This window comes from Triturus cristatus, chromosome 7 (assembly GCF_964204655.1).
Source record: "Triturus cristatus chromosome 7, aTriCri1.1, whole genome shotgun sequence".
Lineage (NCBI taxonomy): Eukaryota > Metazoa > Chordata > Amphibia > Caudata > Salamandridae > Triturus > Triturus cristatus.
Window position 1 is genome coordinate 1696335782 of NC_140590.1, and position 72089 is coordinate 1696407870.

Below are 72089 nucleotides of genomic sequence, written 5' to 3' on the forward strand. Positions count from 1 at the left end.
TCCTTCCAGCCACAGCAGGCAGCCAACCCCATGCCCTGCACGCCCTCACCCATGTTTGGCTTGGGCTGGCCACATGGCCAGGTCTGCAGCTAGCTCTGTGTCAAACCCCACACTGCACACAGCCGAGGTAATGCACAACATTGGTTGGTCCAGCAGGTCTCGGCTGGACTCAGGCAGACTTACTGACTTTCTTGAAGCAACACAGCACCAATATATAAAAAGTGAGCTTATTGGCTTTATCAAAGGGTAAGCATATCAATATATATATAAAGTAGATCTATTATGCTTCTCCAAATTTAACCAATATTTTAAATCACATGTATATTTCAGTAAATAATACAATGCAATGTTGAATAATAGTGATTATCATTAAAATGGTTGATAAAGGTTTCATAAGAAGCAATACATCTGCGAACTTTTTTTTTCAACACAGTTTCATTATTACATTTTGTGGGTGGAAAATGTTGAAAGAGTCAAGGAGATATTGTTTATTCTTAAACATACAATCAACAGTCTTTCTATTAACATTTTTCAGCCCCAAAAATGCAATAATAAAAACAATCACAAGAGGGCCATGCATGCCACCTGGAGCATAGAACTCTAGCAAGGAGTGCTTTATAAAAAGTACGGTAAGCTCCCCGTGGGCCATGGATTCAATGACTCTGGAGACTTGCTGTTTTTTTTTTTATGTTGCTGGGCCTACTGCTCTCCCTGCAGCCCCCTACCAGATTGAAAAAATGCTTTGTGTTGCCCCTCCCTATTCTAAGGACATCATCAAGTAGTCATTCTTCTTTTTTTTTTAAAGCCCCCAAAGGGCATTATGAGGTGTTCGTTCAAGGAGCCGTGAAACATAAATAAGCTGCACCTGACGCTAAATAATAATTATTTTTTGATTCCCAGTGGCCACCTAGGACACTCTTTTTAAATAATTATTGGGGAGGAGTGCGTGCAGACCCCTTAACGAGCCTTTAACGGCACCGAGGACCCCATCCACCAGGACTGTACTTATATTAAGTAGGCCTGGGTGAAGTGACAAAAAACACTCCGCCAAAGTACATGGAGTTTTGAGAGCGGCAGAGTGCGCTACCCCGTGCTGTTCACTCTAATTTTTAGCACTAGGTGTTTGTACCGTGCTGTAAAATCAGCACCAATGGTTTCACGCGCAGCGCAAAAGGGCGCCGCTTCATTCTGCCCAGGGCCAGACTGGCTACCGGGCGTTTTGGTCGGCTGACAAGCTGGGGCCTGATTTTACTGACGTGGGGGCTGATTTATCTTGACGGGGACCTGCATTTTCTTCTAAGTAAGGAAAGCAAAACAAATGGTTTTAAAGCATACTTTAAAACCATTTGTTTTTTCATTCATTACTATTGAAAGGCTGGGTAGCCAGTCCGGCCCTGATTCTGCCTCTCAAGTAGAAGTTTTACTTGGGCGTCAGCTTCCTCAACATGAACTGAAGGTTTCTCAATGCGAGCGGCCTTGACCATCCGCGATCACCCTCGTTGAGAAATCTCCCTGGAAAGCAGTCTAGCATTGAATTTATCTAGCTTTTTTGGGAACTCCCTGTGCTCTGCAGAGTGCAAAAAACTCAGTAAACAGAGTTCACCACTCAGGCCTAATATTAAGGAGAGGGGGTGGCAGTCAGCCTGGTGCAATTGCAGATGTTAATCCCTGATTAGCATTCTCTTGCCGCAAACTCGAAGCCTGAAATGGTTTTGGTTTGACTTACAATGGGTGCTCGCTTGTGTCTGAACACTGCTAAACCTCTATGAAGAGCTATAATAATAGCAAAACTCGTGTCAGGGGTTGCTCTTATTAATTTTAGGTTAGCTTGGATAGCATTTTACCAACCGAAAGCTGTAGTAAAGTGCCTGGAGTGAGAAAATACTTTTTTTATTTTACAGCTTGGAGTGGTTGGCACTGTGCAAATCCTATGCTTAAAGACTTTGCTTTAGAAATGGCAAAATACTTTGCCTTTTTCTAGCTCCACTTGGATGGCACTCTGCTAAACCTATGCTTAAAAACTTTGCTAGAAAAACAGACATTTGAGGTGAGCAGAGCCAGAGTGTTGCTGGTCTTGTAGGGTGCTTTAAACAGGAGCTGCTCTCCACCTAAACCTGGGAATTACCCATCATTCTCTGCTTCTTTTTTGCATATATATATCTGTGAATCTATATCTAAACATCTATATTTATCTATATCTATTTATATATCTCTCTATATATCTATCTCTGTATATATATTTATATTCACTGAAAAAACCATAGGTTTCACACATGTTATAGTTAGCTGGACATTTTACTGATAAAAAACCAATGAAATTCCCCCGTTATAGTTACTGCAGGCAACTATAACTCACGCGACCGCAATCCTCTGCTGATGCTAATACTGTATTTAGACACTTATTTGCCCATGTCTTCTTCCATTAAATTTTAGCTTTACATATATTACAAATATTTTTTTTTCATAAAGACACATATGTCATCAGCAGAAGATTGCGGTCGCGTGAGTTATAGTTGCCTGCAGTAACTATAACGGGGGAATTTCATTGGTTTTTTATCAGTAAAATGTCCAGCTAACTATAACATGTGTGAAACCTATGGTTTTTTCAGTGAATTTGCAAGGTTTTTTAAATGCTAAGTTACTTTACGCCATTCGTGGCGTGCGCGCCCAGTTAACGCAGTTTGTTCCGTGCGCGCACGGTGCGCTTCGCGCACCGTGCGCGCACAGTGAGCACGCGGTGCGCTTCACGCACCGCGCGCCCACTTTACGCAGTTAGTGCCGTGCACGCACAGTGGTCACGCGGTGCGCTGCGCGCACCGCGTGCCCACGTTAAGCGGGATGGGCCATGTACGCACGATGCGCTTCGCGCACCGTGCGCACATGGGGGACATATTTTGCGCATCTTTGTGAAATGTATTCTTCGGGCACCATTTGCACACGGGGTGGGGAGAATGTGGATAGTTTTTTTTTTTTATAATTTTTTACCGTGCGCGTACGGTAAGCGTAATCGGCGATTTTCCGAAAAAAAATTTTCTTTTTTTTTAAGCTTTCCTTTTCGCAAATTTTTTTTTTCCATGCGCGCACGGTACGCGTAATTCCGCGAATTTCGCGGAATTCCGCAGGTCGCCGTGCGCGTACGCTACGCGCATACGGCGATTTTTCGAAAAATAATTTTTTTTTATTTTTGCCCTTGAGGGTCCTTCTGGGACCCCCTGACCAAGGCTAGGGGGTCAGGAACTGTCGAGCCTGCCCCCTTTTCACATTATCCACCTTTTTTATTCACCCCCCTGACAGTTCGAGAGAGAAAATGGCGGCCGCCGCTTCCTGGTTTCGGCCGATTCGAATGTTTACTAAGATCTAACAGCCAATCAGAATCGCGCTCGCGCACGGCACCGTACGCGTACCGTAAGCTTACCGTAAGCGCACGGTAAGCGCACCGTAAGCTTCCACAGATATATATATTGATTTAAAGGCTATTTTCTCAGGATCTACTGAACAGATTTACACCAAACCTACAAAAGGCACTTCCTTGACCTGAGGACTACCTCTCTGCCAAATTTCTAGTAATTCTGTTCAGCCGTTCGGGCTGTAGCTCGTTCTAAAGGTCCTATGGAAAAATGCATGGGAAAAACGCGTTTTGGGACCCCCCTTTTATCTCAGCCCCCGCTTGACGAATCCCCCCGAGACTTTCAGGGTAGGAGCGGAGCGTAGCGCCCCACCTATTTTGAGAAATTCGCGAGGATTCGTCGACCGGCGCCAAAGTTATTCAAAATAGAATGTTGAGTTTTTCCTATGGAAAAGGGGTCCTAACTATAACTACCTACTGGCGACCGCCAGTAGGTAATATATATATATATATATACATATGTCTATATATATATATATTGACTGAACAAAACAAAGGTTAAAGTAGCATTATAGTTAAGTGAAATTGTCAGTGACATTGTAATGTTTCAAACAAAAGAAAACACTGAAATTTACCAGATATAGTTATGACAAGTAACTATAACGTGCCCTAGAAAAACAATAACCCATGCCCTGCCACGCAAAGATTTTTAATCAATAGTTTAATTGCAAATGTTGCAGTGATATTATAAATTATGCCATAGATGCCATTCCCCGGGGCTGAATCCCATCATGAGGTGATTCATGTGCCCCCCCCGAGCCTTAGTAGGCCCCAGGGACCTCATCCACCTGAGCCTTTGCACCTCTGGGTTGGGTTGGCTTAAAGTTTAATTACACTGGGCCCCATTGTCTTAGGCACTGGTCCTTCCAAATGGTTAGCCAAAAACTCACACTGTGACCTTGACTCTGGTGGTAGCTTTTGTAGAGCAGTGAAGCTTGCTCTTAGAGATGCTTATGGTTTGAAGATACCTGTATTATAACAACATCATTAAACACATTAAAAAAAATGTTAATATCCGGTTGGTGTTAAAAAGGCACACAATTTTATTATACAATTAGAAAAATATAACAGTTAAAAAGAACCACAACAAAGATAAACAGGGGTGTATACAACTTATAGGATCCCCGATGTGACCTCAAAGGGATTCTAGCGCTTAGAAAATTAAAGCAGTCTCTTTTTGCCAATGCAGCTCATTGGGCTTAAGCTCCAGCCATTAAGGACTGGACAAAAGTCCACTTAGGACTCTACAGCGGGAAATGTCACAAAGGGCAGGCAGATTAATGCTTCTTCATGGGGTCATTGGGCATTTGCTCCTGCAACTTATTTCTCATCACCTTAACCTTGGAGCAGTTGAGATGTGGTCAAATTTCTTCAAAAACGTCGGTGTTTGGGTATCCCAATCACTCAATTGGAATTCACAAGACCTAGGGCCTTATTATGAGATTTGGCGGCGCGGGCAGGACTCCACAGCCTTGCTCCCGCACCGCCAAGACTCGCTGACGCCTACCTGCCAGATTACAAGTTATTTGTAGTCTGGCGGGTAGGCGGCATGGCGTTCCCACGGTGGTGCCTCTTTTAAAGGCCACGATGCCTTTGAAAAAGACACCGCAATAGGAACACCTCACAAGGTTCCTGCATGGCATGAACTCGAAGGTCCATGCCGTGCAGAAACGTTTATGCGTGCACACAGGGGGGCGCCAAGCATATTGCCGTCTTTGGCCACCATACCACCTCCAGGGAATGATGGCTCCCTGGTGGCGACGGTCCCAGGGCGGTCCGTCTGCCCAAATCGTAATAGTACGGTCAGACCGCTGGCTCGGTGGTGGCTAGACCGCCACCATGAGTCTGGAGATCCTCGGTCCGACAGACTCGTAATCAGGCCCTTAGAGGAGAGAACATTTGTATCTTGCTTTCTGTGAACCACTGATCATGGTCAAAGCATTATTTTGGCCAGTTATTTGCCTTTGCATCTAGGACCAAGCAAAAAGGTTCAAGAAGTCTCAGGTTTTGCAAGATAAGAGTGGCCTAGAAAAAACATACAAAAGGGTTAACATGATGTAACTGAAAGTACATTGTGAAATCTTGCCATGTTCCCATTACTTACAGAAAATAGATTTTTTTGCATGTAGGAGAGGATCTGTACAAGCACTAAATAACAGACCCCTTCCACCAGCGAGATAGGGAACCAATCCAAACATAAATGGGTAAATATGTGTCTACATAACATAATGAAATACAAATTTGTCTGCAGAAAATGGCACAACTCTGAGAGACATATATTACTTTTCTTCAGTGCTTCACTTCAGGGTTGTCAGTTTCTTCTAGTCTTGATTTGTCATGGATGGGTCACTTCAAGACTGTATTAGAGGACTATCCTGTTAAAAAAATACTTAGCACTCCTGTTCGGTAGGGAGGTTCAGATTAGCAATAAGTCCTTCTTCTCGTGTTTCGGCATGGTAAGTTGTGACCAGAGATTGATACACTATATTCTGGTCTCAACCAAGCCTGTAAAACTTCTTCACCATTGGTTCGTTCCTCAAAATCCCAAAATATGGAATGCATCTCTTAAATCTTCCACCTCATAGAGCGGCTGTGGGGTAAAGAAAGGGAGACATTAAATATCAGGACAAAAAGGGAAGAACTATGGAGATATTAAAAAAATGAAGAGAGACAAAAGGAGAGAATGAGGAGAGACTGCAATGAGACTTCAAGGGAGGAGAGAAGATAAGAGAAATCATGAGAAACCAAAAACAAATCAGAATATCAGAGAGAGAAGGTGAAGAAAGTTCAGAGGTGGACTCCATTATATTTGAAGTGGTGATATCAGGACAGGTGAGGAGGACAGGTCAGGTAGAGGAGAAACGAGGGATCAAGGAGAAAAGGGAATGGAAAGCTAGCTGGGGTTCAAAGAAATTTCATGGGAAAAGAGGATGTGAAGTGGGGTGATCAGGTAAGGTGCAAGAGGGCAGAGGCTTAGCTAGAAGGGGCTCTAGGTAGCAGCTGTCTTCCATCTGACTCCCATTAGAAAGTGTTGTGCCTGCATACCTGCCCCCACTGCCCTTGTTTCTGGTTTAGTTTACAATTTAGTAGGTGGTGCTACAAAGACTGACCCGCTCCTGGGTTCAGCCTCAAGCTTACACTAGCAGTGGGATCTAATGGGCAAGGAGTGCCTGTAACACAATTAATGATCATTTACATTCCACACAGCCCAGAAGATTGTTAGGGCTATTCTCTAAGGTAACTTACATTTGTGAATAATTTACACATGCAGTTTACTCTTACATTTTTTAGTAAAATGACTACTTTTGGCTATTCACAAAATCCGAGTGAAAAGTAACTTAAAAGGGTAGACTTACATGTCTCCACTCCTTGAAAAAGAGGGTGGAACCAAATTTGTGCATGTAAGTTATGACAGCGAAAAAGAAGGAGTAGTAAGTCTAGCACCACACATGGCCAAATAATGATACTGCAGCACCCTCCTATTGAAAATAATGGGGGTATGGAATTGGAATAACAACCCATAGGTGTTCCACGTGCATGTGTCTTTCTCTAGCTCAGAAAATTAATAAAAGTAGTGCTAAGCAATGCTCGGTCCTATTACAATTGTATAATATTTTTCTCAGTTCTTTCCTGAGGGCAGGGTGTGCTTTACGTTAAAAGTTTCAAGGTTACTTAGACGAGCTCTGCTGTAGTTGAACAAGCTATTGTATTCCTGTGCCATAAATGTATGATCTAATTTCCTTAATTAAATATGTACAACTTTAAACAGTAGGCGTTACTAGGGGTGTTGTACCTATGAATAGGTTAAGTGGTTGTCATGAATCAAACATTTTTAATTAAACCCTTTTATGCAATGTTATGCTATACAAATGTGTGTGTCTTCTGTCCCTATAACATTACAAAACAAGTGTTATCTTGTAGGAGAGCCATGATCTTTTTGGGTTTTCTTTAACAACAGATTCTATGTCAGTCTATTGGCATATGTACTTAGATATTTATGATTATACTAGATTAATTAATAACTATTTCTTACTGTAATAATATTTTTGAATAAATGCACAAGGTTGATGACTTTGGAATTTTGTTGTGTGCAGATTTTATTTATAGCCTTGGACTAATTCTGTGGGGGACTCAGATAGCACCTTTCCTGCCTAATGACCCTCTTAATTTCTTAACTAGATTGTCAACAGTTTTTAATAGCCCTTACAGATATCGGGTTAATTAATTAAGCTAATTAACATTAATTAGGCTAATTAGGGAAACTTTCTGGTTGTTGTGGAGTTGGAGAATTCTGGAGATTTTTGGAATATTGGCAGACTAACTGTAGATATTGTCCAAAAGTTTGATGTGACGAATATTAATAGGGTATTGTGCTGTGTGTTTTGCAACATGTGCTATGCTTTGGTGATTGCTCCTTGTTGTGCTTTTAGTATTGTATCATGTGCAACATGTGTTAAATGGTATAATATGGCCTGTTGATGGTGGTGTATTAATAAATATTTTTGATGTTTTATTTGTCATGACATTGTGTATTTTATGTGAAGATTTTTGGAATTTGGATAACTCCTGTTAGATAAAGGGGTCTTTGGAAGTTTTAAAAGTGGCGCACCAGGTTTATGTATAAGTTGATGTTTATTACCTTTAATAGTCCAGTTATGAGTGAGCACTAATTAGGAGTGGAATAGTAGTGATCTAGTCTGTGCACAAGGGTATATTGTGCTGATTCTAGGTTAGGTTATTACTGGTCAAAGCCTGGGTGAGTGTGTGTGATGGTTTAGTACTTTGAAGCACTACTTCCCTTCTGTGGTGAGTTTGGCTGCTGTTCTGTGTCCCGGTACACATACACAAGTTCATTGTTGATTGTTGTTGGTTTTATTACTGTGTTTGGGATATTTTTTGAAGTTGTAAGATATTTAATTGTATGCGTATATTTTGAAGTTTATTTGAATCTACAATGGGTGCAATTTTGGCAAAAATGTCTGAATTCATTGTTAGTAGGGCAAGCTCTGCGTGTATTTGTAAGTGCTGCACATGAAATGCTTTTGAATTACTTCATGCATATTGTATGTGGTTTAAAGAATGGCACATAACTACAGTAAATAATTTTAAAAAGCTGCAATACCCCTGAAAATGGTATGTTTGGAATGAATAAACTTGATGATTTAAGGCATGTCTTGTTTGAGATGAAACCACAATCGAGACGTGCAGTTTGAAGCAGTAAATTAATGGAATTATATAGATAATTGAAAAGCACAGAAGAAAATATTGAAAGGTCAGATTGGGAAGGCTGTTCCAAATTGGATGGATGCAAGACTGCGTTCATGGAAAAACAAATGTGCCATAAGGAAGTGTTAAAAACTGCAGGTGCATTTATTGTGATTGTTAGTGAACTAAATAAAAGCAAATAAATTCTGAGGAAGAAGAGTACATTAGGTATGATTTATTGATTATGGTAAGACCACCTCCTGACAATTAGGTTCAAGATCCTGAGTTAAGTGAATTGAGTGAAAGGTAAGATGATTCGGAATCTGATCACTCGTCATAAAGGGAGACAAGGCTTGTCAATAATAATGTATATTCAATTTTAGTAAATTTAGAAGAACTTTTAGATTCAGAAAAATTTCGTTGTAAAATTTAAGAAATAACTTTTGAGGTATTGTTTTTGAATTTGGAGCGGGGGAGCGAGCTTGTGAGGCTATGAAAAACTTGAAGAAAAGACAGTTTGAGAATCTTATAAAATGAAACTGACGGAATCTGAATTTCAAAAAGAATGTGTTGTACGATTAAAAGTAAATTTCAGAGAAATTATTTTTAATTAAAGAATGGGGACTGTGAAAAAGCACAAGGATGACTGGAATGAAAGGCCACTGAAATGTGAAATAAAGAAAGCCATGAGTGATTATAAATGTGAAGTTGTTGAAAAAGAGTTCCCATTGAGAGAAGTGTCCGGACGACCTTATGTGAACGTCTCTTGGCGCAGACACGATTTTATGACTTTTACAAAGGGTTTTCTGAAACTTAGAGAGGAATCTGAAAACTGACACACTGCTGTGGATAGGACTGTGACTGTTTTAAAAGTGCTTTGGGAAGATTTGGTTGCATTATTTTCAAATATTCCTAAGGATTTATGGAATGAATGTAAAACTATGGTAAAGTGGCCAGAGAAAGAACCATGTACAGATGACCTAGTTAAAATCCTTAACTATTTGTCATGTACAAATATACTCAAGTAATTGATCATTACAAAGGAAAAGTTCCAGTAAAACGTGTTAATTATTTGAAAATTATGAGATAGACACAAAATGCAGATGAGTCAGTTCATGCATATTATGGTGATAAATGCTGGTTTACAGACAACATAGTGCAGTGATTGATACATCAAAGTAAAGAGTGCTGGGTTTGTGTCTGAAGCTGAGCTAACAGATTGTGACGTGTTGGCAAGTGTGATGTGTTGGCAAGCGAAGTCACTGGATGAAATACCTGTGTATGCAAAATATTGTAATGATTATTGTGAGTTGATAAATAAGTCAACTAAAGAGAATTTGATGATGGTGCAAACTCACCAAAAAGTGACCAAGGAGTTTTTCAAGATCCTGGTATGCTATTTCAATGTCATCCAGGAGGTGATGAAAAATGTTTTCGAAGTAGAGCTAGAGGTTTTAATAACAATTGTCAGATGAAATCTGGAGCTTGTCACATTTGTGGTAAAGAAGGCCATTGGAAAATAGATTGTAAATTTAAGGTAAAAGAATTTGCAAATGGAGCACAAATGGTGCCTCACATGAATATCTAGCAGCAAAATATAACTCCAATTGGATGACAGAGTCAATGGTCCCATCCCTCCCAGCACCTGTGCAAAACATGCATGATACAAGGCAGTTCATTGGAATTATGCGGTCAGCTCCAATTCTACAACCTCAAAAGCAGATTATAGTGATGGGAGTTTCCACAGAGTTTTAAATTTCATCAAATTCTAGCTCAATTTTAGTTGAAACAATAAGTAATTAGGGCCAATTTTCCATAATTTGCAGGTACATTCAAAGTTACTTATGGATCGAGTTAGGCGCAATGATGGTGCTTGAAAGGGAGACTGATTGTATGCTTCGTGCAGTCCTAGAGCAAAACGAGAACGCCCAATATCTAGATGGAGAAGTTAATGTCCATCCCATATCTTTTTTGAATGGAACAGGTCATGCCCATTCCACAGGTAGATCATTGGATGTTTCATACCTACCCCCTCTTGGGAAAAGCAATCCAAGTAGTAGGCTTTTCAAATAAACAGGTGACTAATAAGTTGTCAGAAAATGCTCCAGCTATACATAAACATGATTTTATCATTAGTAAAACAAGTGTAATAAATCTATTACGTTGTGATCTTTTTTTGCAACTTAAATTGTGTAATTTATTGCACACCAGATGATGTTTGCATTCAAACAAATTATGCTGATGTTGATTTCAAAAAGGTAGGTAAAAGGACTTGTGTGAAGATGAGTCATATAGGGAAAAAATAGGTCCTTTGACAAGACTGCTAGTGGATTTTTAGAGATGCCAGTTTGTAATGGGTCTAGGTATGTCTTAGTATTTATTTGCTTATTTTCATAATGAATTGAGGTATAGCCACCAAGATGTGATGCACTGACAGTTGTCAAATTGGTATGGAGGGAGTAATCCAAAGGCTTGGATTGCCAATTTCAATTGAGACGGAAAAAAAGTAGATATTTTAAGAACGAAATTCTGAAGATCTTGTTCACTGATTTGAACATTGAACAGAAGTTCTATTGTAGTTAATATCCAGAAGCATCGGGAATCACGGAACGTTTAGATGGCCTGATGAAAGGAACCTGTGAAAAAGTATGTGCATCAACTTCTTGGCCAAATGATGGTCCCTTGGTGTGGTTTAGCATGAGGTGTACTCCAAGTAGATGGACTGGGCTGAGTGCCCATGAGGTCATCACGAGAAGAGCAATGTGAACTCTTCCCTTAGTTGTTGTTCAATGTATTATTGATGATTTAGTCTTGGATTAGTGAAAAGGCCTACCTTATACAGTACTCTTTGGATCCCAGATCTCCTTCCTGTCCATGTTTTTTTTTTTTTTTTTTTTAATTTTCAAAAACCTTTATTGATAAATGGAAAACGGACAAGTCAATACACCGTGAAGTCACGGAGCCATAAGTTGGGCCCACTGATCAGCGGGGGGGGGGGGTGGGGGGGTGCAGTTATCGCTTACACAGCCATTCAGCCGACATCCCGGAGGACCGGCGGCATTTCAGGAGAACCTTCACTTGTGGTAAACCCGTCACTTTTACTTCTGAAAAACAGTGCCTGCACCTGACCCCAGACCACACCGTAGCCCGCCCTGTCTGTGAGGCAATCCTACCAGTGCCCACCATCTCCTACGATCCTGGTCCAGTCCCTGAGTATCCGTAACCATATCCCAACGCCCCCCCACCCTCCCCCACCCACCCCGCCCACCACATGCACGTCGTCTCATCCCTCTCACATCCGCTTGCAACCTTATCCACAGTCCCTGCAGCTGGCGGTGAGCAACTGTTGCGTCCCTCGACACTCAGATCACCGACAATCCTGCAATACTCTGCTGCTTTCCGCCCGACCACTTATAGGGCATACCCAGCACCTCCGGTCAGTTCCCAGCCACACCTTCTACGCACAGGCACGCCTCCAGACTATCACGCCAGTGTCTAGTCCAGTCGTGCGTCCACAGGGTCGTGATCTTGTACTGCCCCCCCTTCCGTCCCACTGTGTGCATTGGGTACATCGCACTGCGTCTCCCCCTGGCTCGCCGAATCGGCAGTCCCAGCGGTCAGGTATGTTCTATACAGCCCCCAGAAGTTCTTGGGGCGGCTTTTCGGGGGTAACAATTCACTATATGTCTCCGCCTGTGTGCTGCAATACAGCATGTCCCTAGCCCATCGTTTCTTGGTGGGAAGCGGCCCCCTCATCCAACAGGCCGCAACAACGCGCCGAGCCACTAACAGCGCCGTGTCCGTCAGGCATCTCAGCGCCAGCGGGAGAGGCCTGGAATAGCCCAGCAACGCCAGCGCTGGGTTTGGCTGTATGTCAGTTTCCAGTATCTGGCTCAGTTCCCGAAACACCCCCATCCAGAACCGGGCTATACCCGGGCAGTGCCAGGCCATGTGTATGAAATCCGCTACTGGGAAATGGCAGCGCTCGCACTCTGCTGTTGGGCGAAGCCCATACCTGTGCAGTCTCTCAGGGGTGTAATAGACCCGCTGCAGGTACTTAAAATGTATCAGTCTATGCCTACCGTTCAGAGAGACCTTCTTGGTGCTAGAGCAGCAATATTTCCACATCTCGTCCGTTATTTCCATTTGGAGGTCGGCCTGCCAGCCGCTCCGAGCCGCTGAACACTGGGGCGCCCGGTGCTGATCCCCGAGTTCTTTGAGGGTCGTTACCAGTTTGTCCGGCGCCTCCGTTTTGATAACATAGGTAAGTTCCGGGATATCCGGGGGTTCTTCCATTCCCGGCCAGAACAGGGCCGACAGTGCGCTACGGACCCTGTGGAATTGAAAGCGCTGGAGCAGAGTAGCTCCAGGTCGGGTCGAGGCGAGCTGCTCCCATGTCTTAACCACCCCGTCCTGAAACAGGTCCGCCATCTTAACGACTCCCAAGGCGCCCAACGCCTGCCTCATCCCTGTTTCTCGCAGCGGGGGGAGCCAGATCGCCCACTCCACTCGCATCAGTGGGGAATACAGCAGGTCACGATCCTGCGCCCTCCGCAACGCGTGCCACGCATGGTTTGTGGCCTTAAGAGAATCCAACGTTCCTACCCGGCGGTCCACCGGCTGGAGCACAGTCGCCGGGAGTGGGAGCGGATCCGCGAACAGCCGCTCCAGCAGCATGTGAGGTATGTCCGAGTTGGCGTGGACCCACGTGTGCAGGTGGGCCGCCTGCGCTACCCTGTAATACCTTTCCAGGTCAGGGGCCCCAAGCCCGCCCATCTCATAAGGGAGCGTCAGCACCTTCCACTGCACTCGGGCTTGCTTACCACCCCAGGCCAGCCGAACTAGGGTCTGAGTCAACTGCGCAAAGAAGGCCCTAGAGAGCACTATAGGAATGTTTTGGAAGAGGAACAAAAATCTCGGCAGGACCACCATTTTCATGATGGCCACTCTGCCCATCAACGACAGGGGGAGTTTAATCCACACCTCCACATCATCGACAAGGTTGGAGTAGGCCACCCCGTAGTTTTCCCGGAGCAGGACCTCTGGATCCTTGTGGAGCCGGATCCCCAAGTATCGGATTGAGTCTGTCGTCCACTGTAGGGGGTATTCCATAGGGAACGGCTCCGTGACCGGAGTCAGCGGAAATGCCAGCGACTTGGTCCAGTTCACCTTGAGGCCCGACAGGCCCCCAAACCGGACCACCTCTCTCAAGACTGAAGTGAGATTCTCCTCCGGGTTGCGGACGTATAGCAGAGTATCATCTGCGAAGGTGGAAATGCAGATCCTATAGGAGGGGAAGTTAATACCCTCGAATTTGTGATACTCCCTCATTGCGCACGCCAGCGGTTCCGCCACCAATGCATATAAGAGGGGGGAAAGGGGGCATCCCTGCCGGGTCCCCCTGGAGATCTCAAAGGCTTCCGTGACTCTGTCACCTATACGCAACCTGGCAGTAGGTCAGAAATACAGTGCGCCCACCATCTGCAGGAAGGGCTCTCCCAGCCCGAGTTTCCTCGAGACTCTCACCATGAAGGGCCATTCCACGGAGTCGAACGCCTTTTCCATGTCGAGGAAGATAGCTAGGGCCTTACCCCCCGGGCGCACGTGCTGCATGGCCCCAAGGACCGTACGAATGTTGTATGTAAGGTTCCTGGATGGGATGAAACCCGCTCTGGCACCAGCAACGCCAGGCGAGTAGCAAGGACCTTTGCGTACAGCTTGGCATCTACGTTGATCAGGGAAAGCGGCCTGTATGACCCGCACAGGTTCGAGGGTCTCCCGGGCTTTAGAATGGTTACTAACAGCGCCTCTCGCATCGTGTCGGGCATGCTGCCCTCCTGGCATATATCATCGAAGAGGGCCATGAGATGCGGGAGGAGTTTATCCTGAAAGGCCTTGTAAAAGGCCACCGTCAGCCCATCCGAACCTGGGGCAGAACCCGCCCTCATGCTCCCCAGAGCCTCCAAGATCTCATCCTTCTGTACAGGCAGCGCCAGAAATTCCCTCTGTGAGTTAGACAAGAAAGGCATTTTTATGTAGCTGAGGTAGTCGTCTATTTCCTCTTCCATTTGGGAGGACTGAGATGTATAAAGGCCAGCATAATAGCCCCTGAATTCTTCTACTATCCCGGTCTCGTCTGTAATCACCCTCCCGGAACCAGTCACAAGTTCATCAATGACCAAGGGCCGCCTAGTGTTGCGGAGTATCCCCGCTAGTAGGGAGCCCGGGCGTTCGCTCTCTCCATAGGTACGAGCCGTGGCGTACTTGCCCATGTGCTGCACTTCCCTGTCCGCTTCGCTATTGTATTCTGATACCAGCGTCTGAATCTGGGCCGCCACCTCGGGGTCCATAGACCTCCCATACCGCTCCTCCAACTGTGCTAATTGCATCTCCAGTGCCCCCAGGCGCCGCCGGATGGATTTAAGGACACCGGAGTGCTTTGCCATAGCCACGCCGCGAATAAAGGCCTTAAACGAGTCCCACACCGTTTGAAAACTCTGAACAGACCCCAGGTTGGCCGCAAAGAAAGTGTCTATGTCGTCCGCTAATTCCCCCCGGAACACCTCGTCCAACAGGGAGTAGGGCGGCATCCTCCACGTGAACGGCGGTAGTCATTTGACTGGGGAGGCCAGCACCATAAGGAGGGGGGAGTGGTCTGACAGAGTACGTGGTAGGACCTCGCACCCCCTGACAACCGCCAAAAGCGTCCGGGATGCCAGCCAATAGTCGATCCTGGTATGCACATCGTGGTATGCAGAGTAATGGGTATATCCCGCCCTCCCAGGGCTCCTGTGCCTCCAGACATCAACCATGTCTAGTCTAGTCAATTCCGCCTGCATATACAAGGCGGCCGCCGCCGGACGGCGGACCCGCCCCGAGGAGTGGTCCAAGTCTGGGTTGAACGTGAAATTAAGGTCACCGCCCCACACCATGCGAGCGTGCGCGTATTGCCTGCACTGTGCAGCAAGCGCGGCATAGAACTCTGGGGTATCGTAATTGGGACCATAAACATTGACAACAATGAGATCATGACCTTTCCCGGCGCACCGGGCAATCAAATAGCGCCCGTCCGGGTCCGCGGCCAGCTTCTTTAGCGTCAATTTTGATCGTGGGTTTACCCATGTGATCACCCCTCTAGAGTGCGAGGTAAAGCCCGCCGCCCAACTGTTACCCGACAGCCCCTTAGATGACAACAGTTTACTGGTAAGTGGGAGCTGGGACTCCTGTATGAGCGCCAGGTCAATGTGGTGCCTATGGAAGTAGTTCAACACCTTCCTCAATTTGCGGAAATCATTCAATCCTCTAACATTCCACGTCAGCGCTCTAAGGGTCACCTCGCCGCTGTCGTCATTCATCTCTCTAGGCTCAGGCATCCCTGCAGTCACACTTCGTAGCTTCCGCAGGCAGTGACCCAGCGTGGGACCCCCCCACCAGACATCGCCAAACAGCAGACCTCGGACATGCAAGAACAAAGCAAGAGACGTATCGCTCCGCGCACCGTGCGTTTCCCAATCCCCGACCCCTGAACAACCCCTTAACTGCCCAACCCCCCTCCCACAGCCAACCGCCCCCAACCTGGCCAGACAGGACCCCATCCCACCCCCCCTTCCCTGATCACAACAAGCAAATAAAACCTTCACCGAACCTGCCCCCAAGGGGGCCACCTGAGCTAAACAGCGCTGGGGCAGAGGCCAACGGGAATCCACCACCCTGACCGTTTGGCGGACCACTGCACAGGCGTGCCCCCGCACCATTACCCTCACACATCAGTACAGCTAGAGCTGGCATCGTCCCTCGTCCAATAGGTCTGGGGGAGTCCTCCACCGTCCCCCCGCAGGGGCATAGTGCTCCACCTAGGGAGACAGGCCAGTCTGTCCAAGGGAGCCCCTGTATAAACATCCAGTTCAGTATCCGTTAGGTTCAGGAAACTGACCCTCACAGCTAAGGTAAGAGATCACCCTAGTGGGATCCCCTCAATGATTAAGCCCCTGAGGGCGGCACCGTCAGTAGCCAGCAAGTGCAAGTTAACCCCCCTACCCGAGCCCCCCCCAAGTCCAATGTTGTAATATTCGGGCACCCTCCACAAACCAGAAAGATCTCACCCAGCGTCAGCCGCGCCGTCCCCAGGAGCGGTCGCCTCCTCCTCCACCAAAACACAGGTCCAGGTGCCAGGCCACTCTCAGGGTAGCGGGCGCCCCTGCGCAGAGTCCGCAGGTTCAGGCCGTGCGACAGCCCGCAGGAGAAGGCCGCCGCCTGTCGTCTAATCCTGCCCCTCCAGACCGTTGGCATCAGCGCTTTGGTCCGTGTGGTCCCGCGGGCCACTCCGCTGACCCCTAGTCCACTCCTTCAGGGTGCGCTGCAGTTCTCCCGGGTCCGTGAAGAAGTGTGAATGGCCCTGCCTGTTGATCCGAAGCCTCGCCGGGTACAGCATAGCATAGTCCAAACCCAGATCGCGTAGCTGTTTCTTATAGGGTGCGAACTGCCTCCGATCCTCTTGGACCTTTGCCGTGAAGTCCGGGTAAATGGAGATATCCATTCCTTCAAATTGCAGCTTCCCTTTTTCTCTAGCTATCCGGAGGGCAGTGTCTCTGTCTCTATAGTTCAGCAGCTTTGCTATAATGGGTCGCGCAGGGGCGCCGGGCCTGGGACGGGGGCCCAGCGAACGATGGGCCCTCTCGACAACGAACATGGGGGAGAATACGTCCTCACCCAGCAGGGTGTGAAGCAGTTTTTCCACAAAGGGTTCCATCCGCCCCGTGTGCGTCGACTCAGCCACACCCGTTATGCGGATATTCGACCTCCTCGAACGGGCCTCTAAGTCCTCCGACTTGTCCCGGGTAACCTGCAGCAGCTTACTGAATTGCTTGTGGTCTGAGTCCCACTCCGTCTGCGCCTCCTCCACCTACGTTATTCTTTTCTCGGACTCATCAAGCCGCTCCGCGTTCTTGTCCACCCGCTCCGACATGCGGTCCATGCGATATGAAAGCGCATCAATCTTGGTGCCTATCGCTGCCAGGCTTCCCTGCAGCGACCCCTTTCCATGGTCGCCAGCATTTCTTTAATGTCCGCGCACATAGTGCTCTCCGGGGTAGCTGCGCCGGCCGCCACTGCCGGAGCCGCGACATCGGGCCCCTTAGTCTTGCGGGGGTCAAACGACAGTTTAGGCTGGGTCTTGTCGCCTTTGCCCATGTCGCTTCCAAGGGTCCGCGTCCCCGACCGTCCCGCCACTCCAGGGCAGGCCCCGGTGTCCGTCCGGGGGCCCTCACGACAGGCAACCCCCAACAGGGCCGGCCGGGGGGGGGTACCGCCGCTCCCCGCCGATGTGCAATCCGCTGGGCTCTCCAATGTGACCGGGCTGCAGGGGGACCAGGTCTCCCGGGTCCACTTCACGTGTCCGGTCCCAGTTCTCCGCTCAGGACCTATTTCGAGTCGACCCGCAGCGGCACCGCCCAGCCTTCTCCCCCAAAGGGTCGCACTCACCGCCACCGCAGGGCGCTCCTCGTATCTCCACGTCTTTTGCCGCTGTCCGGCTCCGGGCTGGCACCTCGGGGGCAACAACAGGTCACGGCCGACAACGAGGCCTCCACACGCAGGACAGGTGGCGTTAGCGCACCCCAGACCGTGCCAGCGCACCACCGAGACTCCCGAAGCCCACCGCCAGGCCACAGCCAGGGCGCCGGGGGCCAGCCCTCCAGGTGTCCACCGCAGTCCACTGCCCTGCCTCCTGGCGGCCGGAGCCGCGCTCGCACAGTCACGATGTCGGAGCCGGCCTAGCTCCGTAGCGGATGTAGCGCGGGAAGGTGTGCCAGCCGAGGCGCTCCCCCCGAGGATCTGGATGGGCCCGCAGCGGGGTCCAAGTGAAGAAGACGCGGCCTTCGCCGAGTCGCGGATGCGGGGGGGGGGACCGCTCCGTCCACCGTCGTCCAGCGGCCGCTCCGCCGCCCGATTCCAGCCTTCCGAGAGGTGCACCCCTCCCTCGCGTGGCTGCCGGGTGAGGGCTCCCCCCCGCGTGGTACACCGCCAGGCAGGGATCGCTGATGGGCTCAGGAGCGCAGGGGGTCCACTCGCGGCGGATCTCCGCCGCCGGGCAGTCAAGGGCGCGACTCAGCCGGGGAGGGGGGGGGAACCCCCGTGCCGCCCAGCCCCCACCTCCTGTGATTGCACGCACCTCCCGAGCCCCCTCCGGGGGCGTCCGCACCTCAGTTCCGCCTGCTCCTCGCCCCGCGGTCGATGATCTCCGCTGACCGGGTCCACCCCTTCGCAGGCAACCGCACGTCAAGCGACGCTCGCCGGCGAGGTCCTCAGGATAGGGCGGGGATGGCGGCCCAGCACGCCAGTCAAAGCGCCGTCCACGGTTCCGCCGCCTCTCGGCGCCGCCGATCACCGCTGGAGCTCCCTGTTGGGGCAGTCGAGTGCGAGAGGAGATCCCCTCGTCAGTTCGCCCGGTAGCTCAGCTGTTAAGGATACTTGCAAGGATCGTTAGAGGGATAGTGCAGGGAGCTCCTCGCTCACGCGTCCGCCATGATCCCCGGCAAGCTCCGCCCCCCTTCCTGTCCATGTTACCACTGGGAATGAACGCTTTCATTGAGAGCCAGTAAAGACCTCCAAAGTACCTCAGATCAGATTGGTCTCCATTGCCGGAAACGAGTACTGGAACTGAGAAAGGAACTCCCAAGAGTTTATGATGCACCTATGTCTTATTTGGTTATGGCTGGTAAGTTATATCCAGAACAACACCAAAATACAGAAAGGGGCCAGACCTTCATAGGGTGGTACTATGGTGCTGGAGGGGAGGCGTGTTCAAGAAATATGCAAAGTTGGGCGTAATATTACCACTGCTAATGAGTGATATCAGATTACCAGGGGATATATGGTGGAAAAGAGTAGTGTCAGCGTTTAATAAGGTGAAGTAATGCAGAAGTGGTGGAGTTTAATAACTGCAAGCTGCCAAAATAAGTGCCTCTTTAGGTCTCACATAACAGCGCAAGCTGGCTGTTGGTGAAAAGGCCTATAGTAAGCTTACAGTGGGCTTCGAGCCCACCCCCTGGCTTACCATTGTTTAGCCTCATTGTCACTCTTTCCTTGCTTGCTTTTTATTCATCAGCTTGTGTGGGCTGTATTTCCTCTTCTTGTCTTTGTGCTTCCAATAAAGCATGGGCACATTTCTTGTGTTCATGCACTGCTCACTGAAAAGCCCTAATTTTTTTTATTTTTTTGGTTAAGTAATCCACAAGAGTGTTGCGTTTTCCAGCCGTCTCCGTCCTTTACTGCTCCTCCCACCCCGCTGCACTCTGTGTTGCTGTCTCTCACCTGTGTGATTCTCCCCTGTGTCCCTCAATATTGTGCTCGCTCTCGTATGGTTCTCCCCATGTTGCTTTCATGTCGATGTGATTTCCCCCAACAGCTTCACGTAAATCTCTCTAGCACGTGCTTCTCTTCCTCCAGCACTCCACATCCCTATCACCCGTGCTGTTTACCCTCCACCATCTACTGTAGTGCTTCCTCCACCGGTGCCCTCCATGTTGCTTCTGCCCCTGGCCTCTGTATTGCTTCTGCCTCCATGTGTTGCTCTGCTTTCCCCAGAATAGCTTCCTTCCCCCATCTCATCCCTCTGTGTTGCTTCCCCCACTTCCCAATACAGGGCCGGCTCAAGGGAGGTGCAACTGGTGCCACCGCACTGGGTGCTGACTTCAAGGGGCGCTATGTTTACAAGTCTATTTTGGTTTAAAAAACACCTGCTGACGCATTCCTTGCCTCCAGAAATTTCCAGGCAACAATAACAATTTCAAGATAATTCCGGTGATTAATGTTCTTCCTGGAGAGAGATCAGAGTTTTCTCTAGTTGAGGTTTTGACTGATCATAAAATAGCACAGAGGATTCATAGGCCTGCTGAAATGAATGTGTACCAAGCAGATCACAAAGTGCATATAATGTAAATAGGTCTGTGGGTTACTGATTTTCTAAGAGACATCCTTTTGTTACTTTCAGTTTATAAGTTAAAATCCTAAAATAGAACAGTGAATTATTAACTGTTATCTAAGAACTGCATGCACACTGTAAAGTACAGATTAGAGCATAGAAAAATGCTGTAAAAAGGGTTCATCATTTGGGTAGACACCGATTCTTATTCTTAAAGAGAATCCCAAACTATGGTTTTCCATTTTCAATTCTTTTCCAGACCAAGGTCTCTTGAACTTTACTGCCTACCAGTATGGATGACATGTCACTCCTACACCTTGTTGTCCTCTGTCTTAGTCTCATTTCCTATCGGCTGATTTACACACATATGATTCATTGTCTCTGTGTAATGTGTGTGTAATGCAAAGTGCCATGACACCTTACACTGGTATGATTAATGCTATATAACTAATTAAATGCATCTGAAAGAGAGTGGATATAGAGACTTGAGGGATACTGTTAAAAGGTGGTGGTGAGGGAATCAGTGGTGGAGATGGTCGCCACCTCCACCATGAATTGTGGGGTACCAGCAAACACTGTTGCACTGGATGCCACCAGCGCTAAAGCCGGCCCAGCCCCAATACAACTACGATCAGTTAATAAAAAGATCAAAGCACCTGCATCATTTTCTATATGTGCATGTGTGTTGCGTGTGCATACAAAAGGATGTGAGCAAATGCACCATAGTGCCTTTTTATTTACTCTTTAGCCATTCTGAACTGTATCAGGGATACTGAACAGCATCACTATAAACCATTGGTAAAGCCAATAAGTCCCAAAGGTGAGACTTTTTGGCTTTGCCAATGCTAGCTTTTTTATGCACATGGAACACTCCAGTAATTATTTTGGCTTGAGTACAGAAAATTTTCATGCCAATCATGAGTGGAAGGACCCCTCACCTGAAGGATCCGGCGCAGCTTCCTGGACAGACGTACAGCATTTGCGTGCAGCCCCTCCCAAGCCTTGAAGGTCTTCTCCTTTGTTTCCACAAATGTATTCCAGCAGTAAAAGTAATCTGACAGGGGAAAAAGGAGAATCAAAAACTTCTGAAAATCAAATTCCATCACACCCCTCTCCTTTTAAGGCATAACGCCCAGTTAGACCTAGACTTAAAGAACCTCTTCTGACCACAGTCTGTCTCACCTTAGAAGGTAAGGACTCCCAGTAACATCTGAAATTAAATGACCTCTTCTGGCCATAGTATACCTTACCTTTAAAGGTCATGAACCACAGTTAGACTTAGACTTAAAGGGCCAGTCTGCCTCACCTGAGAAGGATGTGACACTCAGTTAGACCTTCCATAAAAGACGTCTTCTGACCACAATCTCTTTCAGCCTTGAAGGTAAGCACCCCCAGTTACACCTGAACTTAAATGACCTTTTCTGACCATAGTCTGCCTTACCTTTAAAGGTCATGACCCCAGTTAGACTTAGACTTAAAAGGACCTATTTTCACCTTAGTCTGCCTTGTCTTAGAACAGAGGTCTTCAAACTGGGGGCAGGCCCCCCTGGTGGGGCCTTAAGTGATCTCGGGGGGAGGGAGGGGGAAGGTGCCAGTCTCTGGCCAAGAGAAGCATCATGCTTTGTTTTAAGTGTTAAAAACATGAGCGGCAGTAAGCCACTTTTTAATGGGCCATCACTAACCACTTTTGTCTTTTATATTCTGACAGAGAGTATGTGTAAAAAGGGGTAACAGAGCTTAACTGCAATGTTTAAATATGTTTAGACATATTTAAACATTGCCAATTTAGCAGAATAATTGTGAAAAAATTGAGGGGGGCCTCAGGATATTTTTTTTACCGGGGTGGGGGGGGCACAGCATTAAGAAATCTGAAGACCGCTGCCTTAGAAGGATGTAACGCCCAGTTGGACATTCCATAAAGTACCACTTCTGACCACAATCTCTTTCAGCCTTAAAGGTAAACACACCCAGTTACACCTGAACTTAAATGACTTCTTCTGACCACAGTCTGCCTTACCTTTGAAGGTCATGACCCCCAGCTGTACCCCAGCCTGGTGCAGGCGTCGCAGTCCTTCAGGCTCAGCATTTTTTTCCTCGCAGAAGTAGAGGCGAGAGGTGAAGATGCGAAGGCGCAGGTTGGGGTGCTCCTGCAAGAAGTCGGCGGTGTGCCGAGCGCAGTCGTAGCAGGGACTCCAGGAAGTGAACCAGGTAATGCGGTAGCATCGATGGGGGTCCATCTTCCAGCCCACAATGTAGCGCAGGAAAAGCAGCTCAACATGGCAGCCTAACCTGTTGCGGAGGTAGCCAAAGTCCATTGAGCAGGAGGTGGCACTGTCCCGCACCTTGATGATGTAGCACAGGTAGGTCTCATGGCGGCCACGAGCCCAGCGCATGTTCTTGTAGTGATACAGGAACTTCGTTTTCTTCATTAGTATGCTGGGGAGAGAGAGGGAATGTGGGAGAGGAAAATCAGTTGTTACAGCGCATGTTGTAATAAACCATGTCTTTTCCATAACTTTGTATGACGCATTGTCGCTTGCAAAGCATTGTTTTACAGTGTGGTATTTGAAAACGCATTATGTGATGTAACTACTTATATATACATCAAACTCCTTGCGCCGTTTCTTCTCTCGGCTTTTCAAGAACGGACGACGGACCACAGGTACGTGCAACAAAGTTTATTCTGCTCCCTTGCACCACATCACCAGCATGACGTGTTTCGATCCCACATATATTATTATAATTTTTTTTTTGACAAATTGAGAAGAAGATAATTCCCTAGTGTGATGTGAGCCTCATTTGCAGCCCATGGAGAAGGGTCATCGAAGAGGTATATATATATATATATATATATATATATATATATATATATATATATATATATATATATATATATATATATATATTCACTTAAAAAACCGTAGGTGTCACACATGTTATAGTTAGCTGGACATTTCCCTCGTAAAAAACCAATGAAATTCCCCCGTTATAGTTAGTGCAGGCAACTATAACTCACGCGACCGCAATCCTCTGCTGATGACGTCAGATATTACATCACTGTATTTAGACACCTATTTACCCATGTCTTCTTCCATTAATCTTTAGCTATACATATATTACAAATATTTATTTTTCAGAAAGACACATATTTAATCAGTGATGTAATATCTGACGTCATCAGCAGAGGATTGCGGTCGCGTGAGTTATAGTTGCCTGCACTAATTATAACGGGGGAATTTCATTGGTTTTTTACGAGGGAAATGTCCAGCTAACTATAACATGTGTGAAACCTATGGTTTTTTAAGTGAATTTGCAAGGTTTTTTAAATGCTAATTCCTAAAATGCTAAGTTATGTATTTATTAATATTTTTTTTTCAGGTTCTTCACCGTGCGCGCATATATATATATATATTATCTACTGGCGGTCGCCAGTAGATAGTTATAGTTAGGACCGAGTTCCCATAGGAAATCTGAAAATTCTATTTTGAATAACTTTGGCGCCGGTTGACTTATCTTCGTGAAATTTTCAAAACTAATGGGGTGCTCCGCTCAGCTCCTACCCTGAAAGTCTCGGGGTGATTCGTCAAGCGGGGGCTGAGAAAAAGGGGGGTCCCAAAATGTGTTTTCCCCATGCATTTTCTCATAGGACCTTTAGTCGAAGGTACAGCCCGAACGGCTGAACAGAATTACTTGAAATTTGGCAAAGAGGTAGTCCTCAGGTCAGGCATGTGCCTTTTGCATATATGGTGTCAATCTGTTCAGTAGTTCCTGAGAAAATTGCAGTTAAAAGTACATAAATATCTATATGCGCGCACGGTGCGCGCACCATAATGTCCGCGAGCGTAATTCTGATTGGTGGTTAGATGTCAGTCAACATTCAAATCGGTCGAAATCAGGAAGTGTCGGACGCCATTTTGTGTGTGACAGTGAAAAAGAAAGGTGGAGAACGTGAAAAGGGGGCAGGGTAGAGGGTTCCTTACCCCCTAGCCTTTGTCAGGGGGTCCCTGAAGGACCCCGAAGGGTGAAAAAAACATTTTATTTTTTTTCAAAAAATCGCGGGGTGCGCGCACCGTGCGCGCACGGTGCGCGCACCAAATGTCCGCGAGCGTAATTCTGATTGGTGGTTACATGTCAGTCAACATTCGAATCGGTCGAAATCAGGAAGTGTCGGACGCCATTTTGTGTGTGACAGTGAAAAAGAAAGGTGGAGAACGTGAAAAGGGGGCAGGGTAGAGAGTTCCTGACCCCCTAGCCTTTGTCAGTGGGTCCCTGAAGGACCCCGAAGGGAGAAAAAAACATTTTATTTTTTTTCAAAAAATCGCGGGGTGCGCGCACTGTGCGCGCACCGTGAAAAACCCTTAAAAAAAAAAAATAACATTTTAAACTGTTTATAAGTTTATAGAAGATGATGCTGTTCAACTTTATCCAAATTAAAAAAAAAAGAGCTGGGCCATTCCATATTACAGGATACAGTCAATCTATAATTATATACATAGGTAGTTTATTGTAAAATAAATATATAAAAAATATAATAATACATACATAAATTAGCATTTAAAAAACCTTACAAATTCACTAAAAAACCCATAGGTTTCACACACGTTATAGTTGTAAATTAGCATTTAAAAAACCTTGCAAATTCACTTAAACAACCATAGGTTTCACACACGTTATAGTTAGGAATTAGCATTTAAAAAACCTTGCAAATTCACTGAAAAAAACATAGGTTTAACACATATTATAGTTAGCTGGACATTTCACTCGTAAAAAACCATTGAAATTCCCCCGTTATAGTTAGTTCAGCTACCTATAACTCGCGCGACCGCAATCCACTGCTGATGACGTCAGATATTCCATCACTCATGACATGGTCAGTGACATCACTCATGACATCACTGATGACATCTCAAATGACATCACTGATGACATCACTGATGACATCAGCCTTGTGATAGAGTGGCGGTCGCGCGAGTTATAAATGTAAATATATTTATATAGCGCAAATCACCAACCGGTCTCTAAGCGCTTGCTTAGGGAACCCGTCCTGGTATTCCCCTGTGAGATAACCCAGCAGGGCATCCACAAGGTGAAAGCCAGGCATCCCGCCGCAAGGGGCCATTGTGGAGATCAAGCAAGCTATTGCCCAGAGTCGCAGAGTGTGAACCCATGAATCGAGTATGCACTGGAGCGAGAATTATCGAGTCCATGGACAATTTACGGACTCAAGACCCAGCCGAGCCAGGAATTGAACCCTGGTCCCGGGCTGACCTCTGCTTCCAGGTCTGCCTACTCTAACCAGTGAGCCACACTTCTCCACTAGCTGAACTAACTATAACGGGGGAATTTCAGTGGTTTTTTACGAATGAAATGTTCAGCTAACTATAACATGTGTGAAACCTATGGTTTCTTCAGTGAATATATATATATATATATACACACACATATAAATACATATATGTGTGTGTATATACACATATGTATGTGTGTGTTCCAATCTAAGAGCAAGTGTAGTTTACATGAAGCTGATGAATCCTGTCCGATTTTAACCAGCATCAAAGAGATGACGGAGAAAGGGGTGTATAGACAAATATGTAGCCAGAGCAAGAGGGACCATACCCAAAGGGGGTGCAATAGAAATGGGATTATCCTAAAGAGCAAGGGACATACTAGAATGTGGTTAAAATGGAACTGTACGCGGGTGCGGAATTAAAGGAATAAAACCGAGACAGTTAAATTGTCATGTTTACATACACATGGCAGCATCAAAACAGGGTTCCTAATCAAAGGAAATGCACAAGACAGGAGTTATAGGGTCCATCCATATAGTTGGAAACTGAGAAATGGTGGTTATAGAAAAGATTTGCCAATAGTGATTAGGCCATGATGAAGGACATTATGCTGGGAATAAATGGTGGGCAGAGCAGACTTACTGTGCCTATATGTGTGGCCACTTCAGCAGATGCTCTGTAAAATGTTCCCGGAAGAACGAGCCTTATGCATACTGTTAGAACTGAGGGTCTCTAGTTGGCTGATGTAGGTACCTTAGTCCAAATAGGGACCCTTGCTTCTAGTCAGGGTAAGGAGGGACACACTCTTAGATAACCCCTGCTCACCCCCTGGTAGCTTGGCATGATCAGCCAGGCTTATCTCCAAGGCAATGTGTAAAGTATTTGCAACCACACTCACAGTAACACAGTGATAACACCACAAATGGACACCACAGTGGTTTCATAAAAATAGCTGTATCTTTATAAAAAGGAATATGATGAGACCAAACGATAGAACTCTAACATATACGTATTCGTAATATTTTGCTTTGCCGGTTATTAGGCCAGCAATCACTTGTAGGTTCTTGCGGTATTAATGAGAAATTCACGATCTCTAATGCAGTCCTAATACCTAGGGGGGTGCGCTGCTGCACTCTCGACGCTTGTTAGACGTCCTGCTTGGCGATCCCAATTACGTTGCAGCCTTCTCCTTCGTTGACGATCTTGGGCAGATTCCTTTCGACGAACACCGATCACGATCCCTTTCACCTTGTAGCTTCCTTAGCTTCAAGAAATCCTATAGAACGTTGCAGCTCGTGGCGGCGATCTTTCCTCACAGCCTCAGTTACGATGACGGCTCGGGCAATGCAGTCACGGGCACCTCATAAACAGCACCACGGACCACATGGAAGTCTCAGGCATGCAAAAAGCACACGCACCAAGCGTCGCTGAGACATGGTCCTTAGCTTCAAGTAAACCTTTAGCACATTACTGCTTGGGCCGGCGGCGGCGATCTGTACTCACAGCCTCAGTTACGATGACGGCTTGGGCCACAAACAGTAATGCCGCAGCGTGGACGATGTTTCACACTCCGGGGGCAATGTGCTCACGGGGCAGCTCGTAAACAGCACCACGGACCACACTGCAGTCTCAGGCGTGCAAAAAGTACACGCACACAGCATTGCTGAGATACACTTTATGTTCCTGAGTTTCCAAAACCGGGGACCAGCTCTCCTTGGGCCCTTGGAGACAAGTTACTTCAGGACACAGCACACAGCAAAGTCCTCTCAAGCAGGGGGACACAGCACACAGCAAAGTCCCTTGTCCTCTCCTCAGTCAAATCAGCAAACTGCCAGCCAGCCCCAGAACTCACACAGCAAGGGCAGTCCTTCTCTTCAGTCTCTTCAGCTGTTCTTCTTTGTCAGAGGTTCCTCTTGATCACAAAGTAGTTTCAATACTTTTTCGGTGTGGATTTCAGTCTTGAGTTCAGGGGTTTCAGCTCTTACATTTATACCCCTAAATACCTTTGAAGTCTTTGTGTTCAGGGGGCTCTGACCCCTGTCCAAACCAGACCTGGGTGTTTTCTTGCCAGTGCACACCCTCTGCCTTCGATAGTCAGGGTCACATCCAGGGGGCTACCCCCCTCCATATCAAACTCAGGCCAGCCTGTTCCTATCTCACCTACTCCTCCCTGGGGTCAGGACACTTCCCAGACCCTGTCACATCCAAACCCAGACAGGCAATACACAACCAGGCAGAGGCACACAGGATGGTTTAAGACAAGAAATCAGCCACTTCTAAAAGCGTGGTTTCCAAACACACAATTCAAAAACCATCTTCACAAAAAGATGTGTTATTAAATTCTGAGTTCAGGCACACTAAACTCCATCCCTCCATCTTATGCTGGAAACATGGGACACAGCATTCCCCATTCTGTCCTATGAGCAAGATGGCCTTGCAACAGTAAAAAACGAATTTGGCAGTATTTCACTATCAGGACATGGTACACACCTCAGTACATGTCCTACCTTTCACATAAACTGCACCCTGCCCAGGGGGGTACCTTGGGCCTACTATAGGGGTGTCCGATGTGCATAAAAGGGGAAGGTATGGCCTGGCAAGTGGGTGCACTTACCAAGACAACAAGGCAGTTAACAAACTGCGCGCAAGCACTGCAGTGGCAGGCCTGAGATCGCTTCTTAGGGCTACTTGTGTGGGTGGCACAATTAGTGCTGCAGGCCCACTAGTAGCATTTGCATTACCAGCCCTGGCACACATAGTGCACTTTACTAGGGACGTTGCTAGTAAGGCAAACATACCAATTATGAACAACCAATTACCATAACACTTTATACAGGGAGCACTTGCACTTTGACACTGATCAGCAGTGGCAAAGTGCCCAAAGCATCTAGTCAGCAAAGCGAAATCCATCACAGCATCAAAAATAGAGGAGGTAGAGGCAAAAAGTCAGGGGTAACCACGCCAAGAAATGCCAGGTCTAACACGTACATTACAGCATTTTAGAAAGCGGTTGATTTTAAAACAAAATGTATATACCTTTGCCATTTACTACTATGAAAAGTAGAGGGATTTTAGGCGAGAGACAGGTAAAATTAAGGCATCTGCAGACCTGCCACCTCACATGCTGTCACCGTGTGTCACACGATTTCGGCTTTCTTTACGTGGTCACCCAGTGACGAGCCGAAATCACATGGTGGCAGGAAAAACAAGCTGAAATCCACTGGAAAGAGTGGATTTTCAGGTCGTTTTCGGAAGCTGTAAGAAGCCAATGTGCATAAAAGCTGTGAAAACACCCCAGGACATTGCCTTTGTTTTTTGGTTGTTTTGAAGGGAAGGGGGGGTGTCTTGGTAAGGGGCAGAGTACCTCTTGGTTGACTCTCGGCACCAGGCCTCGCCTCCTCCTCACAGGATGAAAATATTTTGTACGTGGGCAGGTATGCATTTGTGGCTTGAAAACTCTGGAATCTCCCACCTAAATCGGGTTTACTCACTGGCATGTATTCTTATATACGCTTATAATGTAACAAGATTGGCATTTGGCTCAAAGATTTTTGTTGCTGCAGGTAATATTGTATTCTGCAGGGTTTTGTGTGTTCCATTGTAATAGGTCGCCATCTAGTGGCGACACAGCATTACACCCATTACATCCGGTGCTTAATTTGTAAAAAACGAAAAAGGTGCCAGCTGCCAATGACAGTGCCAACGCAACTACTTACCATCACAATCATAGAAGAGTAGCAATTCCTACTATTCTAGGCCCCCAAAGCTAAAGGAATGGTTTGGGAGGCAGATATTAATCACTGTAAATGTAAATTGAACTAATAAACAGCTGTTGTTGTGCTTATACCTAAATTAGACAGACAGTCCTTCTATGTGGCAGACTGTCACAAGCTTCGGTGCTGGCAATTAAGTGCTGGTGCCGAGCACCGGAAACCACAGGCTCAAATTAAGCACATTTACATCACTTTGTGGAAGCGCTGCTGCACATGGCCAATAAACCAGTCCTCATCAAAAATATCTTAGCCTCCTCTTCTGGTATGATCCAGGGACATCTTAAGGATTTTGGGGGCCCGGGTCAAACATAACATGGGCTCCCTGCTTGGAACAACTCAGAATTTATTTTCCATTTTCAGCTCATTCAAGCACTAAGCAACTATGGTCTGATCAATGACAATCCTCTTCATTGACCCCCAAACATGTAAGGGCACCACAGTCCTTCAGGAGGGCCTATTTAATATATATTGGAGACCTGGGAGCCCCTTTCCATGTTGTGAAGGGGGACCTGTCATTTTTGCACTATGCCACTGTCTGGGACTGTCCTGAAAACGTTTGGGTCTATTACGATGTCGTGCGGATCGCCACCACCCGGCCGGCGGTGGCGATCCGCATGACATCACGGCACAATTTACTCCCGCCATATTACTATTGCGGGGAGTACAGCAGCGGACGGAAAGTCAGTCTGCCGCTTTTCCGCTGGTCGCGTTGCCGGCCGGGCAGAAAAGGCAGACAACATGGGCACTGCCATCCATATTAGCATGCTTGCGGTGTGTATGCCTTTCCATGGCGGAGACTCTGCCATGGAAAGGCACCGCCCACCACAATGTAAAAGGTGTGGGATGCGACCACCAGGGTGGCGGTTGCATCCTAATTGGCATAGCGGCACCGCTGCACCTCTGGCAGTCGGTCCCGTTTACTGTTACGGTGGCGGCATCGTAATGGGGCCCCCTTAATTATGCGGCCCCAAGAAAGGTGGGGGCCCTGGGCCAGAACCCACTTTGCCTATGCCTTAAAATGTCTCAATCTTATCCCTTTAATTCTCTCCTCGCTGTCAACACCGTGGACCATGGACCATGCCCCACTCCTGATCTCATGACGTGATGGCTGCATGAGTGACGTTGCCTTCAACCACCACTTCCACTTACTTGGCTGTATGTGATTTGAATTTTGAAAAAATAACTTGTAGAAAGTACTTCTAGTAGAACTTCTCACGCATACACATTCCTTTGACATTTCCATCCAGAAAGCATTCAAGCAGTAATTGTTCTCAAACACGTACATGCCCCTCAGCTCGACAAATTTAACTCTGTCTTTTTTTGCGCCCAGAATAAATAGATACATTTATTCTTGCTGTTTTTCCCCCCTAGTTTTGGTGATTGAAAATATAATCTCCCGTTCTCCAGGTCTCTTGACTTCTGTGTTTCAACATGGGTGCCTCCCTGATCCCACCGCGTTTTCTTTCCACTGTCTGGTCTCCACTTTCTTTCTTAAGTGCTCCTTCTCAAGTCTGCTTCATTCTCTTTTTGTGTTTTTTTTAGGTGTAGCAGTACCAGTGCCATTCACACAGAATTTTAATGCTGGGCGTTTGTCCAGCGCTGTAAAATCAGCATGAATAGCCTCTCGCACAGTGCAAGAGACTGCTGCTTCTTTCTGCCACTCAAGTAGAAGTTCTACTCGAGCGGCAGCTTCTTCAACGCGAACGGAAGGTTTTTCAATGTGAGCAGTAGCGACCATCTGCGACTGCCTGCATTGAGAAATCTAGCTGGGAAGCGGTCTAGCGTTGGATTTTTCTCGCTCGTGCTCGCCAACTTAGCGTACGAAGTGGAGTTCACCGCCCAGGATTACTAGACACCCAGGTCTCAACTCAGTTTATGGGTATCCTCCTGTTGTGGTTAACCCTCTAAAAGTGGCATTTTCAAAATTGCAACTTAAAATCGGACTTTACCATTAAGGAGGATTTTTAATTAAAATAGCTGAGACACCAAACACGAAAAGTCTACCTATTTCCAATAAAATATTTGCACTTACTAAGGGGCCGATTCCGATCCTGGTCGGAAAAGCACCGAACGCGATCCAGCCGGAAAAACGATGAGCCGTACGCGTGTTTTCTGACCGACTCGTACAGCTGTACGAGCGAGCAAGTACGATGCGAGCTACGTGAGATTCACTGAGCGAGTCGTTTCCGGGTCCGAACCGCTCCGTACGTCTCGGTCGGAAGCTAACCGTGGCGTGCAATGGATGCGATTTATAACCGAGCCAGTATGATGCACGCGTCGGACAGCCTGTGGCTCGCAAAAGCTCCCAGAGTCGGACTTCGGGGGTCCGTGTCGGAGCCCTACGACTCGGACACAGGGGCCTATGGGTCTCCCCAATACAGGCATGTACGGTGCAGATGGCACCGATCTGTACACACTGTAGGGGGCGCACTTGTTCGAGACGTACCCATTCAGTTAATGGGAGCACATGTACGTGTCGTACAACTGGCTCCCATTGACTTCTATGGGAGTCCGACCGAACCGAGTCCGACAGCATACGTGCGCTTCGTACTCACTCGGTCGGACTGTAGGGGTCCGGCTCAGTTGGAAAACACTCCGGATCCGACTCAGTCGGAGTGCTTTCCGACCCGGATCGGAATCGGCACCTAAATGTAATAAGGTAACACAAGGTTCTCCTATGGGAGCGGTAGGCCTCTCAGTAGTGAAAAAAACTAATGTAAGAGCACTTTAGCGCTGGTTAGTAGTGGTAAAGTACACAGAGTTCTAAAACCAACAAAAACAAATTCAGCAACATTGGAGGTGTAAAGGTAAAAGGTTTGGGATTGACCCTGCAGAGAGGAAATGGCCTTTACAACCCAGGCTGAGCCATGCGCGCCATTTCTCTGCAAGCGTATCAATGCATTAGCATGGTTAAGGCAGAAAGCGGTCTAGTGTCAGGATGGGCAGGAAGAGGAAGCCTCAGAACAGGAAACTCTGGACATGGACAGGTAAGTGGGGCTGGGGCAATGCTTGAGGTGGTAGTTTTTAGAGGTGGGGGGTCTGTTTTATGGCTCAGGGCAGGGCAGGGGTGATTGGGGTAGATTGTGGACGGGGTCAGGTTTTTAGGGCTCGGGTCGGTTGGTAATTTTAAGGGCTGGGGTTGGGTTCGGAGAGGAGTTTGTAGGGGTAGGGGTAGGGGACATTTTAGGGATCTGGGTGGGAGGCAGGGTACATTTTGGTGGTAGGGTTTTTTGGCTTCAGGGTGGGGAAGGGGTAGTTTTAAGGGCAGCACAGTGGTACATTTTAGGGCTGAGGGTGGGGGGGCTGAGGTAGTTTTTGGTAGGGGTCAGGGTTTCAGGTGCCAGGGCGATGAAAGTGTAATGGGTAGTTTTAAGGGCAGGCGGGGTATGTTTAAGCCTCAGACTGGGGGCAAAGTAGGGGGACAGGATTTTAGGGCTTAGGGCAGGGAAGGGGGTTTGGATAGTGGTGATTTACCAGGCAAATCCCTCTACCAATCATGCCTTTACAACAAAATTGCATGGTGAGGGCAAGCGTGGAAAGGAATGTCCTATTACTTACCGGTAATCTTCATTACTCCGGGTCCCGTAGTCCTCGACACCGTCATGGACAAGTGAGATCTACTATCTCACTGACAGAAAAAAGAACGAAGGAATGCTGGACCTACGCTCCCCCTCCCACTGGGAGTACTTAAGGAGTACCGTCCCAGCATTCCTCCTGAAATACCAAGCACCAATGAAGGCCGGCAGACAGGGAGGGAGGGAGGGAAGTCATGACGGTGTCGAGGACTACGGGACCCGGAGTAATGAAGATTGCCGGTAAGTAATAGGACATTACCCCCAGGTCCCTCCGTCCTCGACACCGTCATGGACAAGTGAGAAATACCAAAGCAAACACCGGCATTCATACCAGAAAACACAACAAACCACCAGGATAGCAAACAAACCCAGAGATTTATTGGAAATAAGCAGAAAAAAACATTTAGGAGCGAACAGAGCTCAACACCCCCAATGCAAAACCTCCATCATCCCCCAAAAGATTGAGGAGACGATAATGCCTGATGAAGGTATTAGAAGAGGCCCACGTGGCAGCCCTGCAAATCTCAGAGAGAGGAACACCCCGAACCTCCGCCCAAGAAGCAGCCACCCCTCTCGTAGAACGACCCTGAACCCCCAAAGGAGGAGGAGAACCAGACAGAGAGTAGGCCAAGGAAATGGCTTGCTTCAGCCAACGGCCGATGGACACAGAAGAAGCCTTACACCCCAGAGAAGCCGCACCAAAGGAGACAAAAAGGGAGTCCGACTTGCGAAATTCCGCAGTTCGGTCAAGATAAATGCGCAGAGCCCTGCACACATCCAACAAAGACCACCGGGGACCACCGGGAGAATCCACGACAGAGCCCAGGGAGGGCAACACCAACTCCTGGCACCTGTGAAATTGCGAAGAAACCTTCGGCACAAAGGAAGAATCCAGGCGGAGGACAACCCCACCCTCCGTGAAAGACAGAAAGGGAGCACGTGCCATCAAGGCCCCCAACTCCCCAAGACGTCGAGCAGAGGTGACAGCCACCAGGAAACCCACCTTGAGGGTGAGAAACTTTAAATCCACCGTCTCCAAGGGCTCAAAAGGAGGACCGACCAAAACCCGCAGGACCAAAGGCAAGTCCCACAGGGGAAAAGAAGGGCGAGGCACAGGCCGGGAAACAGTAAAACTGCGAAGAAGACGAGAAACCAATTCTTCAACATCCGAAAGATTCCCCCACGGGGAACGAAAAGCCCGAACAGCGGCCCACTGGGCACGCAGCGTAGAAACAGCCAAACCCTTCTCGAAACCTTCCCACAAAAATTGAAGGACAACCGGCACGGAACAGAACAAAGGGGAGACACCCAACGCAGAACACCAGCGATTAAAATTACCCCAATGCCGATCATAAGCCTTAAGGGTAGAAGGTCGTCGGGAACGCTGAAGAGCCATCGCTAAATGTTCCGGAAAACCGCGCCGACGCCAACCCTGCCTTTCAACCTCCACACCGACAACCGCAACCGGAGAAGAGACAGGCACGGGGAAGACCGCAGAGGAGACGGAGACAGAGGAAGAAACCAAGGACCCTGCACCGCCAAAAGCCGCACCGTCGGAAACCAAGACCTCCGAGGCCAAAACGGTAGCACCGCCACCACCTCCCGATCCTCCTGACACAACCGGGCCAGAAACCTGGGAACCAGCGCCAGGGGGGGGAAGGCATAGAGGAGACGCGACGGCCACGGGAGAGACAGAGCGTCCACCCCCCAGCAACCCTCCTGCAGAAACCGGGAGCAAAAACGAGGGAGCTGAGCATTGTGCCGGGAGGCAAAGAGGTCCAGAAAGGGACGCCCAAACCTCCCGCACACAAGCCGAAACGCAACCGGGGTGAGAGACAACTCCAGAGAATCCGGAAAGCACCGACTCAGGGCATCCGCCACAAAGTTGTCCACTCCCCGAAGATGAACCGCCGTCAGAGACAGCAGATGGCCCTCCGCCCAACAAAATAGGGGCACCACCACCGCATTCAAAGACGCCGAACGAATCCCCCCTTGATGATTCAGATAGGCCACCGTCACCATATTGTCGGACCGCACCAACACGTTCCGATCGAGCAACAGAGCTCGGAAACCCATCACAGCCCGGGACACTGCCGTGAGCTCTCTCCAGTTGGATGACCGGCGGCTCTCCAGGATGGACCAACGACCTTGAAGGGAGCGAGACCCCAAGGTCACCCCCCAACCCAAGGCGCTGGCATCCGAAGTCAAGACCAGAGAAGGAGAAGACTGCAGGGGCAGACCTAAAGACAGATGATCCCTCACAGACCACCAAAGAAGAACCGGGAGGACCACTGGAGACACAGGAATGAGAATCTCCAAAGCGAGGGACCGGGGATCCCAAAGAGACAGAAGGTACACCCAAAGGGGGCGCAGATGAAACCGTGCCCATGCTACTGTAAAAACAGTCGCCGCCATCAGACCCATAAGACGCAACCAAAGGCGCACCGGAAAGGCTCCCCCCAACCAGAAACGATGAGCAAGGGATACCAACGTCGTCACCCGAGGTTCGGGGAGGAACACACGGTTCAGATCCGAACGGAATCGGGCCCCAATAAAAACCATGTGTGAGAAGTTGGCCTGATATGTAGTGCTCACTATTCTAGTGATCACTGTGTATCATTCCAAACGACCCTTATTGATGATTGGTTGTAAGTCAACCTTTTAGACCAGCTATCCTAGTAGCGTGGATACGAGCAGTCTTTAGGCTAAACTCTAGAGGGCGTGTTAAGCCAGCTGTTTACCATCACATATACCCCTTGAACACCAAGTGAAAGGACACCACACAAGTTGTTATGAAAATAAAAGGATATTTATTTATAACAAGACTACCCTGGCTCTTTATGAGTCAGGGAGCTAAGCACACTACAAAACTCTTAGGAAAATACTTCAGTTGCACAATTTACACAAATGCCCGAGGGGCACGAGAAACCATCTACACTAACAGTGAAATGCGAATGGTTAGAGTCTGGAGATACTGATTCCGGAGTGATCCGATCAGTGGGACTAAACGAAAAAGGAACTGGACACTTGTAGAGCGAACCTGCGATGGAGCACCGAGATGCTCGAGTTACCTAGCCCGGAGGCTGCGGCTGCGTGAAGTTCGTCAAGATGTCGGGAGTCCTCGTGTAGTCTCAGGAGCCTGAAAGAAGAAGTTGCTGGCAGGCGACCAGTGACGATGTTCAGAGCGATCCAAGCCTGGATCGGTGGTGAAGGAAAACCTGAAAGCAGAGGGGACTCAGTTCTCAACCGCTAGCCAGCGATCGTGTGGGTACCAGGAGGGTACCGGCTGAAGTCACCTCGACCAGGTGAGTGGGTGACGTCGGACTCGGCGGTTCCTCGGACCAGGAGGCGCGGCGGCGACCAGGATGGAGGGCGAGCTGTCCCACGAAGGTGTCTGCTGTCGATGATGCTGGGCCCAGGCAGGGGCAGCGGATCTTGGCAGTGGCAACCCAAGCGGGGGAGTCAAGATGGCATCGGGAGTGGACCAGGAGGGTCCGTGGTACTCCTCTGTTGAAGGGGAGCAAGAGCCAGTCTGGAGCAACCAGACTAGTGATGAAACAATCGTGGTGCGTCGTGAAGAGGGCCACAAGCCGGTCGGCAAGTGGTCGAACAACGCGGTGAACAACAAGGAGCGGAAGGGCCCCCACGCAGATCTCGGGGATGCTGGGGAGGCAGACTTCGATGCTGGAGCTGCTCAGGGTTAGGGCTTCTCAAACCCTAGGTGCACTCACTCGAGGGTCCCTCAGTGGGCGTGCTAGATAAGCGTCGTGCAGGTTCTGAAGATAGCCGGTCCCGCAGGTCTCGTCACACCTACGACTCTCAGCTGAGCTGATGAGGGAGGTAAAAGGTCAGAGATGGCAGGGAACTCGGGTCTCGTCGAGCTGGGCAGTCTTGATCCGTAGGAGAGACTTACAGCAAACCGCAAGCGCTTAGATGGTGCCTGCTGGTGCAGGGTGGCTACTCCTTAGCCACAAGGGAGAGTCTTCAGAAATAGTCAAGAGTTCCTTTCGTGGAAAGTAGTTCGTGATTCGGAGTTATCCGATTATCTGATTATCCAATTTGGGAAGGGGACTCGCTCCTACCTTTATTCTAAGAAAAAGGGGCTGGCCCGTGACTAGGTTCTACCTATGGGTGGAGCCAGGAGGGGGGTGGTTACACCCCTATCCTTTGTCCGGCTTCGCGCCGGCTCAGGGGCTGGTGTGCCCCCGAAACTGGTTTGAGCCGGGCTATGCACAGTGAGCACCGGGGTGCCACTTGCAATCACCTTCCTTTCAGCCCTGCCTACCTGGGATACACAAACCCTGTCTGGGACGGTGCTAACACCGCCCTCGACAGGAAACCCTTTGTCCAAGCTCCCCTTGCTGGAAGGTCCCCCAGCAGCAGGAGGTCAGACTTGTGTCTGGTGGCAGCATCCATTTTGTGATGCTGAGGCTTGAGTCAACTTTAACCGGGGTTCAAGGTTACTTCCATGTCGTGTCCCTCTAAAAGGGGGGAATGCTAACCCCGTCACCAGGACTGGCGAGGGGTTCGTATTCCCATCTGTATGACACCTTACTCGACATGTATAGGTGATGCGATGCCAAAGTTAGCAAATAACCGCAAGGATTATAATGTCTTAAAAGTAGTTGGCCCGCGTCACCATGGAACGGCTATTAGGGCTTGGTTCCGCAAGCCGTCGACGGGCTCAGCTCGCGCCAGAGCACCGTCCCACATGATTCCCTGCACTCTGCCTTCAGGATTGATAAGGCCTGCTATAGGAGTGACTGATAGGAATCCATGTGTCCATTTTAGGGTTTAGGTGTAGGATTACTACACCTACAGCAACGGGTGATTACACCACGTGGCCCCAGCTGTCGTGCAGCCAGTTGTGTCAGATTTGGGCGGCCATTCCAGGGGTGGCATAATACATGCTTCAGCCCCTGGTAGGCCCTGGGTACACCGATGCCCTGGATACCTGTGGTATGCTGAGACAGGGACTGACAAGGTGGCCCAGTTCCAATTAGTGGATGCACCTAACGTACATGTGTGTTAATTTCGAGAGAGAACAGCTAGGCTGTGGGTCTGATTGGCAGGCCCACAGCCGGAGAAAGTCGTAAACCAATGAAGCAAAAGCAAAAAATCTGGGTGATCATAGGATTGCAGACCCTACTCTCCTACATGACCCCCCCCCAAACTTTGGGACAATAAGCTAACCTTGACCAGGTGAGTCTTCTTGCTCTAAGTGGAAATACCTGGAGAGCCCATCTGCATTGCCATGATCAGTGCCAGGTCTATGCTCCACTGTGAAGTCCATACCCTGTAGGGAAATGGACCACCTAAGTAGTTTGGGGTTTTCACCCTTCATTTGATTTAGCCACAAGAGGGGCTTATGGTCAGTCTGAATCTTGAAGTGAGTGCCAAACAAGTATGGCCTCAACTTCTTGAGGGCCCAAACCACAGCAAAGGCCTCCCTCTCAATAGCTGACCAATTCTTCTCTCTGGGGGTCAGCCTCCTGCTAATAAAAGCTATGGGCTGGTCATGACCATCAAAATTCAGTTGCGATAGAACAGCTCCCACACCCAGCTCCGAAGCGTCTGTTTGGACAATGAATGGTTTGGAGTAGTCTGGACTCTTTAGGATAGGTGCTGTGCACATGGCCTGCTTTAGGTCATCGAATGCCTTCTGACAGCTTGCTGTCCACTGAACTTTTTTTGGCATCTTTTTACTTGTCAGGTCGTTTAGCGGGGTCACAATGGATCCATAATTTCTGACAAATTTCCGGTAATAACCAGTCAGGCCCAAGAAAGCTCGAACCTGAGTCTGGGTGGTTGGAGGAGCCCAGTCCTGGATGGCCTGTATTTTGCTCTCCAACGGTTGAACCTGGCCTCCACCTACAAGGTGGCCCAGGTATACAACCTGTGTCTGCCCTATCTGGCACTTGGTGGCCTTGATAGTGAGGCCTGCCTTCTGCAGGGCCTCTAACACTTTCCTCAGGTGGACCAGGTGATCCTCCCAGGTGGAGCTAAAGACAGCGATATCGTCCAGATACGCCGCACAGAAGTCGTCCAACCCAGTGAGAACTCGATTCACCAGCCTTTGGAAGGTGGCAGGTGCATTTTTCAAACCAAAGGGCATTACCACGAACTGATAATGCCCACCCGGGGTAGAAAATGCTGTTTTGGGCTTGGCCTCCTCAGCTAACCTGATTTGCCAATACCCAGCTGTCAGGTCAAACGTACTTAAGTAGTTGGCCGAGGCCAACCGGTCGATAAGTTCGTCTGCTCTTGGTATCGGGTGGGCGTCGGTCTTAGTGACCGCATTGAGACCTCTGTAGTCCACGCAAAACCTCATCTCTTTCTTACCGCCCTGGGTGTGAGGTTTCGGCACGAGCACTACGGGACTAGCCCAGGGGCTGTCCGAGGGTTCAATGACTCCCAGCTCCAACATTTTCTGCACCTCTGTCTTGATGCAGTCTCTGACATGATCAGGTTGCCGATAGATTTTACTCTTTACGGGCAGACTGTCCCCAGTGTCGACCTCGTGGGTACACCACTTGGTCTGACTGGGTGTCAGAGAGAACATATGTCGAAAGGATTGAAGAACCTGTTTACAATCCTCTTGTTGATGTCCAGAGAGGCTGCCACAAAAGACAACACCATCTACTGATCCATCGTCAGGGTTCTGAGAGAGCAGGTCTGGGAGAGGGTCACTCTCCTCCTCCTGTCCCTCATCTGTGGCCATGAGCAGGCCCATGCCCTCCCTGTCGACATATGCCTTGAGCCTGTTTACATGGAGCACCCTGTGGGGGCTCCGGGGAGTTCCCAGGTCTACCAAGTAGGTGACCTCTCCCTTTTGCTCAATGATCGTGTGGGGCCCAGACCATTTGTCTTTGAGTGCTGCTGGGGCTACTGGCTCCAGCACCCACACCTTCTGTCCAGGCTGGTACACAGTCAGGACAGCCTTTTGGTCGTGCCAAGCTTTCTGTAATTCTTGGCTCGCCTCAAGGTTTTTAGACGCCTTTTCCATGTACTCCGCCATCCGCGAGCGGAGACCGAGCACATAGTCCACAATGTTTGATGCCGGCTTTCTGAGAGGTCTCTCCCATCCTTCCTTTACCAAACAAAGGGGTCCCCTTACAGGATGTCCGAACAGAAGCTCAAAAGGGCTGTAGCCAACCCCCTTCTGCGGGACCTCTCTGTAGGCGAACAAGAGGCAGGGTATCAGGACATCCCATCTCCGCCGAAGCTTTTCAGGTAGTCCGTGAATCATCCCTTTTAGGGTCCGGTTGAATCTCTCAACCAGCCCATTGCATTGTGGGTGATAGGGTGTGGTGAACTTGTAGTTGACACCACATTCCTTCCACATAGCAGTCAGATATCCCGACATGAAGTTTGCACCTCTGTCTGAGACGACCTCCTTAGGGAAGCCCACTCTGGAGAACACTCCAAGTAGGGCCCGTGCCACCACAGGTGCCGTAGTGGTCCTAAGGGGAATAGCTTCAGGATACCTGGTGGCGTGGTCCACCACCACCAGTATAAACTTGTGCCCTGATGCTGTCTGGGGTTCCATTGGTCCGACAATGTCGATCCCCACTCGTTCAAAGGGTACCCCCACCACTGGTAGTGGTATGAGGGGGGCCTTTGTCGTGCCACCTGACTTACCACTGGCTTGGCAAGTGACACAGGAGCGGCAAAACTCCTTCGTATCTTCGGACATGTGGGGCCAGTGAAAGTGTGGAACAATTCTGTCCCAAGTCTTATTCTGGCCTAAGTGACCTGCAAGGGGAATCTCGTGGGCCAAGGTGAGAAGGAAACCTCTCAGAGACAAGGGGATGACCAGCCTCCTGGTCGCACCAGGTTTGGGGTCTCTTGCCTCAGAGTACAGGAGTCCATCGTCCCAGTACACTTTGTGGGTACCTGTGGCGTTCCCTGCAGCCTCAGCAGCGGCCTGCTGTCTGAGGGGTTCAAGTGAGGGGCAGTCTAACTGTGCCTTCCCCAGGTCTTCCCTGGAGGGTCCCCCTGAGCCCAGAAACTCAACCTGACCAGGTTCAAGCTCTTGCGGCTCAGTTTCCCTCAGTTCTTTAAGGTCAGCCTCCTCGGAGACTTGATCCACGACCTGGGGCAAGGGGGAAGGCGAAGCCTTACCCTTACTGCTCCTTTTCTTGGAAGGTGTCTGGTCCGTTCTTCCAGGATCCAGCACCTGTTCAGTGGGGCATCTTTTGGCCTGTGACCTGGTCACAGCAAGGACATGTGCTGGCAAACCTAACATTTCCATGTGAGTCCTCTGCTCCACTTCTGACCATTGTGACGTTTCCAAATCATTGCCCAACAGACATTCTACGGGGAGGTCTGAACTAACCACAACCTTTTTCGGGCCACTTACCCCTCCCCAGGAGAAATCAACAACTGCCATACTGTGATTGGTAGTGACGTTGCTGGCATTGGTCACTAGGTAACTGGTACCTAGCATGATCTGTCCAGGGTCCACGAAGTTAGGCGTCACCATGGTGACACTGGCACACGTGTCCCTGTAGGCCTGAGCCACTTTTCCATTTATCAAAGGTGTCTGCCTGTATTTGCCCAAAGTATTGGGACTGGCATCAGGGGACATATCCATATCCCCTGTACAGACAAGGACGGCCTGAGTGAGCGTGCCGACTAAGTCGTCACTCCCCTCGGTTCCCAAGGTTAACCCAACTAATGCCTTGGGAGGCGCACTACCACTGCTGACTGTACTAGGGGGCGCAGGTGCCTTAGGGGCTGCAGTGGTAGGAGTTTGCCCTCCTTTCTTGGTGCACTCACTAAACCAGTGAGTCTTACTTTTACAGTATTGGCACCACCTTTTTGACTGGCCTTCTTGAGTCTTCTTCTTCTGTGAAGCCTGACCCCCACCCTCTTTGGTTTGTTGGGGACCTGTCGAAGACTTCTGGTCATTTTGTTCGTTCTTGTTACCCTTTTGGTCTGCTTTCTTCTGACCACCCTGGTTCTGATTCTGGTTCTGCTTGACCCTTGTTCTGACCCATCTGTCTGCCTTCTTTCCCAATTCTTGGGGAGAGGTCAGATCCGAGTCGACAAGGTGCTGATGCAACAATTGGTTCTGACAGTTGTTTAAAATCTGTTCTCGCATGATAAGATTGTACAATCCTGTGTAATCAGTAACCTTGCTACCCAGCAACCAGCCTTCCAAAGCCTTAGTGGCACAATCGACAAAGTCAGCCCAATCCTGAGACTGAATTTTCTGGGTGTCCCGGAACAGCACCCGGTACTGTTCCGTGGTTAAGCCGAACCCATCAATCAGTGTGTTCTTCAGGACTTGGTAGTTGTTAGCATCCTCAGCTCTTGTAGTGAGGAGCTTGTCCCTTCCTTTACCTTCAAAGGAAAGCCACAGTATAGCTGCCCACTGACTTGGGGGGACGCACTGGACAGTGCAGGCCCTCTCCAAGGCAGTTATCCACTTGTGGATGTCGTCCCCTTGTTTAAAGGGGGGCACTATTTTACTCAGGTGTCTAGTGTCTATACCCCTGTCTTTCTCTCTATTGAGAATGCTGCCACCAGTGGGATCTAACCCACTTAATTTCTGCTCTCGGGCTAAGGCAAGTCTTTCTTTGGCGAGGGCAAGTTCTTCCCGCTCGATCCTCAGATTGACCTCCCGCATCTTCGCTTCATGCTCCCTCCTCTGAGGGGAAGTCATTCCTCTCTGAGAAGGTGCCTGAGAGACATGTGTATGGACCGATCTGCCAGAGCCTCTGGAGAGAGACCTAGCTCGTCCGTTCCCAAGGTTAAGCCTGCTTGAGCGTGGGCCCGGGGCTCCCCCAGTTCCATTCTCATGCCTGCTTAAGTTGGTCCTTGTAAGCCTGCCGACTACCACTGGACCTTTGTCTGCCTCGTCTCCCGATAACTCGTCCTCGTCCTCCTCCTCTGTGTGGAGGTCGAGGTCTGGGTCACCGAGGGTTCCCTCTAAGGGAGGCATGTTCCCATCTGCACTGGGGGGACCTGGGTTAGAGGACCTCCTAGCATCGTACGCCTCTAAGAGACCTATCAGTATTGCGATGGTAGGGTTAGAACCCTGGTTTAGCTTTCTGGAGGCACACAGTTGTCTCATCTCCTTGAAGCTAAGAGTTGCATATCGTGACACGACCTGTGGAGGGTCACTGACCACTAGGGGAGTCCCTGCAGACTCTCCGTGGACCGACATGCTTTTCTAGTGAGGTGTAAGTGTTGCACCTACCTACACTATGGGTTTACCTACTGATCCCTTGCTAAGAGTTGTAGTCAGGGTGTGCTAAGCCCTGTTACACTACAACAGCCGGTTCAGTAGAACTCGGAGTATTCTAAGTTAAGTTATATGTACCTGGGTACTTATGTGATCTTTCACTGCGATATTCTTAGGATACGTGTGTGGTAAAACAACAGCAAGCTCAAATCCCAACCGCTGCTCACCAATGTGAGAAGTTGGCCTGATATGTAGTGCTCACTATTCTAGTGATCACTGTGTATCATTCCAAACGACCCTTATTGATGATTGGTTGTAAGTCAACCTTTTAGACCAGCTATCCTAGTAGCGTGGATACGAGCAGTCTTTAGGCTAAACTCTAGAGGGCGTGTTAAGCCAGCTGTTTACCATCACATATACCCCTTGAACACCAAGTGAAAGGACACCACACAAGTTGTTATGAAAATAAAAGGATATTTATTTATAACAAGACTACCCTGGCTCTTTATGAGTCAGGGAGCTAAGCACACTACAAAACTCTTAGGAAAATACTTCAGTTGCACAATTTACACAAATGCCCGAGGGGCACGAGAAACCATCTACACTAACAGTGAAATGCGAATGGTTAGAGTCTGGAGATACTGATTCCGGAGTGATCCGATCAGTGGGACTAAACGAAAAAGGAACTGGACACTTGTAGAGCGAACCTGCGATGGAGCACCGAGATGCTCGAGTTACCTAGCCCGGAGGCTGCGGCTGCGTGAAGTTCGTCAAGATGTCGGGAGTCCTCGTGTAGTCTCAGGAGCCTGAAAGAAGAAGTTGCTGGCAGGCGACCAGTGACGATGTTCAGAGCGATCCAAGCCTGGATCGGTGGTGAAGGAAAACATGAAAGCAGAGGGGACTCAGTTCTCAACCGCTAGCCAGCGATCGTGTGGGTACCAGGAGGGTACCGGCTGAAGTCACCTCGACCAGGTGAGTGGGTGACGTCGGACTCGGCGGTTCCTCGGACCAGGAGGCGCGGCGGCGACCAGGATGGAGGGCGAGCTGTCCCACGAAGGTGTCTGCTGTCGATGATGCTGGGCCCAGGCAGGGGCAGCGGATCTTGGCAGTGGCAACCCAAGCGGGGGAGTCAAGATGGCGTCGGGAGTGGACCAGGAGGGTCCGTGGTACTCCTCTGTTGAAGGGGAGCAAGAGCCAGTCTGGAGCAACCAGACTAGTGATGAAACAATCGTGGTGCGTCGTGAAGAGGGCCACAAGCCGGTCGGCAAGTGGTCGAACAACGCGGTGAACAACAAGGAGCGGAAGGGCCCCCACGCAGATCTCGGGGATGCTGGGGAGGCAGACTTCGATGCTGGAGCTGCTCAGGGTTAGGGCTTCTCAAACCCTAGGTGCACTCACTCGAGGGTCCCTCGGTGGGCGTGCTAGATAAGCGTCGTGCAGGTTCTGAAGATAGCCGGTCCCGCAGGTCTCGTCACACCTACGACTCTCAGCTGAGCTGATGAGGGAGGTAAAAGGTCAGAGATGGCAGGGAACTCGGGTCTCGTCGAGCTGGGCAGTCTTGATCCGTAGGAGAGACTTACAGCAAACCGCAAGCGCTTAGATGGTGCCTGCTGGTGCAGGGTGGCTACTCCTTAGCCACAAGGGAGAGTCTTCAGAAATAGTCAAGAGTTCCTTTCGTGGAAAGTAGTTCGTGATTCGGAGTTATCCGATTATCTGATTATCCAATTTGGGAAGGGGACTCGCTCCTACCTTTATTCTAAGAAAAAGGGGCTGGCCCGTGACTAGGTTCTACCTATGGGTGGAGCCAGGAGGGGGGTGGTTACACCCCTATCCTTTGTCCGGCTTCGCGCCGGCTCAGGGGCTGGTGTGCCCCCGAAACTGGTTTGAGCCGGGCTATGCACAGTGAGCACCGGGGTGCCACTTGCAATCACCTTCCTTTCAGCCCTGCCTACCTGGGATACACAAACCCTGTCTGGGACGGTGCTAACACCGCCCTCGACAGGAAACCCTTTGTCCAAGCTCCCCTTGCTGGAAGGTCCCCCAGCAGCAGGAGGTCAGACTTGTGTCTGGTGGCAGCATCCATTTTGTGATGCTGAGGCTTGAGTCAACTTTAACCGGGGTTCAAGGTTACTTCCATGTCGTGTCCCTCTAAAAGGGGGGAATGCTAACCCCGTCACCAGGACTGGCGAGGGGTTCGTATTCCCATCTGTATGACACCTTACTCGACATGTATAGGTGATGCGATGCCAAAGTTAGCAAATAACCGCAAGGATTATAATGTCTTAAAAGTAGTTGGCCCGCGTCACCATGGAACGGCTATTAGGGCTTGGTTCCGCAAGCCGTCGACGGGCTCAGCTCGCGCCAGAGCACCGTCCCACATGATTCCCTGCACTCTGCCTTCAGGATTGATAAGGCCTGCTATAGGAGTGACTGATAGGAATCCATGTGTCCATTTTAGGGTTTAGGTGTAGGATTACTACACCTACAGCAACGGGTGATTACACCACGTGGCCCCAGCTGTCGTGCAGCCAGTTGTGTCAGATTTGGGCGGCCATTCCAGGGGTGGCATAATACATGCTTCAGCCCCTGGTAGGCCCTGGGTACACCGATGCCCTGGATACCTGTGGTATGCTGAGACAGGGACTGACAAGGTGGCCCAGTTCCAATTAGTGGATGCACCTAACGTACATGTGTGTTAATTTCGAGAGAGAACAGCTAGGCTGTGGGTCTGATTGGCAGGCCCACAGCCGGAGAAAGTCGTAAACCAATGAAGCAAAAGCAAAAAATCTGGGTGATCATAGGATTGCAGACCCTACTCTCCTACACCATGTCCTGAGACGGAGTCAGTTGACACTCGGGCAAGTTGATCAGGAAACCATGGGCCCGCAACGCCGAGCACACCACCTCCCTGGCCTCCAGCAACAGGACCCGAGATGGAGCATGGATCAACCAGTCGTCTAAATAGGGGTATACCATCACCCCTTGGAGATGAAGCCATGCGACCAAAGGCGCCACCACCTTCGTAAACACCCGTGGCGCCGACCGGAGACCGAACGGCAAGACCATGAACTGGAAATGACGTCCCTGAACACAAAACCTCAGAAACCTGCGGGACCGAGGATGGATCGGTACATGGTAGTACGCATCCTGAAGGTCGAGGGTACACATGAAGTGCCCCGGCAGTACCAACGGAATTATCCTTTGTAAAGTCTCCATGCGGAAAGGAATTCTGGCCACCCATTTGTTCATAACCCGCAGATCCAAAATTAAGCGGAAACCCCCCGTGTTCTTTGGAACCAGAAAGACCAGGGAATAGAAACCCAACCCCGTCTCCAACGGGGGAACCTCCTGAATGGCACCTTTTCGAAGAAGGTCCAGAAGCCCGAGAGAAAGATGAGACCGCTTTACGCGACTCGAAGGCCAAGGAGTCGGCCGAACACCCGAGTCCGGAGGCGGAGTTGTAAACTCCAGAACATAACCCTGGCGAATGATGTCCAACACCCAGACGTCGGAACAAGACTGAACCCAGGCAGCCAGGAAGAAGCGCAGCCGCCCTACAACCAACAACCCGGGAACCACCGCCAAAGAGTCAGGAACGTGGCTTGGCAGGTGGAGGGGATTTAGCCTTACGGTCCCGACCACGGCCAGAAGCAAACCTACCCTGGCCTCTCACAAACTGTCTACGAGAAGCAGGGCGAAAGAAAGATTTGGGTTTAGAAGGGACAGGAGCAGTAGTAGAGATCTTAAAGGAAGAGGAATGCTTCTTTTCCTTAAACAATTTGTGTAACTTCGCCTCCAACTCCCCCCCAAACAACATAGTACCCTGAAAGGGCAACCTCAAAGCGCATGCTTTCTGCGCAGAGTCAGTCTTCCAGTCCTTAAGGACAAGACTGCGCCGTGCAGCCACACAAGCTCCCCCGGAAAGAGCCGAAGCACGCACAACGTCAAAGGAGACATCAGATAGCAGTTCCACCTGACGCTCAATCTGCTCCAGCAAACCAGAACAGTCCGTGGCATTATCCATAGACTGATAGAGGGACTTCAGGTCAGACAACAGTGACTGCGACACATAAGTCCCGTAGATGCCTGCTCGTAAGGCCAGGTGGGAACCAGAATACACTTTACGGAGCGCCACATCCGCCTTCTTGTCAACCGGATCCTTCAGTACAGCATCCTCAGCAAGGGAAGTACGCCCCACCAAACTAGCCACAAACGAGTCAATAGGAATCGAATCAGGCAGTTCAGCAGCCATATCCTGCAGAGGATAGAGTTTAGTCATGAAGCGCGGAATCAGGATGCGATCCGGATCAGCCCACTCGCGCTTCAAAACATCTCGGATGAAGGGATGGACAGGGACATCGACAGTGGCAGCACTCTGAAATTGTCGCAACAAAGGGCCCCTAGAGGTACTAGGCGCGTCTCCGTCAGGGAACCCCATGTTCTCTTTAACATGCTGCACAATTGCGGACATAGTCTCCTTGTCCACATATTTGCCTTTTAACTCCTCCTCTCCCAAACCCGCAGACTCATCGCCACTAGAGTCCGAAGAAACAGGAGCAGGACACCTGCGACGGGATCCAGCATCACCCATCTCAGACAAAGTCTCCCTGATCAAGCGCTTAATATGCGCATCAGCACCAGTATCACGGCGCCTGGATCTGGCAGGAGAGGGAGACCTGGAAGCACTAGAGGAAGAGGACGACCTCTCCCGGTGATGACGTTTCCTGGAATGTTTTCCCATCACAAAAACACACCAACAACAGCAATTTTACCAGAGATAATAACCGCTATGCGGTACTCACCCCAAACGCTCGTTTTTAAACGAGTTTCCCCAAAGCTGGCAATCACGAGGCGCCTGACTTCCGTCCCCACGCTCAAAAACCGGAAGTCAGGCATGACAACATCCGGCCGGGGAATCAGCTCCATCCAATCAGAGGAGCAGCGCGGCCGTGCCCCCCAGCAAGCCCAGCAGGCCGGGAGAGGCGGCCATCGGGCCAGGAGAGAACCAACGCGGTATTACACCGCCGCGAGGTCCGGAAATGAAGAGGCCCGCGCCACTCCCCCCAAGCCCAGCAGGGAGGGAGAGGCAAACAGCGAAGGGCCGCCGGCACCAGGTAAGACCCAGCAGCCACAACGCCACATCCAGAAAGAAGGCAGGAGCGCCCACGCTCCTGCCGCGTCCTCACACTGTCAGGATGACAGAAAAAAGAACAGGAGGAATGCTGGGACGGTACTCCTTAAGTACTCCCAGTGGGAGGGGGAGGGTAGGTCCAGCATTCCTTCGTTCTTTTTTCTGTCAGTGAGATAGTAGATCTCACTTGTCCATGACGGTGTCGAGGACGGAGGGACCTGGGGGTAATGCATGGTTATGACGCAATTGTGGATGGGACCGCATTGTAGAGGCACACGTGGTTCAACCATGCGAGCCTCTGTCATGCAACCCCTGCAGAAAGGGCCATGTCCAACAATTATACATATTTATACATGTGTGTGTATAGCGGTGGTCTTCAAACTTTTTTATGTTGTGCTCCCCCCAGAGGAAAAAAAATCAACATGCCCCCCTCAAAATTGTTCACTATGATTTTATTATATTGCCAACATTTAAATATATCTAGACTTACTTGAATGTTGCAGTGAAGTTCTGTTACCGGTTTATAAATGCAATCACATACATGATTGCCACACATACTATTCTGGTTAGGCAGCCCTTGCTAATGTGTGACAGTATCCACAGTGCGATTATAAGACATGGGAGTGGGGATTTTGAAGAATACTTGGAGTCCCTTCCCTTTTGATATATGCTAGGATATAGATGACAAAATATGTTAGTGATGGCCCATTACAGAGCTGCTCACTGCGGCTCATTTCTGTCTCCTTAAAACAAAGCACTGTTATCAGCATAATGCTTCTTTTGGACAGATCTTGTCACCCCAATGAGATCAATTGAGACCCCCTAGTGGGGCCCGCTTCCCAGTTTGAAGAGCCCTGGTGCAGAGAGTCAGTTCAGTGGTGTAGCTAGCCCTTTGGCCGCCCGTGGCGGTCTCTGAGTTTGCCGCCCAGTGGCGGACTGAGTGAAAAGCAGGCGGGGGCGTGCTGGCGGGTTCGTTTGCCATCACGCCGCGGCCGATTGAAGAGGGTGGGGGGAGGGAGCTCCTGGCGTGAGACTGTAGGTAAGAGCGGTGGGAGGCCGCCACCCCCAAAACTCTTGCCGCCAGGGGCAGACCACCCCCCTTACTACGACGCTGAGTTAGTTCGATTTTCGGTGTGATTTGTGTATTTTTTGAACACTACATACCAACACTGTCCCTGAAATGTCCTCGGTTCACCCCCCGCCATATTAGTATTGTGAGGGGCAACGCAGCGGGTGGAAAGACCGTCAGCCGCTATTCCGCAGGTCGGATTGCCGACCGGGCTGAAAGTGGACACAATATGGTGGTGGTGCCTTGCAGGCACCGCCATCCATATTATGATGGTTGCCTTTCCATGGCGGAGTCTCGGCATGCGGAGATGGGCATTGAAAGCCTGTTGCGGGCACCTGGGAGGGTGTGGGGGGTGGGTGGTTGCACTGGGGGGTACCTATGGTACTCCCCTTCTTTGGCATACACAAGGTGGCAGGCACCGCGCGGTGCCTGTCACGTTGTGCATACCAAAGCACAACAAGCATATATTGCATTGCGGCGGGTGCTGCTTACAGCACCGCTCGCCACAATGTAATATATGTGGGATGCGACCACCAGGGTGGCGGTCGCACCCTTATTGCCATAGCGGGACTGCCGCAACCCTGGCGGTCGGTCCCGTGAACCGTTTCGGTGGGGGGGACAAAGTCCGCCCCTTACCGTAATGGACCCCTTGGTGTCAAACAGAAGAGAGAGAGATGTAACCCTACAGTTAGTCACTGAATGGTAAACAGTCAAAATATCGAATTTTAAATATCGATATTGCAAAATATGGAGTTTTAAATATCGAGTGGACATATCGACTTTCAAAAATATAGTAGTGCAGAATATCGAAATGCAGGTAAGAAATATCGTTTTTCATAATATCGAAGTTAGTATTATCGACAGTCATAATACGTTGTTAAAAATATCGATTTCTTTTTAGTGTTTTAAGTGTTAATATATGTGTTAAAAGTATGTATTATTTTTGTAATGTATGTTTGAATTTTTTGAAAGTAATGAATTTTATGTTAAATAATTTTTGCATAATTTAAATCCGTAGTGGGTTGTGGGTTTATAGGGGAATAGGGTGGGAAGTAATTTAATTATAATATATTTTTAAAGAATTATTTTGAATTAATTAATTATATGTTAATTACCTTTTGCGTAATTTAATTCTGTAGAAGGTTGTGGGTTTATAGTGGAATAGGGTGGGAAGTAATTTAATTGAAATTAATCAATTAAATATTTTATTAATCAATAATGTAGTATTTAATAATTTATATTGTCAATTAAGTTAATTAATTTATTACTAATTAATTTATAAATTGATTACCAACAATTATTAATTAACGGGTAATTATGTTAATTGTGTACTTTTTTTAGCAGTGGGTTGAGGGTTGATAGGGGAGTAGGGTAGGAAGTAATTTAGTTTTAATGTAATTTTTATTATGTTTTATATAATATTTATTAAAAGTTATTTTATAGTGTTAATTGTGTGAATTAATTTAGATTTGATGGTTAAGAATGCTATTTTTAATTCTTATTAGTTAATCAATTAATTGTTAATTAATTATGTTAATTTAATAATATTTTACAATATTGTAGGTGACGTTTATAGGGAAAAATGGTGGGAGGTAAATTAATTTTGAAAAAATAATTACTTGTTAATAAATGTTAATTATAATGCAGGAGTTGGTATACTAAATTATTTCCCTACGCCATCCAACACTTTCCCTACTGTTACACTTGGTGGAGTGGGAATATTAATTTTTACCTACCCGCTATCCAACACTTTCCCTACTGGTGCACTCACCGGAGTGGGAATAGTACATTTTACCCTCCCGCTATCCAACACTTTCCCTACTGTTGCACTCACTGGAGTGGGAATATTAATTTTTACCCACCCGCTATCCAACACTTTCCCTACTGGTGCACTCACCGGAGTGGGAATAGTAATTTTTACCCACCCGCTATCCAACACTTTCCCTACTGTTGCACTCACTGGAGTGGGAATAGTAGTTATTACCTTCCCGCTATCCAACACTTTCCCTACTGTTGCACCCACTGGAGTGGGAATAATAATTTTTTCCCACCCGCTATCCAACACTTTTCCTACTGTTGCACTCATAGGAGTGGGAATAGTAATTTTCACCCTCCTGCTATCCAACACTTTCCCTACTGTTACACTTGGTGAGGTGGGAATAGTACATTATTCCCACCCGCAATCCAACACTTTCCCTACTGTTGCACTCACTGGAGTGGGAATAGTAATTTTTACCCACCCGCTATCCAACGCTTTCCCTACTGTTGCACTCACTGGAGTGGGAATAGTAAGTTCTACCCACCCGCTATCCAACACTTTCCCTACTGTTTCACTCGCTGGAATGGGAATAGTAATTTTTACCCACCCACTATCCAACACTTTCCCTACTGTTCCACTCACTGGAGTGGGAATAGTAATTTTTATCCACCCGCTATCCAACACTTTCCCTACAGTTGCACTCATTGGAGTGGGAATAGTAATTTTATTCCCTATGCCATGCAACGTTTTCAGTATTCTTATATTTAATGTAGTGTAAAATATATTTTTTTTAAAATATATATATTTTAATGTTTTAACTTATTGTATATAATGTATTTTTATATGTATATTATAGGTTTATTTATATACATATATATATGTATATATATGTAATTATATTTTAAATTATGTTTTAAACATTTTATAAATAAAAATATGAATTATTTTTAAAATTATTAAGTTAATATGTATAAAAAATGCATGTTTCTTTTTTTTACATAACATTTATTATTTATTAATTTTAAAGTTTTTTTAATTACTTTTAAGTACATTACTTAATTATATTTATTATTTAATTAATTTTATATTACTTTTAAGACATTTAAAAAAGTCGATATTTAAGCAAATTATATTGTTAACAATGATATTTAGGATTCAATATTTTTGTACTTACCTGTTTGTAGATAGGAAGTCGATATTCTGTCACTCGATATTTTTACCTCGATATTGTGGCAGCTCGATATTCTGTCTGTGATCCCTCTGAACTGCACTATATGCAGCTCTGGACTCAAATCTGGGTTTGCCCTCTCAAACAAATTGTTTGACCCCTGGGCCATCGCTTTACTTCACTATGTATCATTGCCCTTAACAATTCAGCCTGACAGCATATTGAAGTAATTTAATTTGCTGTGCAAAAGCCTCACACATATATATATTGTATTGTATTATATTGTATTGCAGCATTTATTTAGCGCTTACTACCCCTATGCAGGGTGCAAAGCGCTTGCCTGCATGAGTAGCATGCTGCACCATGTAGGGTGTGCGCCTGGAAGGATGCTGCTTTTGTTTTGATCCTATGTGGGAAGTGTTTGCATGTTGTGCGTGGTAACCACTGAGGTGCGGTTATGGGACGCAGCGCATAGCAGAACGTTGGATGATGACGTGTAAGAGGAAGGTGTGCCGTTGTATGGTTTTTAGTATGCAGGTAGCTTTGAACAGCTCTGCAGGTCCGTTTATGGTATTTCACATGACATAGTGTATATCCGGTTTCAGGGCCGGACTGGGAACCACAACTGGCCCTGGCAAAGAGCTCGGCTGCCTCCCCCCCCCCCACCTCGCCCCCAGGCGGGTGGCGGGTGCCACCGAGGTCATTGCCATGGACGGTTTTCGACCGATTTTGTTACAAGGCCGAAACGGCCCTGTAGCAAAAAAGGCCTCCAGGGGCCCAAAACCGGCCGGCACCCGTGCGGCACACCGGGGCATTGCCCGGTGCCCGCTATGGCCAGTCCGGCCCTGTCCGGTTCCCACACAAGGTTGTCCAATCTGAGATTTTGTTCGTAGTTGAAGTCCAGAGCTGGCATGGTTTGAGAGAGAAAAGTGGAGAGATCTGTATATAAAGTTATTATGCATGCCAATATTTTAGAACAGCAAAAGGGGAGATTTTAAAAACAAAATCGGTGGAATGCATTTTCCCCATTGAACCTCTGTTAAAGTAGAGACAGCTGTAATAAAGCCTGATTCGGGTCTATTGGCATGTATCCGTTATTATAAAATGATCTTGCTTCACAGTTAATAACAATGTAGGTCAGAATGAATATAGAACACAGCAGACTGAAACATTTTGGGTAACTTGTGGCAAAGTTGCCAGGGCATTGGGGTATTTTTGAATGTTTCATGTTTAAAAATATTACTTTCAATGCATGTCACTCCCTTCAGTGATATAATGAAATGTGCTTAATTCAGACACTGAGAAATGTTCACACAGATTTTTTCTTTCTACATTTTTTTCAATTTTTTTGATGACATTGTTTACTTGTTTTACATTTTGATTAGCTCGTGTTTTGGCTCTTAGTCTCAAGCCAGACCCCTTGGTCGGTTCTCCCCAAAGGCTGTCTGTGCCCCCCTCCCCCAGAAGTCATGTAGTGTCTCTACGCCCTTGAACACAATCCTCTGCTTTTCTCACCATTGTGCCGCTCACGTCACTGTGTTGTCCTGATATATGTTTATCTGGCTCCCACGTGCAGCAATTCATGCGTAATGACTCAGACCAACAAAGGTACCTGAGAGCTGCACATAAGCACACAGTTACTATTGTTACATTTCCGATTGCAGGCAGGGCGCCAGCAAGAGGTCTGTCAGAGACAGGAAGTCAGCGCCAGGGCGTCTCTGCAGCCAGATTTGAATGTGGCCCGGATGAGTCAGCCCCGTCCGGCATGAGAGCAGCGCTCACTCTCCGAGTTCAGACAAACAGATCCAGCCTACTGTCCCAGAATCCATTTTGTAACTTCACCGCCCAATTGTGTCTAGCAAACTGCAGACACTGCTCGTGGTTGTTTCTGCGGGAATTTGCTGGCGTTCCCCAGATATTCTGGGAAACTCAGGGCTGCAGAGCATTGCATGTCGTGCCGCATATGGACATGCTCTGTACACCAAGTGCTCTTACAGGCATTAAGCAAAATAAATCTGGTGATGTAGCCTAGATGCCTTCATTAAAAATAATCCCATTGCATTCTGCGCTAAAGCTACATATAGCAATGCACCATTATACCCACCCGTCAATCCTGACCTCTTGATCGAATGACAAATAGAGAGACAAACACACAAGCCTTCTCCTCATTTACATGTATCTATTACATGTATTCATGTATGTCCTGGGTTCTGCCATGGCATCTTATCTTAACTTGAGTTATAAAGTGCATAGCTATCCTAAGGCTTCCCAGCTCTGTGAGAGTCAAAGCGATCACCTACGGAACTAGAAAATGCCTCAAAATACTGGGGCAATAGCCAAGTTTGAAGACGCTCTCTGAATCTGACCTCGTCCAACTCCATCCTCACTCTCAAACTTTCCTACGGTAGATATTAACAACTGAGTTGGCATAAATGACAATATTTTCAAACTGGGCTTCTCCATATGACACAGTATACAGAAACAGTCTTATTATAGAAAGAAAACACAAACTGACAGGTGGGAAGTGGTGAAAGCGAGAATGAGAGAAAGTGCTGCGGCGTTGACACTGATACTGAGAGTCAATGGTGGTTTTGCTCTGAGTCAGTCATTTTCTCTCACCACTGATGGTGTTTAGGCATTGAGTCATCCTTTCTGTGCAACAAACGCCTCATCACTCACCTGTCCATGTTTCGACTCCTGGCGTGGTCCGCACAGCGCTGTGATTCACCCTCTGAGACTAAATGTGGAGCAGAGACAAAGTACCCCGCTACGGCCGTTGCCGGAATAAAAACTGCCCGGCTTGCTGCACCACCCCAAAACATCCACGCCCCCTCCATGGATGAAAGGGTTTGGGGAGGTCTTCCGAACTGGCCTCTTTTGAAAAATGTAACTGATGTGTGTGTGGGGTGTTTACATATTCAAAAAGATACTTCTGTAAAGTTGTGTACATGCTGATTGGCAGATGGTTTACTATCTTTAACCCTATGACTTAAATCTCCACCTCATTAACTTCCGTCTGTATGGGGCTCGCCGCTTCAGCACTCACCAAGTCAGACCTGGTTTACTTCTTTATTTACGAAATTAATAATACATTACACATTATGCACCTAGTAATATGAGAAAGAAGCTGAGAAATAAACTGAAGGAAGGGTGTGACAAGTTTGCATGCTGATTAATTTAAGTCATCAAGTTGGTCATATCCCAGTCTCTGCAGAAATTTGCAGAAAAAGTGGTTATGCCCAGGTAGATTGTTTTGGTTCAGAGCTGCTAGAAATTTCAGGGTACGTATTTTATCCACCAAGCTTTTAATTGTGGGGTTAGATAATCACAGGTTATGTGCAAAAATGTATTTGCCAATGCAGAGAGCCAAAAATAATTTTTTTGTTAAAATTCGGTGTTCTACCTCACCCGGTAAATGGGCAACAGATCTAAAGTCATCATTTAAGATAGCGAGTCAGAGATTGCCCCGGAGTAGTTACTGAGTTTCATACAGGTGTCAAACGTATGTATCTGCTCTATCCCATGCTTGCCATCTCAAACAATCACCCTTGTGCCCATTACATTTGACGGTTTTCCCAGGAGTACGTCAAATATGATCCTGTAGGTTATAGTGCTGCATTCTGAATTTCAAGCCATCATAATTGGGTGAGCATCTGTAGATGAATGATTTAAGTGTAATCTAGAGAGTGAGGCAATATGAACATTTGCCAGCCCAGATTAAGGGCCTGATTACGAGTTTGGGTGGGCCACCATGCCAGCGCCCTGCTCCAGGACCCCCAAACCCGACCACTTGCCACCCACCAGATTACAAGTAATCTCATGGTCTGGCGGGCGGTCCTTTGACGTTTCCATGGCAGTGCCTATTAAACAAACTCCCCAATGCGAATGCCAAAGCCTGTAAAGTCCATGCACAGGGGCAACAGGGGGCCTGGTACATCCCCCTTTATTTCCCCATCTCCAGCCTTTTCTTGGTGGGCTCACCTCCATGAAAAGGCTGGTGGTGGGGAAGCTTGTAATATGCCTGGCGGTGCCGCAGCAGCACCGCCATGATTATTGCTTCCACAGACTGCCGCAACACTGCCAGGGACCACACATCCTTGGCTGTTGCCGCGGTCCCAAAATGCTATGACCGACGCACCTGTAATAGGCTGTCCGACCGCTGCGGCGGTCCCTGACTGCCACTGCACCTCCATCACTTGTTCCGTCATCCGTAATCATGCCCTAAGAAATCATCTTCCGTGGAAATTGATGGCCTGGTAGAGCCCATAACGGTATGAATCATATGAGTATCTCTGAGGTGACTTCTCTATGCTAACGAAATCACAGCTTTAAAGGTACTTAAAAAAATCTAGTATAAGAGATACCAAATCTAGAGCCTTGTATATCATTGGGCAGGTCACCAACAGTAGTTGCAAACTGCACACTGCCTGGTTGTGATGAAGTCTGGCTAAAATTAAATATTAATGGCATTATTCACGGAATTTCAGGAATTTCACATTCCTCTTGTTATGCAAAATGACCTCTCTATGCCACGACACGTAATTAAGCTGCAATTCAGAGGCATCCTGGAAAAGTTCCAATCTCCTGCTGTTAGTAGTGAGGGGCTGTTTATTGATGTTTCTGATACAGTTGTTTTTTTCTTCTTTGATTGTAACATGTGGAATTTGCTGAGTTTTAATTTTCTCACGAATCTGAACATATCCATACGGGTGTCTGCATAATTAAAGTCGCACACAGGACTGTAAGACAGTCCCAAACTCAGTGTTCATCTCTCTGCCACTGATAGATGAAGGTCGGTCAAATTCACTACTGAGTTGGCGTCTGGACTTGTTTCTGATTCTGGTAGCGATTCCATCTTCCCCTCGTTTGTTTTTTTGGTGGTTTGCTTCCCTTGTTTCTTTTGTTTTTGGGCCAGTCTGCCCTCGGGGTCTCAGTGTGTCCCTTCGATCTTGGCACAAGCAATCTACTTCCTGTGCGAGGGACAGTTTGGTAAACCCCGAACCGGGTGTCCTGGATGTTTCACCTTCAGGGTCACTTTCCGCCGCCCAGCTCAAATGCGATACTGAGGTACCTCACTGGCATCTTTATGGAAAGCTCAATTCTGATTTCCTCTGGCCTTTACCGCATCATACTTTCGGGCGAACGTGAATACCTGCCCATTCTGATAATCAACCCTGTCTCTTTCGAACTTGAATGCTTTACGTCTTTTGATGATATATTCATCTTTCTGCAAGCGTACAATCATATCCTCCCTGAGTTTTTGTTATTTGTTCAGTCATTTCCAATTTGCATATTTCAGCCTCCAATAACTCAACCTGGGCTTGCAGTTTAGCGTGGTCGCTTTCGGCGTACTTTACGAGTATCCTGAACAACTTGCTTGAAGACTCGAGATTGCAGTCGGCCCATTCCGCAAGCATATCCGGGTCCGGATTGTCGTAACGTGGTGCTAAGGTAATCCGCAAGCCTCTAGGTATCCTGCCGACCTCCAAGGAGTGGGACAAAGATTTGTGCTCCCACCACTTGGACTGTTCAGAGCGCATGAGTTTTTCCAGTTTTCTAAAGGCGTCTTTGATATTAGAATTTGCAGTAGGTGTAATACTCATTTGTATGTCAGTCATGACCACCCTGCCGGAGAGTCATTAAACATAGCGTTGGCCGCCTCCTCGCTGTTGTTCATACGTCAGCGGACATTGTTGCCTAAAGTTGTGGCAAGAAATGGACAATTTTGAAACGGCCGCTAGTTATCGGGATCAATATCCAAACTAGCGCTGTGCACACTCCCCAACTGGCTTGTCTGTTGAGTCCTACCTTCGTAGAATGCTTGGCGCTCGATCCGGTCATCTGACACAGGTCACGCAGACTTCCACCAACAGGCAGGACAATTGACAGCGTCCAGGGACTATGTATATATATATATATATATATATATATATATATATATATATATATATATATATATATATATATATATATTATCTACTGGCGGTCGCCAGTAGATAGTTATAGTTAGGACCGTGTTTCCATAGGAAATCCGCAACATTCTATTTGGAATAACTTTGGCGCCGGTTGACGAATCCTCGCAAAATTTTCAAAATAGGTGGGGCACTCCGCTCCGCTCCTACCCTGAAAGTCTCGGGGGGATTCGTCAAGCGGGGGCCGAGAAAAAAGGGGGGTCCCAAAACATGTTTTCCCCATGCAATTTTCCATAGAGACCTTTAGTCCAAGGTACAGCCCGAACGGCTGAACAGAATTACTTGAAATTTGGCAGAGAGGTAGTCCTCAGGTCAGGGAAGTGCTGCAGGTCTGGTGTCAATCTGTTCAGTAGTTCCTGAGAAAATCAAAAGTAAAATCATATATATATATGTGGGCGGAGCCTAACCACACATCTCATCCTGAGATCTGATTGGCTGTCAGAACTTCATCCAAGAAGTGTTGGCAGCCATCTTGGGACCAATATACATGATAGCACCTCATTAAAAAGCATTGCAGTTAATAGAAGGTTTTAAGACTTTAGTTAAATTATAAATCATTTGTTGATGCTACCATACTAATTTTAGGAATTGTGGCATGTTCTAAGGTGATTTCACCATGTGAAAAAGTCTTCTGCTGGGATATCATGATTGAGAGAAAAATATTTTCTCATGCTTTTCCAACATAGGTTTGGAAGGTGATCTATAAGCTAAACTGAGAGCTTATTTTCTGTAAATTCACATTATCTTTCTCAGTCATGTGAGAATGAAGTCTGGCATTCTCAGTAAAATATGTACATCCAACAAGGGCAGAGACTGTCAGTTGATTCCTTTGTGTTCTACTGCAGCTTCCCAGAGTGTTCCAAAGAACAACTAGAGCGCTAACAGTCCTACTTATGATAAACGTATGGCACACCTGAAGCCATCTTGCTTGGATTAAAGTGGTAAATCTTAAAACATTTAATTTAAAAAGGAACAAAATGAGGGGGTTCATTTTTCCATAAAAAGTATGATTAGTGCTGCAGAAAGAAAAATTAGGGCACATTTTGAGTGACTTCTCTAATCCTCTTCTATTTCATAAAAAAATTCTGACATGCAGACTGAAACATGCACTTTCAATACCAGCAGCAGTTTTCCCTGGTGAGCAGTAGCTTTACTAAAGTGATCTAATGAGCAAAAAGAGTGCTAACATTCTGAATTTATGGCAAATCTGTGACACATCTGAATGCCTTCTTGATGGAATCAAAGTAAAAAACTGAAAGTATTTCCTACTGAGGAGACTGCAGTAAATGAGGAAATTAGGAAACTTCATAACAAATAAGTCTCCCAAGATGGCCACCAGAGACAAAAGAGCCCAAATGTAGCCCAAATATCACCCAGATGTAGCCCAAGTATAGCCCAATGACAGAATGTCCCAGAGTGTTCTTAAAAACAACTAGAGCGCTTACTGTCTTCATTATGACAAAAGTATGGCACACCTGAAGCCATCTTGATTGGAATAAACTGGTAACACTTAAAACATTTAATTTAAAAAGGAACACAATGAGGGGGTTCATTTTGCCGTAGAAATTATGATTAATGCGGAAGAAAGAAAATGAGGGCACTTTTTGAGTGACTTCTCAAATCCTCTTCTATTTCATTAAAAAATTCTAACATGCAGACTGAAACATGCACTTTTAATACCAGGAGCAGACTTCCATGGTGAACAGTAGTTTTACTACAGTGATATAATGAGCAACTGGAGTGCTAACATTCAGAATTTATGGCAAATGTGTGACATATCTGAATACCTTCATGATGGAATCAAAGTAAAAAACTGAAAGCATTTCCTACTGAGGAGACTGCAGTACATGAGGAAATTAGGAAACTTCATAACAAATAAATCTCCCAAGATGGCCACCGGAGACAAAAGAGCCCAAATGTAGCCCAAAATCACCCGGATGTAGCCCAAATATAGCCCAATGACAGAAGTGTGCAAAACACTTATTATTTTGTGTTTTTGCAGTGTTATATAGTGCAGACTTGTCAGGTATTGGAGTGCTTTACATGAGCATTGGTTACATCACACAAGAACAAATTCATTTTGGTTGTAGACATGGGGAGACTAAGTGATTTGACCAGAATCACAGAACGTCGAGCTGAAGCAGAAACTCCAACCTGGTTACCCAGTTGCAAAGTCTGCAGTTCTGGAAGTAACACCACATCCTCTCCCCTAAGTGCAACATTTATTCAAGTGGTCAACTGGATAAAAAAACATAAAGATAACAAATAATTTAAAAGTGCTTTGTCGCTATTTGAAAACTCAGAAAATATGTCCTTATTTTCGTCTTTTAGAGCACTAACCATAATTTTGATGCCAATAAGACCCTCTCATATATGTAATTTCTAAAGGAAATGCTCTAGGTATTACAGTTTTGATTACATCAAGATGACGTCAGGCGTTCCACACTTTTGTAATAAATATAGAATGTTAGCAATCTAGTTGTTCACTAGGATACTGTTGAGAGGCAGAGGCCAGGGGCACGGACTCTGAAAATTGAAGGCAGGTAGGAGGGTGCAAAGGCAACAATTTAACCACACTGAGCAGGCAGGAAGGGCCGTGGGAGCACAACAGACTATGGAGGGCAGTGGAAAGGGGGGCAGGGGCAACAAACCAACAATACAGGACTTGCAAGAGAGGCTGTGGCAATGTAATAGACCATTGTGGGCAGAAGGAAGAGGCAATGGTAGTACAACCATACATGCCAACAGACCCGATTCAGCCAGGAAACGTCCAATGTTTTTAAGCTCAAATGGGCTTTATTTGATCTGTCTCCTGTCTACAATCTCCTCTTTTTCAATGTAACTCAAAGGGGAAAATCAATACCCCATTTCTTTTTCAAAATCTCCCTCTTACCAAGTTCAAAATGTTCGCAAGTATGGTACATTGGATCATGGAAGGAAATGGGGTAGGGACATGGACTTGGATAACAGAGGACAGGAGGGACATGGAGAGGTGCACCAAACTGACCCTGCAGGGCAGGCATCAGGGTTTGCAGCAGCACAATACACCACACAGGGCATGCGGGACGGGAGTGCAGCACAACAATCCATAGAAAGCAAGAGGGAGGGGACAGGACCATGCACATGGACAACAGAGAACAGAGGGGCAAGAGGCAATGGAGGCTAGCTGACCATAATGGACAGCCAGGAGAGAAAGCTGCAGCATAACAGACCATAAAGGGCAGGAGGGACGGATCAGGGGCATTACAATGGAACAGACAAGCCAGGAGGGAGGGAGTAGGGGTCTGCACATGTAAACAGAGGGCTGGGGGCAAGGGGGCAGGGCAGGAGCAGCAAGATAGCCATTGAGGTCAGGCAGGATGGGCACTAGAAGCAAGACACACCATGAAGAGCAACAGTGAGACTGTGATGGCATACACACAGACCATGGACGGAAGGTGGGAGGGGGTCAGGGGCAGCTAACTGACCACACAGGGAAGGTGGGAGGGGCCATGGCAGCACAGAAGACCATGCATGGCAAGTGGGAGGGGTAGTGGCAGCACAATGGCTATGATGGGCAAGAAGGAGGGTGCAGGGGCATGCACAAAGGACCATGGAGTATAGAAGGGAGGGTCAGGACCTGTGCACAGACAAGAAAGTTCAGGGGAAGGGGCCTCACAACAGACCGCACGGGGCAGGCAGGAGGAGCAGTTGCAGCACAACAGACCAGGGAGGGCAGAAGGGTGTGGCAGTACAATGGACCATGTAGGACAGGAGGAAGAGGATAGGGGTATGGCATGTGGACAGGCAGGGTGGAGGTGGCAGGGACAGGTTACAGTCATCTGACAATGCTAGGCAGGTGGGAGGGGAGTGGCAGCTCAACAGAACACTCAGAGTAGATAGGAGTGGCAGGTCCATGGAACATGGTGGGCAAAAAGGATGGAGCAGGGGCATGCACAAAGACATCGGAGGGCAGGGGGAAGGAGAATAGGGGCAGCAAGCTAAGCACAGAGTTTAAGCAGGAGGTCAATGATGGGGCATACAATGGAGGGCAGGAGGAGTGGACTGGTACATCATACTAAATTGAGGGCAGTGGCAGCACATCAGACCATGCATGGCAGGAGGGAGAAGGCTAGTCCATGGATTCACACAACAGAGGATAGGGAGGAGGGGGATGGGGCAGCAAGCCAACTGTTCAGAGAAGGCGGGTATTAGGAGCTTTATTGTTTTTAAAACGTGTGTCTGTGCGAACTACTTAAAATATGAACAAGTATGCAGCATAATCTCACTTTTATTCAGGAGGAAGAGGACGTTTGTGACTGTGACTCCGGGCTCACTTGGCAGAAACACCCCCTGACCCTCCACCCCCTATCGCAAAATGTAATGCCCGTGAAAAGGGTAGGTGAACACAGTATTATATAGAACATAGTCCTGAGAGCACGATTGAAAATGAAAACTAGATATAGTGTATGGTATAAACTATGCACCAAAAAGTGTGATATAAGATGAACCGGGCGTGAAATATAATATGCAATACATTGTGCGCAATGACAGATTCATTGGTGAGCACGAGATAGCACAGGCACTAGCGCGTGCTCTATGCGATATGCGCCTTGGAGTGTAATATGCACAGGGCAGTGTTGTGTAACCTAACTATTCTCTAAAGTTGTAATATAAAATATGTGCTGGGGAGTGTAACGTTGCATATGCACTGTGACAAAGATATGGATCCCAGATTGTAATATGTATGGCATAGCACTGTGCGTTATAACATAGGCTTTGAGGAAGGCACGTTAGATGGGGCAATATAACCCGTGCGATGACAAGTGTGGCATGACATATTCACGGGGTGGTGTTACAGTGCACATGGGCTAGAGAGTGTCATAGCATATGCACTAGCTAGTGGAATACAACACCAAGGTGTGTGGCACTCAGCAGGCAATGGTTGGTGTAACACAGCATTGGGCTCTGCCAGGAGCGCGCTGTGACTCTCAAGTGATGTTCGTCCCCTTTCCAGAGAGTAAAATAAAAAGTATTACACATCCGGCAGTGGATGTGTGTTTTATTAACCGTGAGGGCGGTTTCTTGCATAGTTTTGGTCGAATTTTTGTCGAATCCCCTTTGAATGGCTTGGTGTGCATGTGTATTAAATGTGCCCGTCAATAGCTACCCATGTTTGTATAAATAAACGACAAGGGTGTCTACCGGGATTAGGCACGGTAGGGCATCAGACATGTCCGAGCTTCACTAGTGGTGTAAATACATTCCACGTGGATTCATTGTATGCATAGTTGCCTTTTAATGAATATCACGCAAATCGTCATGGTGATAGGTACGTACGGTTTGCCCAGCATGTCCTAGGTGTGTCTATAAATATATATTTTTTTAAAAATAATAAAAAACAGTGGCCGGCCCTGGGGATTGGGGTCAAAAAAATATAATTAGGAGACAGGCCCTGGGGGATGGGGTCATCAGGGCCAATAAATTAGAATAAGAAGGGGAACCACACAGCCCCCCTTCTTAAAAAATTAAAATAAATAAAAGACTGGCATCGTGCCGGAGGCGACGCCCCCTCCTTGCAGCACTCTGCAAACGCGCCCCCTGGCGAGTTGTAAGTTGGGGAATTAATTCCTCTTCAATACTGAGGGTCCCTGAGGTCCAACTAGCCCAACAGGCATCTCCAGTATGCGCCAGGGAGCTGCGCTGCAGACAGGTGTTCTGAGGCCAAGCCCCTTTTTACACCTCTCTGCAACGCAGCTCTGTGGCGCTTACTGGAGGTACCTAGTGGTCTAGTTTGACCCTAGGGACCCTTAGGATTCAAGGGGACTTAATCGCTCAACTTAGAACAGCCCCAGGGCGCGTTTACACAGTGGTGAAGGGAGGGGGCAGGGCCTGAGGTGACGTGTGCAAACACGCACTATGGCACGTTTTAAATTGGGGATATAATTTCCCTTCAATACTGAGGGCCCCTGGGGGCTAACTAGCCCACCAAGTGCTTCCAGTTAGCGCCACTGAGCTGCATTGCAGAGAGGTGGTCCAGGCCGTGCCACTTTTTACACCTCTCTGCAACGCAGCTCTGTGGCACTTACTGGAGGTACCTAGTGGGCTAGTTGGACCCTAGGGACCCTCAGGATTCAAATGAACTTAATCTCCCAACTAAAAACGGACACAGGGCGTGTTTACACAGTGGTGAAGGGAGGGGACGGGGCCTGAGGTAACGTGTGCAAAAACGCCCTGTTGCCTGTTTTAAGAGGTAGTTTTAATCCCCCTGCCCTATTATATACTAGGGGCTTACAGAGGAGGTCATGCTAATCACAGGGGGACCCCAACGCATAATGTTCCCTAGTGTATGTAGGTGTTTTCACTGTATTCTAAGTGTTTTTTAACATATCACTGGCTCTAGGACTGGTTAGTCAGACTCAGTTACCACCAGTATCCGTCTGGAAAAGTTGAGGGTACAGGATGACTTTGCAACAAGGCTTCTTTCTGCTCTTCTTTTTGTTCTTTCTGCACGTTATCCTTCTTCCTGCACTTTTCTTCGTCTTTGAGGACTTCTGTTGCTTCTTTCTGCACTTCTTTTTTTTCTTTCTGTGCATTTTTTCTTCTTTCTTCACATGTCCTATCTCTGTAGGCATAGTTAGAAATTAGCATTTAAAAAACCTTTGAAATTCACAGAAAAAACCATAGGTTTCAGGCAAATTATAGTTAGGAATTAGCATTTAAAAAACCTCAGAAATTCACTGAAAAAACCATAGGTTTCAGTGGTGTTATAGTTAGCTGGACTTTTCACTTGTACAAAACCATTGAAATTCCCCCGTTATAGTTAGTTCAGCTAACTATAACTCGCGCGCCCGCAATGCACTGCTGATGACGTCACATATTAGATCACTCATGACATGGTCAGTGACATCACTCATGACATCACTGATGACATCTCAAATGACATCACTGAAAAGTCCAGCTAACTATAACACCCCTGAAACCTATGGTTTTTTCAGTGAATATATATATATATATATATATATATATGTATATGTATATGTATATATTCACTGAAAAAAACCAAAGGTTACAGGTAAGTTACAGTTAGGATTTAGCATTTGAAAACCTTAGAAATTCACCAAAAAAAACAAAGGTTACAGGGCTGTTAAATTAGGAAATAGGATTAAAAAAACCTTAGATAATCACTGAAAAAGCAAAGGTTACAGGGACTTTATAGTTAGGCTGCTATGTCACTTGTACATAACCAGAAAAATTCTGCAGTTACAGTTAGCTGAGCTAATTATAATTCGCCGGGGCTCTGTGGGTGGGCCTGGAGCCCCCTCACACAATATTTTTAAATATAGCCAAAGGAGGTGGCAGTCCCCGGGGCTGCAGGGTGCCACGCAGGCCCTTGTATTCCGTTTTGTTATTGCCCCCGGGACCTGGGCCACCCGGGGGCATAAAGTAAGCAAAGTGTGGGAGCCCACACTTGGGGGCATATCAGCAAGGCGAGGCAATAGAATAATCGACGCTTTTGCTGCCGTTTTCGGCCGAAAAGCGGCGATAATTTTATCGCCTAATTAGCAAGCTCACGCAAACGCGTGAAAACTTGCGTTAGCGTAGGAATTCCTAACGCCCAGATTTGCATCTCTAATGAGATGCAAAGTGGGCGTTCCTGACCTGACATGACAGGAGAAATGTCGCTACGCTTCATTTCTCCTATCATCAAGCCCCACGCTATGAAGCATAGCGGCAAGAAAAGTAGCGATAACCCCTGTTATCGCTACTTTCCTTACGCCTGCTTCAGGACTGACTTAGCCATGATATCCTATGGAAGGTGGATATCATGGCTAAGTTTGTGAGTCAATATTAAAGTATCTCAATGAAGAGTAAGGGTCGAAGGGATAAGGTTTAAAGACTCAAAGAGTTTCAAAAATCCCCAATTCAATATTATAATACACAAAGAAAACTATGAGTCTAGTGACGTTAAAGACCTAAACACTAATGTGAAGGTAATGCTAAGTGGAGTGAAACTATGAATTCATATGTGAGTATATATGTATATGAATATGGTTCCCATCATCCACATGATGTGGTTCGCTTCATCATCTGGGAAACCGGGACTTAATTGAGAACCGTCTTCTACTGTGGCAGGTACTTTGAATATAACGTGCGCAAGGTATGCTGCTCTGTTGTTTCACTGCACAGCGCCACTGAAGAAAGGAAGTGTTGTTCCTGAAACACGTTTGGCCATTTAAGAAGTGTTGCCAGTTTTACTGAAAGCCTGTTTGCAAGTTGCCAAAAGGAAATAAAACGAACTTGATTATCTGCCTGTGGCTTCTCTCCTTGGGGCTACTCTTTGTTGTGGATATATATATATATATATATATATATATATATATATATATATACATATATATATATATATATATATATATATATATATATATATATTTTCACTGAAAAAACCATAGGTTTCAGGGGCGTTATAGTTAGCTGGACATTTCCCTCGTACAAAACCCTAGAAATTCCCCTGTTATAGTTAGTTCAGCTAACTATAACTCGCGCCCCCGCAATGCACTGCTGATGACGTCACATATTACATCACACATGACATGGTCAGTGACATCACTGATGACATCTCTGATGACATCTCAAATGACATCACTGATGACATCACTGATGGCATCATCCATGTGATAAATCAGTGCATCTTCTCACACCCTAATATAACCTTTGATACACCGACTCTCAATTTCAGACGGCCATTTTGAAAACCATAGATACTCCAATACCAATAACTACATACCCACTCATTAACTCTGAGGTCTACATACACCTCCGCTCACTCACCTGTACAGACACTCAAACTTACAGTCACTCCGTACAAGACTATCATATGCATTTATACACCTATATAGACACTCACACACCGCCAATCATCCATTGAGGTACTGACACACATAGTCAGTCGTGCAAGTAATTAAACACAGTCCAATTTACTCACCTATACAGTTAAACACACTCAAGTTCACTTACTCATAGAATAGTACCACATTCTTACGCTCTTATACAATCATTGATACAAGCACACACTCATCCATACAGCCACTCTCACAATCACACACTCTCACATATACCCACTTATATACTCTTACACACATATATACTGCCTTTCACATATGTAGTTAGTCACACATGTACCACTGAGATATACATTCAATCCCTAACACACCCATACATACACACACCCAACCATACAGTCCATCACAGATGCACTCTTAAAACCATGCACCCATAGATTCACCCTCTCACACATCTATGCATAGAGTCACACACACCCTACCCACACAAACACTCAGGCACCCATACAGATACTCAGACCACCAATCAATAACCCATATAGACACTCAAATAGCTATTCACAAAACCATGCAGCCACTTATACACCTACACACAGGCACATACAGACATTCACACAGTTTAGTCACTAGTCTGCAGTAAGATACATTTAATGACTCACTTATAGAGTCAGTTACGCACCTAGAAAATCATTCATTCACACACTTGTACACCCACTCATTCTTCAACAGACCTTTCCCTATATATATAAACATATTAAAACTGTACAGAAACACATACTCACTGGATGATGTCATCAGTGATGTCACTGACCATGTCATGAGTGATGTAATATGTGACGTCATCAGCAGTGCATTGCGGGGGCGCGAGCTATAGTTAGCTGAACTAACTATAACTGGGGAATTTCTAGGGTTTTGTACCAGGGAAATGTCCAGCTAACTGTAACGCCCCTGAAACCTTTATTTTTTTCAGTGAATTTCAAAGGTTTTTTAAATGCCAATTCCTAACTATAACATGCATGAAACCTATGGTTTTTTCAGTGAATATATATATATATATATATATATATATATATGTATATATATATATATATATATATATATTACCTACTGGCGGTCGCCAGTAGGTAGTTATAGTTAGGACCACGTTTCCATAGGAAATCCGGAACATTCTATTTTGAATAACTTTGGCGCCGGTCGACGAATCCTCGCGAATTTTTCAAAATAGGTGGGGCGCTACGCTCCGCTCCTTCCCTGAAAGTCTCGGGGGGATTCGTCAAGCGGGGGCTGAGATAAAAGGGGGGTCCCAAAACGCGTTTTTCCCATGCATTTTTCCATAGGACCTTTAGACAGGGCTACAGCCCGAACGGCTGAACAGAATTACTAGAAATTTGGCAGAGAGGTAGTCCTCAGGTCAAGGAAGTGCCTTTTGTAGGTTTGGTGTAAATCTGTTCAGTAGATTCTGAGAAAATAGCCTTTAAATCAATATATATATCTGAGCCAGCTTACGGTGCGCTTACGGTACGCTTACCGTACGCGTACGGTGGCGTGCGCGAGCGCGATTCTGATTGGCTCTTAGATCTTAGTAAACATTCGAATCGGTTGAAACCAGGAAGCGGCGGCCGCCATTTCGTGTGTTTCACTCAGAAAAAAAAGAGTGATAACAAGAAAAGGGGGCAAGGAGGAGAGTTACAGACCCCCTAACATTTGTAAGGGGGTCAAAGAAGGACAGAAAAGTACAAAGAAAACATTTATTGATTTTAAAAAAAATCACGGGGTACGCGTACGGTAAGCGTACGGTAAAAAAAAAAAAAAAGAAATGAAAATCAGATTTAAGTGTTTAGATATTAGGGGGCTCTAAAAAGAGCCGTTGTGTTTATGAAGTGATTTTTTTGTGGTACCTACAAGTAAGTACCGATGCAGAGTCTAAGGTTCAAGAGGAAGACTCTGTTCCCTTCATCATTGAAGTGTACACCATCTCCTCTATAAATGTCTTGCATGTCATAACGCAAGTTGTTGTGGTAAATGGAACCCATACCATAGTCACGGAGGAAAGCAGAAACAGATTTGTTGACGTGCTTTCTTGCTTTGTCAATCTGCGGACAGAAATGATTGGACCAGTTCAATTTTTGCCTTTGGCATATGTTAGAAAACACAAAGGCAGTTTTAGGGAAAAGTGAAAACAGTTGTGCAAAGGTCTCCTTCATAAGCATTTCCAGACCTACCCCAGTCAAAGTGCCTAGGTCATTGCCACCACAGTGCACTAATATGAGGTCAGGGTGTTGGATGTGCATGAAGGATTTCACCAATGGCATTAATTGGTGCCACTTTAACCCTCTCTGACCAATCCATTTAATGTCTACATTTGGCAAAGCAAGGTCTCTCACCATATCTGTTTTCTCTGCATACTTTTCACTCCAGAAGACATAGCTGTGCCCTACAATCCACACTGTGAACATCTTCAAAGGAGAACTGGATGCACTCAGGAGGTGTCTTTCAGTAGAATGGCAATATGAAAAGAAAGACAGTTTGGAAATGGAGGCATACATATTTTTTTTTTTTAAAAAAGAACTGATTGGCTGTTTCATACCATTCTAGAATAAAAACTAGGCTGTATGTGTAAATTAATAGAAGCATGTTTTGTATTGGTACACAAAAATGTGTTACCAAAGAACAGTACTATGGATTTGCTGTTAGGTTTGAAAAGTCAAGCACCCTTGCTCTGTGGAATTGAAACATTGTTTGGCGAACCTCTGACCTGACTCCACACAGCAGTGTTCCATGAGCTGTTGCTATGGTAGCAGGCAGAAGTCAAGTTGGGGGAAGGGTACTAGGCAGAAGTCAAGTTGGGGGAAGGGTACTTTTGGAAAAGGGTTGGTTTTCAACCAATAGAAATGTGTGATTACATTTGAAAAAAAGGGGCAAGCACTGAGATTTGAAACTAACATGTATATGTGTGGAAAAAGAGAGGGAAAGTTTGCCATTATCTGGTTCTGCTGAGAGGAGAGAGGTGTAGAGAACAGAGATCCTGGCTCTGAAAATCTGCTGTTTGGGTGCCACATTTCTTTCACAACTAACTAATTTTAAAGGTGAGTTTAGAGTCTGAGAGGGGATGTATATGGTAAATTAAGAAATGAATAATAGAAATGCAATTCTTTTTGTTGAAGTTGTGTTTATTATTTTCTGTTTTGGGAGAAATTTAAATGTGAGGAACATGTAAAATAATATGGACTATGTTTTCACAATAAATTAAGGTGTACTGGTATAATAAAAGAATAGTTTAAGGGTTTGAGGTTGGACTCAGTAATGCAAATACATTCAGCATCACTAAGGCTGGTTGCCCTTGCTGGAGTGTAGGCAGACACCCAGGTTACAAATGATGCTGGTCTGAAAAAGCAGTTTGGACATGTGCTTTTTAAAAAATCTGAAAAGTGGATTCATAATGTGTCAGTCTGTAAAAGTGTTTATCACTTGCCAAAAAAAAGAGCAGTAAGTGTGCTTTCAAATTGGCAAAGAAATTTCGTTTTGTGACTAATGTGAACACATGACTCTGTGTGCAAATAGGAATTACAGGCAGAGATTTATTGCGTATTGCTCTGGTGATTTCACAGTTGCATTAGATGGAAAGGGGGAGACATTTTTTGGTGCAGAAGCAGACTCTTAGCACACAGGTAGCTGCTTACCATGTGGAATCATGCACAGTATTCACAAGCGAGTGGGGTTTGAGGTTTCAGTCAGTAATGCAAATACATTCAGCATCACTAAGGCTGGTTGCCCTTGCTGGAGTGTAGGCAGACACCCAGGTTACAAATGATGCTGGTCTGAAAAAGCAGTTTGGACATGTGCTTTGTAAAAAATCTGAAAAGTGGATTCATAATGTGTCAGTCTGTAAAAGTGTTTATTACTTGCCAAAAAAAAGAGCAGTAGGTGTGCTTTCAAATTGGCAAAGAAATTTCGTTTTGTGTCTAATGTGAAAACATGACTCTGTGTGCAAATAGGAATTACAGGCAGAGATTTATTGCGTATTGCTCTGGTGATTTCACAGTTGCATTAGATGGAAAGGGGGAGACATTTTTTGGTGCAGAAGCAGACTCTTAGCACACAGGTAGCTGCTTACCATGTGGAATCATGCACAGTATTCACAAGCGAGTGGGGTTTGAGGTTGGACTCAGTAATGCAAATACATTCAGCATCACTAAGGCTGGTTGCCCTTGTTGGAGTGTAGGCAGACACCCAGGTTACAAATGATGCTGGTCTGAAAAAGCAGTTTGGACATGTGCTTTGTAAAAAATCTGAAAAGTGGATTCATAATGTGTCAGTCTGTAAAAGTGTTTATTACTTGCCAAAAAAAAGAGCAGTAAGTGTGCTTTCAAATTGGCAAAGAAATTTCGTTTTGTGACTAATGTGAAAACATGACTCTGTGTGCAAATAGGAATTACAGGCAGAGATTTATTGCGTATTGCTCTGGTGATTTCACAGTTGCATTAGATGGAAAGGGGGAGACATTTTTTGGTGCAGAAGCAGACTCTTAGCACACAGGTAGCTGCTTACCATGTGGAATCATGCACAGTATTCACAAGCGAGTGGGGTTTGAGGTTTCAGTCAGTAATGCAAATACATTCAGCATCACTAAGGCTGGTTGCCCTTGCTGGAGTGTAGGCAGACACCCAGGTTACAAATGATGCTGGTCTGAAAAAGCAGTTTGGACATGTGCTTTGTAAAAAATCTGAAAAGTGGATTCATAATGTGTCAGTCTGTAAAAGTGTTTATTACTTGCCAAAAAAAAGAGCAGTAAGTGTGCTTTCAAAT

At 47.1% G+C, this 72089-nt stretch overlaps 1 protein-coding gene across 1 annotated transcript; it reads right to left on the bottom strand.

The window, feature by feature from the left end:
- Positions 1-4427: 4427 nt before the first annotated feature.
- Positions 4428-55381, bottom strand: AICDA (activation induced cytidine deaminase). The gene is made up of 4 exons (XM_085614624.1): positions 55166-55381; positions 22549-22967; positions 21470-21585; positions 4428-5996 (listed from the first exon to the last, which is right to left on the bottom strand). The coding sequence occupies exons 1-4, from the start codon at positions 55321-55323 to the stop codon at positions 5943-5945; spliced, it is 747 nt and encodes a 248-aa protein (XP_085470750.1). The 5' UTR covers positions 55324-55381; the 3' UTR covers positions 4428-5942.
- Positions 55382-72089: the final 16708 nt, after the last annotated feature.

What these genes read in the sequence shown, in the direction of transcription:
- AICDA (XM_085614624.1), bottom strand. Translation starts at nt 55,323, where the DNA reads ATGGAGGGGGCGTGGATGTTTTGGGGTGGTGCAGCAAGCCGGGCAGTT. An exon ending in AGGAGTCGAAACATGGACAG is followed by an intron (nt 22,968 to 55,165) that starts GTGAGTGATGAG and finishes CTCTCTCCCCAG; the next exon opens with CATACTAATGAAGAAAACGA. An exon ending in GGGGGTCATGACCTTCAAAG is followed by an intron (nt 21,586 to 22,548) that starts GTAAGGCAGACT and finishes TTCCCCTGTCAG; the next exon opens with ATTACTTTTACTGCTGGAAT.